Here is a 72,089-nt window from a genome sequence, read left to right as displayed (position 1 = left end):
TCGGTACTTGGATCGGCCGGATCGTGAAGACGTACGACTACATTGTTGGGGAACATTGCAGAAAACAAAAAATTTCCTACTCGTTTCACCAAGATCCATCTAGGAGTTCATCTAGCAACGAGTCATCGGATGCATCTACATACCTTTGTAGATCGCGCACGGAAGCGTTCAAAGAACGGTGATGATGTAGTCGAAGACGACGTGATCCAAATCACCGATGACCAAGCGCCGAACGGACGGCACCTCCACGTTCAACACATGTACGGGACGGGAGATGTCTCCTCCTTCTTGATCCAGCAAGGGGGAAGGAGAGGTTGACGAAGATCCAGCAGCACGACGGCGTGGTGGTGGATGCAGGGCGTCACAGTAGCAGGGCTTCGCCTATACTACGAGAGAGAGACGTAACGGGGAGAGAGGGAGGCGCCAGGGGCTGGGGTATGAAGTCCCTCCTCTCCCCCACTATATATAGGGGTGCCAAGGGGGGGCGCCGGCCCTAGTAGATGGATCTACTAGGGGGGGGGGCGGCGGCCAAGGGTGGGGGGCTTGCCCCCCAAGCAAGGGGGCGCCCCCTCTAGGGTTTCCCCTCAACCCTAGCCGCATGGGCCCTAGGGGGGTGGCGCCCCAGCCCACTATGGGCTGGGTTCCCTCCCACTTCAGCCCATGGGGCCCTCCGGGATAGGTGCCCCCACCCGGTGGACCCCCGGGACCCTTCCGGTGGTCCCGGTACAATACCGGTGACCCCGAAACTTGTCCCGATGGCCGAAACAGCACTTCCTATATATAATTCTTTACCTCCGGACCATTCCGGAACTCCTCGTGACGTCCGGGATCTCATCCGGGACTCCGAACAACATTCGGGTTACTGCATATACATATCTTCACAACCCTAGCGTCACCGAACCTTAAGTGTGTAGACCCTACGGGTTCGGGAGACAAGCAGACTTGACCGAGACGACTCTCCGGTCAATAACCAACAGCGGGATCTGGATACCCATGTTGGCTCCCACATGCTCCACGATGATCTCATCGGATGAACCACGATGTCGAGGATTCAATCAACCCCGTATGCAATTCCCTTTGTCAATCGATATGTTACTTGCCCGAGATTTGATCGTCGGTATCCCAATACCTCGTTCAATCTCGTTACCGGCAAGTCACTTTACTCGTACCGTAATGCATGATCCCGTGACCAGACACTTGGTCACTTTGAGCTCATTATGATGATGCATTACCGAGTGGGCCCAGTGATACCTCTCCGTCATACGGAGTGACAAATCCCAGTCTTGATCCATGTCAACCCAACAGACACTTTCAGAGATACCCGTAGTCTACCTTTATAGTCACCCAGTTACGTTGTGACGTTTGGTACACCCAAAGCACTCCTACGGTATCCGGGAGTTACACGATCTCATGGTCTAAGGAAAAGATACTTTGACATTGGAAAACTCTAGCAAACGAACTATACGATCTTGTGCTATGTTTAGGATTGGGTCTTGTCCATCACATAATTCTCCTAATGATGTGATCTCGTTATCAATGACATCCAATGTCCATAGTCAGGAAACCATGACTATCTGTTGATCAACGAGCTAGTCAACTAGAGGCACACTAGGGACATGTTGGTGTCTGTTATTCACACATGTATTACGATTTCCGGATAACACAATTATAGCATGAATAAAGACAATTATCATGAACAAGGAAATATAATAATAATGCTTTTATTATTGCCTCTAGGGCATATTTCCAACATACATCAACTGCGTTGTGCTAACGTTTCCGCATTCGGTCTACGAGGGTACGTAGACACACTCTCCCCTCTCGTTGCTATGCATCACCATGATCCTGTGTGTGTAGGAATTTTTTTTAATTACTACGTTTCCCAACAAAACTCTCATCTCTTGCATTACATTATTTGTCATTTGCCTCTCTTTTTCCTCACCCCCACTGTTGGGTTTCGTAGTAATTTCAAAAAAATTCCTCCGCACACGCAAGATCATGGTGATGTATAGCAACGAGAGGGGAGAGTGTGATCTACGTACCCTTGTAGATCGACAACGGAAGCGTTAACTTGGTTGATGTAGTCGTACGTCTTCATGGCCCGACCGATCAAGCACCGAAACTACGGCACCTCCGAGTTCTAGCACACGTTCAGCTCGATGACGATCCCCGGACTCCGATCCAGCAAAGTGTCGGGGAAGAGTTCCGTCAGCACAACGGCGTGGTGACGATCTTGATGTACTACCATTGCCGGGCTTCGCCTAAGCACCACTACAATATTATCGAGGACTATGGTGGAAGGGGGCACCGCACACGGCTAAGAATATGATCACGTGGATCAACTTGTGTCTCTAGGGGTGCCCCTTGTCTCCGTATATAAAGGCTCAAAGGAGGGGGGCCGGCCGACCATCATAGGGCGCGCCAGGAGGAGTCCTACTCCCTCCGGGAGTAGGACTTCCCCCCTTTCCTAGTTGGAATAGGATTCGTGAAGGAGGAAAGAGAGAGAGAAGGAAGGGGGGCGCCGGCCCCCTCTCTCCTTGTCCTATTCGGACTAAGGGGGGGAGGGGCGCGCGGCCCATCCCTGGCCACCCTCCTATCTCCCACTAAGGCCCACTAAGGCCCATATACCTCCCGGGGGGTTCCGGTAACCTCCCGGTAATCCGGTAAAATCCCGATTTCACCCGGAATGCTTCCGATATCCAAATATAGGCTTCCAATACATCAATCTTTATGTCTCGACCATTTCGAGACTCCTCGTCATGTCCGTGATCACATCCGGGACTCCGAACAAACTTCGGTACATCAAAATGCATAAACTCATAATATAACTGTCATCGTAACCTTAAGCGTGCGGACCCTACGGGTTCGAGAACAATGTAGACATGACCGAGACACGTCTCTGGTCAATAACCAATAGCAGAACCTAGATGCTCATATTGGCTCCTACATATTCTACGAAGATCTTTTATCGGTCAGACTGCATAACAACATACGTTGTTCCCTTTGTCATCGGTATGTAACTTGCCCGAGATTCGATAGTCGGTATCCAATACCTAGTTCAATCTCGTTACCGGCAAGTCTCTTTACTCGTTCCGTAATACATCATCCTGCAACTAACTCATTAGTTGCAATGCTTGCAAGGCTTTAATGATGTGCATTACCGAGAGGGCCCAGAGATACCTTTCCGACAATCGGAGTGACAAATCCTAATCTCGAAATACGCCAACCCAACATGTACCTTTGGAGACACCTGTAGAGCTCCTTTATAATCACCCAGTTACGTTGTGACGTTTGGTAGCACACAAAGTGTTCCTCCGGCAAACGGGAGTTGCATAATCTCATAGTCATAGGAACATGTATAAGTCATGAAGAAAGCAATAGCAACATACTAAACGATCGGGTGCTAAGCTAATGGAATGGGTCATGTCAATCAGATCATTCACCTAATGATGTGATCCCGTCAATCAAATAACAACTCTTTGTCCATGGTTAGGAAACATAACCATCTTTGATTAACGAGCTAGTCAAGTAGAGGCATACTAGTGACATTCTGTTTGTCTATGTATTCACACATGTATTATGTTTCCGGTTAATACAATTCTAGCATGAATAATTAACATTTATCATGATATAAGGAAATAAATAATAACTTTATTATTGCCTCTAGGGCATATTTCCTTCAGTCTCCCACTTGCACTAGAGTCAATAATCTAGTTCACATCGCCATGTGATTCAACACTAAGAGTTCACATCACCATGTGATTAACACCCATAGTTCTCATCGTCATGTGACCTATACCCAAAGGGTTTACTAGAGTCAATAATCTAGTTCACATCATTTATGTGATTAACACCCAAAGAGTACTAAGGTATGATCATGTTTTGCTTGTGAGATAATTTTAGTCAACGGGTCTGTCACATACAGATCCGTAAGTATTTTGCGAATTCTATGTCTACAATGCTCTGCACGGAGCTACTCTAGCTAATTGCTCCCACTTTCAATATGTATCTAGATCGAGACTTAGAGTCATCCAGATCTGTGTCAAAACTTGCATTGACGTAACTTTTTACGACGAACCTTTTGTCACCTCCATAATCGAGAAATATTTCCTTATTCCAGTAAGGATAATTTTGACCAATGTCCAGTGATCTACTCTTAGATCACTATTGTACTTCCTTGCTTAACACAGTGTAGGGTATACAATAGATCTGGTACACATCATGGCATACTTTATAGAACCTATGGTTGAGGCATAGGGAATGACTTTCATTCTCTTTCTATCTTCTGCCGTGGTCGGGTTTTGAGTCTTACTCAATTTCACACCTTGTAACACAGGCAAGAACTCTTTCTTTGACTGTTCTATTTTGAACTACTTCAAAATCTTGTCAAGGTATGTACTCATTGAAAAACTTATCAAGCGTCTTGATCTATCTCTATAGATCTTGATGCTCAATATGTAAGCAGCTTCACCGAGGTCTTTCTTTGAAAAACTTCCTTCAAAACACTCCTTTATGCTTTGCAGAATAATTCTACATTATTTCCTATCAACAATATGTCATTCACATATACTTATCAGAAATGTTGTAGTGCTCCCACTCACTTTCTTGTAAATACAGGCTTCACCGCAAGTCTGTATAAAACTATATGCTTTGATCAACTCATCAAAGCGTATATTCCAACTCCGAGATGCTTGCACCAGTCCATAGATGGATCGCTGGAGCTTGCACATTTTGTTAACACCTTTAGGATCGACAAAACCTTCTGGTTGCATCATATACAACTCTTCTTCCAGAAATCCATTCAGGAATACAGTTTTGACATCCATCTGCCAAATTTCATAATCATAAAATGCGGCAATTGCTAACATGATTCGGACAGACTTAAGCATCGCTACGGGTGAGAAGGTCTCATCGTAGTCAATCCCTTTGAACTTTGTCGAAAACCTTTTTGCGACAATTCTAGCTTTGTAGATAGTAACACTACTATCAACGTCTGTCTTCCTCTTGAAGATCCATTTAATCTCAATGGCTTGCCGATCATTGGGCAAGTCAACCAAAGTCCATACTTTGTTCTCATACATGGATCCCATCTCAGATTTCATGGCTTCAAGCCATTTTGTGGAATCTGGGCTCACCATTGCTTCTTCATAGTTCGTAGGTTCATCATGATCTAACAGCATGACTTCCAGAACAGGATTGCCGTACCACTCTGGCGCGGATCTCACTCTGGTTGATCTACGAGGTTCAGTAGTATCTTGTTCTGAAGTTTCATGATCATTATAATTTGCTTCCTCACTAATTGGTGTAGGTGTCACAGAAACAGTTTTCTGTGATGTATTACTTTCCAATAAGGGAGTAGGTACAGTTACCTCGTCAAGTTCTACTTTCCTCCCACTCACTTCTTTCGAGAGAAACTCCTTCTCTAGAAAGTTTCCGAATTTAGCAACAAAAGTCTTGCCTTCGGATCTGTGATAGAAGGTGTATCCAATAGTTTCCTTTGGATATCCTATGAAGACACATTTTTCCGATTTGGGTTCGAGCTTATCAGGTTGAAGCTTTTTCACATAAGCATCGCAGCCCTAAACTTTCAAAAATGACAACTTTGGTTTCTTGCCAAACCACAGTTCAGATTGTGTCGTCTCAACGGACTTAGATGGTGCCCTTTTTAACGTGAATGCAGCTGTCTTTAATGCATAACCCCCAAACGATAGTGGTAGATCGGTAAGAGACATCATAGATCGCACCATATCTAATAAAGTACGGTTATGATGTTCGGACACACCATTACACTGTGGTGTTCCAGGTGGCGTGAGTAGTGAAACTATTTCACATTGTTTTTTAACTGAAGGCCAAACTCGTAACTCAAATATTTTACTTCTGCGATCATATCGTAGAAAATTTTATTTTTGTTACGATGATTCTCCACTTCCCTATGAAATTCTTTGAACTTTTCAAATGTTTCAGACTTGTGTTTTATCAAGTAGATATGCTCATATCTGCTCAAATCATCTGTGAAGATCAGAAAATAATGATACTTGTCGCGAGCCTCAATATTCATCGGACCACATACATTAGTATGTATGATTTCCAACAAATTTGTTGCTCGCTCCATTGTTCCGAAGAACAGAGTCTTAGTCATCTTGCCCATGAGGCATGGTTCGCAAGCATCAACTGATTCATAATCAAGTGATTCCAAAAGCCCATCAGCATGGAGTTTCTTCATGCGCTTTACACCAATATGACCTAAACGGCAGTGCCACAAATAAGTTTGCACTATCATTATTAACTTTGCATCTTTTGGTTTCAATATTATGTTTATGTGCATCACTACGATCGAGATCCAACGAACTATTTTCATTGGGTGTGTAACCATATAAGGTTTTATTCATGTAAATAGAACAACAATTTATTCTCTTACTTAAATGAATAACCGTATTACAATAAAAATGATCAAATCATATTCATGCTCAACGCAAACACCAAATAACACTTATTTAGGTTCAACACTAATCCCGAAATTATAGGGAGTGTGAGACGATGATCATATCAATCTTGGAACCACTTCCAACACACATTGTCACTTCACCCTTAACTAGTCTCTGTTTATTCTGCAACTCCCGCTTCTAGTTACTAATCTTAGCAACTGAACTAGTATCAAATACTGAGGGGTTGCTATAAGCACTAGTAAAGTACACATCAATAACATGTATATCAAATATACTTATGTTCACTTTGCCATCCTCCTTATCCGCCAATCACTTGGGGTAGTTCCGCTTCCAGTGACCAGTCCCTTTGCAGTAGAAGCACTTAGTCTCAGGCTTAGGACCAGACTTGGGCTTCTTCACTTGAGCAGCAACTTGCTTGCTGTTCTTCTTGAAGTTCCCCTTCTTCCCTCTGCCCTTTTTCTTGAAACTAGTGGTCTTGTCTACCATCAACACTTGATGTTTTTCTCGATTTCTACCTTCGTCAATTTCAGCATTACGAAGAGCTTGGGAATCGTTTCCGTTATCCCTTGCATATTATAGTTCATCACGAAGTTCTACTAACTTGGTGATGGTGACTAGAGAATTCTGTCAATCACTATCTTATCTGGAAGATTAACTCCCACTTGATTCAAGCGATTGTAGTACCCAGACAATCTAAGCACATGCTCACTAGTTGAGCGATTCTCCTCCATCTTTTAGCTATAGAACTTGTTGGAGACTTCATATCTCTCAACTCGGGTATTTGTTTGAAATATTAACTTCAACTCCTGGAACATCTCATATGGTCCATCACGTTCAAAACGTCTTTGAAGTCCCGATTCTAAGCCATTAATCATGGTGCACTAAACTATCAAGTAGTCATCATATTGAGCTAGCCAAACGTTCATAACGTCTGCATCTGCTCTTGCAATAGGTCTGTCACCTAGCGGTGCATCAAGGACATAATTCTTCTGTGCAGCAATGAGGATAAACCTCAGATCACGGATCCAATCCGCATCATTGCTACTAACATCTTTCAACACAATTTTCTCTAGGAACATATCAAAAAATAAACACAGGGAAGCAACAACGCGAGCTATTGATCTACAACATGATTTGCAAAATACTACCAGGACTAAGTTCATGCTAAATTTAAGTTCAATTTAATCATATTACTTAAGAACTCCCACTTAGATAGACATCCCTCTAATCCTCTAAGTGATTACGTGATCCAAGTCAACTAAACCATGTCCGATCATCACGTGAGATGGAGTAGTTTCATTGGTGAACATCACTATGTTGATCATATCTACTATATGATTCACGCTCGACCTTTCGGTCTCCGTGTTCCGAGGCCATATCTATATATGCTTGGCTCGTTAAGTATAACCTGAGTATTCCGCGTGTGCAACTGTTTTGCACCCGTTGTATTTGAACGTAGAGCCTATCACACCCGATCATCACGTGGTGTCTCATCACGAAGAACTTTCGCAACGGTGCATACTCAGGGAGAACACTTCTTGATAATTAGTGAGAGATCATCTTATAATGCTACCGTCAATCAAAGCAAGATAAGATGCATAAAAGATAAACATCACATGCAATCAATATAAGTGATATGATATGGCCATCATCATCTTGTGCTTGTGATCTCTATCTCCGAAGCACCGTCGTGATCACCATCGTCACCGACGCGACACCTTGATCTCCATCGTAGCATCGTTGTCGTCTCGCCAATCTTATGCTTCCACGACTATCGCTACCGCTTAGTGATAAAGTAAAGCATTACAGCGCGATTGCATTGCATACAATAAAGCGACAACCATATGGCTCCTGCCAGTTGCCGATAACTCGGTTACAAAACATGATCATCTCATACAATAAAATTTAGCATCATGTCTTGACCATATCACATCACAACATGCCCTGCAAAAACAAGTTAGACGTCCTCTACTTTGTTGTTGCAAGTTTTACGTGGCTGCTACGGGCTTAAGCAAGAACCAATCTTACCTACGCATCAAAACCACAACGATAGTTTGTCAAGTTGGTGCTGTTTTAACCTTCGCAAGGACCGGGCGTAGCCACACTTGGTTCAACTAAAGTTGGAGAAACTTTCACCCGCTTGCCACCTTTGTGCAAAGCACGTCGGGAGAACCGGTCTCGCATAAGCGTACGCGTAATGTCGGTCCGGGCCGCTTCGTCCAACAATACCGCCGAACCAAAGTATGACATGCTGGTAAGCAGTATGACTTATATCGCCCACAACTCACTTGTGTTCTACTCGTGCATATAACATCAACACATAAAACCTAGGCTCTGATACCACTGTTGGGTTTCGTAGTAATTTCAAAAAAATTCCTACGCACACGCAAGATCATGGTGATGTATAGCAACGAGAGGGGAGAGTGTGATCTACGTACCCTTGTAGATCGACAACGGACCAATAGCGGAAGCGTTAGCACAACGCGGTTGATGTAGTCGTACGTCTTCATGGACCGACCGATCAAGCACCGAAACTACGGCACCTCCGAGTTCTAGCACACGTTCAGCTCGATGACGATCCCCGGACTCCAATCCAGCAAAGTGTCGGGGAAGAGTTCCCTCAGCACGACGGCGTGGTGATGATCTTTATGTACTCCCGGCGCAGGGCTTCGCCTAAGCACCGCTACAATATTATCGAGGACTATGGTGGAAGGGGGCACCGCACACGGTTAAGAATATGATCACGTGGATCAACTTGTGTGTCTAGGTGCCCCTGCCCCCGTATATAAAGGAGTGGAGGAGGGGAGGGCCGGCCCTCTCTATGGCGCGCCCTAGGGGAGTCCTACTCCCACCGGGAGTAGGATTCCCCCTTTCCTAGTCCAACTAGGAGTCCTTCCATGTAGTAGGAGTAGGAGACAAGGAAGGGGAAGAGGGAAGAGAAGGAAGGAGGGGGCGCAGCCCCTCCCCCTAGTCCAATTCGGACTAGGCCTTGGGGGGGGCCTGCCTCTCCCTCTCCCTAAAGCCCAATAAGGCCCATATACTTCTTCCCGTATTCCCGTAACTCCCCGGTACTCCGAAAAATACCCGATCACTCGGAACCTTTCCGATATCCGAATATAGTCGTCCAATATATCGATCTTTACGTCTCGACCATTTCGAGACTCCTCGTCATGTCCCCGATCTCATCCGGGACTCCGAACTCCTTCGGTACATCAAAACTCATAAACTCATAATATAACTGTCATCAAAACCTTAAGCGTGCGGACCCTACGGGTTCGAGAACAATGTAGACATGACCGAGACACGTCTCCGGTCAATAACCAATAGCGGAACCTGGATGCTCATATTGGCTCCTACATATTCTACGAAGATCTTTATCGGTCAGACCGCATAACAACATACGTTGTTCCCTTTGTCATCGGTATGTTACTTGCCCGAGATTCGATCGTCGGTATCTCAATACCTAGTTCAATCTCGTTACCGGCAAGTCTCTTTACTCGTTCCGTAATACATCATCTCGCAACTAACTCATTAGTTGCAATGCTTGCAAGGCTTATGTGATGTGCATTACCTGAGAGGGCCCAGAGATACCTCTCCGACAATCGGAGTGACAAATCCTAATCTCGAAATACGCCAACCCAACATGTACCTTTGGAGACACCTGTAGAGCACCTTTATAATCACCCAGTTACGTTGTGACGTTTGGTAGCACACAAAGTGTTCCTCCGGTAAACGGGAGTTGCATAATCTCATAGTCATAGGAACATGTATAAGTCATGAAGAAAGCAATAGCAACATACTAAACGATCGAGTGCTAAGCTAACGGAATGGGTCAAGTCAATCACATCATTCTCCTAATGATGTGATCCCATTAATCAAATAACAACTCTTTGTCTATGGTTAGGAAACATAACCATTTTTTATTAACGAGCTAGTCAAGTAGAGACATACTAGTGACACTCTGTTTGTCTATGTATTCACACATGTATTATGTTTCCGGTTAATACAATTCTAGAATGAATAATAAACATTTATCATGAAATAAGGAAATAAATAATAACTTTATTATTGCCTCTAGGGCATATTTCCTTCAACAAGAACATACCGAGTCTTGTTGGATCATTCCATCGAACAGGTCGTGGGCATCTAGGCGGCGCCGGTACCCGTGCTTGTCCTCCCCGAACCAGCTGCGGCGAGTGACATACATCCACTGTCGGCATCTGCGTGGGCGGAAAGCTCTTCGGAATGCCCCAATCGACCATCGGATCCTGCTCTGTCCCAACTTGGTCCGACGGCACGATCCTTATCAGCGGCTGGATGGATGGGTGCGGGGTCCCGAGCGCGGCGGGAGAGGGGAGGGAGGGACGTCTGCTCGTCCATGTTCGCATCTGTTCCCTGCAACGCCGACACTTCCCATCTCGCTGCCTCCATCGCCGGCCCCTTCGGGCGACGTTCTATGTCTTGCAGGACGAAGCCGAGGACAGTACACCAATGGACGAGGCAGACATAGCCTCTGTCGCGGAGGTTGGGGACAGGTTGGACGACATCTTGGGCAGTGGATCAGGACCGGTGGTGAGGATGGGGAGCAAGGGTGGCGGACAACGAGGGCTCGGACGCGCGAAAGGTTGGAGTGAGGCGATAGGAGGGGGAAGGGTTTGATGGATTTGGTGCAATCTGAGGTGGGGTAGGCAGGTCGTCTCCGACGTGGCGGATGCGCCAGGGCGCCCAAGCCTCTCTATATCTGCCTCATATTTGGGTTGAATATGAGGGATGCCGGTCAGTTTGGCGTTTGAGGAGCCCGTCTTGGATGATTTTATTTAATCGATCGCTGAGTGGGCCGTCCGCCCGGGAGTTTGAGATGGATTTGGGTGCCTTAGAGCATCTCTAGCAGACCTCTTATAAGGCTATCCCTTATAAGGGGTTTATAGTTCACGGTTTCGCCTGGATAAGGGCCGAAAATAGCTGCGGCAGAACAAAAATCTCAAATGGACCTCTAAAATTTGAAAATAAAATTTCGCGTGAGAGAAGAACATAAGCAGTAGAACTAGGTGCATCCATACATAGTTGATTTACGTATACTAGATCGGAGGAGGCCGCCTACCCCTAACCCTAATGCCCAAAATGTATCTCTCCGGAGCCCTTCGGGTGCGGTGACGGAGATCAGCAATCGTCATCGTCAGAGGTGAGGTCGACAAAGATGGCATCTTGCGTGGTGGCTTCGCGGCGCCACGTGGCCATGTTGTCGTAGAAATCGCATGCCCTCGTGAGCCCCTGCTCGTACGGGACGGCGTCAAGTTCCTCGTCCTGGCGGCGGCGCTGCGCCGCCTCCTCCTCCCCCCGCGCACTGCGCGCGAATATGGCTGCCTCGATGGCATCCACATCGGAAGGGGGATCCTCCGGCCTGACGACGTCGGTGCTGCGCCTCCATCTTCACCGCGCGGAGCGGCGGGAGCTCCTCCAGCTTCCTCTTCACCGGCTGGAGCGGCATACGTGAGCTAGCCGACGCGGCGAAGCTGCCCGCGCCGGAGGATAGCCGAGTCTGCCGTCGGTCGTACTCCTCCGTCTTGGGGTGGAGGAGGGACGGCGACGGCTCAAGGCTTCGGTTCGTGTACGCCGGGCGGACCGCTTCGTCGTCACGTCGGCGGCGACGGAGCGCTTCCGCTCGGGGTCCTCGCCACCGCTGGCGCCGCGGCCAGAGATCCACATTCCGCGCCACATGGTAGTTGATCTGTCGGCGATAATGGAGTGGGGCGGCAGATTTGGGTTGCCGGCGCGAGAAATTAGAGGGGAAAGGGAGGACTACAGCGGCGGGGGAATAGGGTTTCGCCCCGTTTACCGGCCGTGGACCTGCAGGTATATTGATGGGAGGGAGGGGGTGTGAGCCACTGTAAACCTTTTATGGGCCTGAGCGACTATACGGGGTCTGGTCTGATCCAAAAAAGAGGCCAAATTCATGTAGTCGTCGAAATTATACGGGCCAGATGCTTTTACAGCGTCTGCTAGAGATGCTCTTAGATGCTCGGTACTTAAAGTACTTTGTATTGAAGCACTGTTCAAATCATCTCGCTCTACTCGGGCAATTCAAGTTTAGTCTTGATGGTGCAAACCTAACCTTGGCTCTACAAAGCTGATTGTGGATGCTACATACCACCCAGATAATGGATCTCGTTGTAGGCATTTCCACCTTCTCTACCAAACACTTTTAACTATTATAATTTCTATAATATTTTTAAAAAATCAAAAAATATGAAAGCATTCTCCGAGACAAATACAATTCAAATTTATGAAGGATTTTCGAATGTGCAATGAAAATACTCCGCCCGCCATGCCGTCAATCCAGCATGACTGAACCCAGCCTCGCCCAGCCTCATTGTCTCGAAGAAAAACCTCGCCCAACCACTTCCATGTGGCGACGAAAAGGGCAACTCGATTTTGTCCAATCATCCACCGCAGTCAGTGCTTGAGCCACCGTTGGCACTCCGCACTGGGGAGCTTTCAATAATGCTAAATGTACAAAGAGTTACACGTAATTACACGCTGACTAGGATTTTTTTTTAACTAACTACTCCCCCCTGATTTTCATGGGGATGGACCTCTCCTCCCCCTTAACCTTCAATCACAACCCACCTGTTTGTAAAATCCATGTAAACTTATGTATGTGTAGCATTACTCGGGGAGCTTCCTTCAGCAGGTGTTTTTTGAAAAGGAAATTATGCAAACACATGTGGACACACACACACACTAAACAGAGATCACAAGTTTTTAAGATGGACGATATATCGATGGGAATGTCTATGTCAGACGGGTACGAATGACGTCAAATTTGACTTTTGGTTTCTCGTGGGCATGTGACACTACCACTTTCCTATCCACCCAATCATGTGTTGTCCCTCCGGCTATTTATACGGTTACTTCATATCGCGAGTCCAACTTGGCCACCAATTTGACCAAAGAAAATGTACCATACAACATATAATTATAAGATTAATTTGGGGAATGAAAAGTGATCTTGTATTTTTGCACTTTTCGAATTTGTTTAGTGGTATTTTGTACATAAAAATTTAGAGGGAATACTTATAAAACACCTCTAGTTAAATTTTACCTTGCTCAAATTAGAGGGAATACTTATAAAAACACCTCTAGTTTTTTGCACTCAGGAACAGGAAGCAACAAAAAAGAACCCCCTCTGGTCGTATAGGTGAATTTCTTGCTTCCTGAGACCTACCGTCAAAACAAAAGTGACTTATTTGAGATAGTTACGATGATCCGCGCGACAGATTCTTCTAGTGATATCTTGATGTGCTGCTGTACAAGATTACAAGCTTTGAGATATCCATTGTGTTGTAAAATGTGAATTGTACGGCTGCCACTAAACAGCACAACAGCCATGCATACTATACCCTTTGGCAACTTTTAGTGATGGAGTAGCGGCGTGTCACGTAAATGCACGACTTTTCTGATGCCCATATCCTCTCCTGTAGATTGTTCCTCGCCTCATTCTGAGTGCTGTCCTCTCGAGTGCGGAAACAACAATACAATATTGGCCGCCAAGAAACTTTTGCCTTGCAGAAAGCATCCATCTTTCATGGCCCCAAAATGACAGCAATACCTTGCAATGCTTCCATGTTTGCCCATATAGAGTAGATAATGCTCCGAGAAATGCGGCCACTTTGAAATATTTTCACCAGCTTCGAGTTCGAGGGCTCAGCGACAGTACAACCACCATTGTCTCGACACTGCGGTTGGAGAGAAGAACAAAATTAAGTGCGACATGGCGGTGAGTATGAGCATGATTCCCAAGCTGCATGCGAGCGGCGTCTGCCGTCCCATCAGCGTCAATATAACCAGCAAACCTCGTCACGGGCGCTAGTTTCATGCGGCCCCCGGCATGCATCAGAAATCACCCCCACAACTGACTCTGCATGTGCAACCAAGCAAAGGAAAGCAATAGTTTAGCTTGCTTGCACTGCACAACGGAACGGCCATTTCTACTGTTCACGCGTACCCCGAGCTGGCTGGCTCCTAGTCCTAGTCCCTTGCCTGCGCAGCGCACGCGAAAAACGCTGTGCATCTGACATTCCGATGCAAGCGCGCGCAGGCAGACGGCTACGAATTCGCAATTTGAGTCCTCATCATTTAATCCCAAAAGGCGGCGGACCCGCCGGGCAAAAGCACCCAAAAGTAACTGTAGCTGCCGCTGCCGCTGCGCTGCTCCTGTTCTGCTCGCTGACAGAAAGAGGGAATCCATGGCTAGTAGCTCCGCATGTGACCGAGCAAAGGTGGCGCCTCGTGCAGTTTCATCCCATCGGCCGTGCCGTCGACTAGCGGAAGGCAACGTTCCCGCGCGCGCATATGCTGCTGCTGCTGCTGCTGCTAGCGCTAGGTGCACTGCTGGGGTGGGCGTAGGCGCCGTCACTGTTCACCGTGCTGGCCGGGAGTGCCTGGACCGGGGACTGCGCGCTCCCAGGGAAGCGTTGGAGGCAGCGACGCATGTGCGGAGTAGTAGTACTGTGGGCAACAGTCCGCTCGTCGGATGGACCGTCCATCCCGTGGTGGCGGTACGGCGACGAATGTTGGGCCTCCACCTCGTCCTCCTGCACTTGCAGTTCCTACCTCCCCCTCTTGGAAGGGCGTGTGGTTCCGTTGGGTTTCTTCGTCGTCTTCTACCGGAGGAAATGCTAGCTCTGCTCGTCGAAAGCAACAAGGAGACTTTTCTTTTTTGCGGGGAAAAAGCAACAAGGAGACGGTTCTGTTCATTTTTGGTTCTACGGTCAGAGGGAGCAGACTGGGCAGTGATCTCTAAAGCAATGCCCCCCACACGGTGGGGTTTGTAAGAGTAACTCGGATTCGAGCCCGTAGAAAAATGAATAAAGAGGCAGAGATTAGTAGAATTACTAGAATGACACGCACGCTTTGCCGCGCCGAGAACTCACATTGATCATTGCTGGAAAGTTGCAAACCAATCTGTAATTGAATGGTTAGAAGAATAGTGATATCCCCAATCTATCAGGGTTCAAGTCCCGGTGCTTGCGACTCGATCTCTCGGAGGTGCTCATAAGGATTGATTGTGCGTGTGTGCCTTCACAGGGGTGAGCGTATGCACGTTCATACGAGCGTCTGCGTCTGTCCTGTGTTCGAATAAAATTACTGATTTTTTTTTAAAAAAAGGCAAAAGATTTGTCTCATCAATTAATTAAGAAGAAGGGAGCTGAGAGTTAATTTCAGAAAAAACGATAAAAGCCAATACAAACAACCCAAAGACATACTACTCACACAACATGAAGCACCATGAGTGCACATATGGCCCTCCTAGTGCACAACCGCGACACTGGACACTTGTGCAACACAACAAAGCTCCGGACAAGAACATCGCCCACGATAAAAACAAAGCACCCTCCTATTGGGGAACGTTGCGTGGGAAACAAAAGATTTTCTATGCTCACCAAGATCAATCTAGGAGATGAACATCTACGAGAGGAGAGATTGCATCTACATACCCTTGTAGATCGCTAAGCGGAAGCGTTAAGAAACGCGGTTGATGTAGTCGAACGTCTTCGCGATCTAATCACGATCCGTCCCGCGAACTCCGATCCAAGTACCGAACGGACATCACCTCCGCGTTCAACACACATACGGCTTGATGACGCCTTCACCTCCTCAATCCAGCGCGATGGTGAAGTAGTAGCTCGACTCCTCCGGCAGCACGACGGCGTGGTGGCGATGATGGTGATGGAATCTCAGGAGAGCTTCGCTAAGCACTGCGGAGAGGAAGATGGCTACGAGGGAGAGGAGAGGCAGCGTCGTGGCGTGGCGCGGAGATGTGCTCAAGAGGTGCGTATGCCCTCTCTCTACCTCTCTATATATAGGGGGAAGGGAGGAGGCGGGGGTGCCCTAGATCCCATCTATGGGGGGCGGCCATATGGGGAAACCCTAGATGGGTTTTGGGCGCCTCCCCCGGGAGCCTTGGCCCCCAAGGCAAAGGGGTTGGCTGCCCTAGGGGGGCGCCCCCACCCCTTCTGGTTATGTGGGATGGGGTGAGGGGGCGCACAGCCCCTTAGTGGGCTGGCTTGCCCCCTCCCCTTGGCCCATGAGGCCCCCCAACACTTGTCGGGGCCCTCCGAAACACCTTTCGGTCATGCTGGTCATCACCCGGTATCCCAGGAATAATTCCGGACTCCAATACCCTTTGTCTTATATATCGATCTTTGTCTCCGGACCATTTCAGAGTTCCTCGTCATGTCCTGGAACTCATCCGGGACTCCGAACAACCTTCAGTAACCACCACAATGACTCAACTATACTTATATCGTCACCAAACATTAAGTGTGTAGACCCTGCGGGTTCGAGAACTATGCAGACATGACCGAGACACCTCTATGACCAGTAACCCATAGCGGGACCTGGATGCCCATATTGGTTCCTACATATTCTACGAAGATCTTATCAGTCGAAACCTCGATGTCAAGGATTCAGCTAATCCCGTATGTAGTTCCCTTTTCTCTATCGGTATGTTACTTGCTCGAGATTCGATCGTCGGTATGTCCATACCTAGTTCAATCTCGTTACTGGCAAGTCTCTTACTCGTTCCATAATACAAGATCCCGTGGCTAACTCATTAGTCACATTGCTTGCAAGCTCATTGCGATACTGTATTACCGAGTGGGCCCTGAGATACCTCGCCGTCATACGAAGTAACAAATCTCAGTCTTGATCCATGCCAAACAGACACCTTCGGAGATACCTGTAGAGCACCTTTATAGTCACCTAGTTACGTTGTGACGTTTTGTACACACAAGGTACTCCTCCGGTGTCAGTGAGTTGCATGATCTCATGGTCATAGGACATATACTTGACATGCAGAAAACGATAGCAATAAACTTGACATGATCATATGCTACATTCATAGTCCGGGTCTCGTCCATCACATCATTCTCCTAATGATGTGATCCCATTATCAAATGACAACTCATGTCTATGAATAGGAAACCATAGCCATCTTTTATCAACGAGCTATCCCAGTAGAGGCTTACTAGGGACGTGTTGTTGTCTATGTATCCACACATGCATTTGAGTTTCCGGTCAATACAATTATAGCATGGATAATAAACGATTATCATGAACAAGAAAATATAATATAACCACTTTATTATTGCGTCTAGGTCTTATTTCCAATAGTCTCCCACTTGCACTAGAGTCAATAAGGAAGACCATCGCTCGTCCCTGACAGCGACTCATAAGGAAGACAATCAATAAATAAATCATGCTCCGACTTCATCACATAACGGTTCACCATATGTGCATGCTACGGGAATCACAAACTTTAACACAATTATTTCTCAAATTCACAATTAACCACTAGCATGACTCTAATATCACCATTTTATATCTCAAAACAACCATAAAGAATCAAACTTCTCATAGTATTCAATGCACTTTATATGAAAGTTCTTATTATATCCCTCGTTGATGCCTATCATATTAGGACTAAATTTATAACCAAAGCAAATCACCATGCTGTTTAAAGACTCAAAATAATATAAGTGAAGCATGAGAGTTCAACAATTTCTATAAAATAAAACCACCGCCGTGCTCTAAAAAGATATAAGTGAAGCACTAGAGCAAAATTGCCTAGCTCAAAATATATAAGTGAAGCACATAGAGTATTCTAATAAATCACGATTCATGTGTGTCCCTCTCAAAAGGTGTGTACAACAAGGATGATTGTGGAAAACTAAAAAGCAAAGACTCAAATCATATAAGACGCTCCAAGCAAAACACATATCATGTGGTGAATAAAAATATAGCCTCAAGTAAAGTTACTGATAGACGAAGACGAAAGAGGGGATGCCTTCCGGGGCATCCACAAGCTTAAGCTCTTGGTTGTCCTTGAGTATTACCTTGGGGTGCCTTGGGCATCCCCAATCTTAGGCTCTTGACACTCCTTATTCCATAGTCCATCAAATCCTTACCCAAAACTTGAAAACTTCACAACACAAAACTCAACAGAAAATCTCATAAGCTTCGTTAGTATAAGAAAATAAATCTTCACTTTTGGTACTGTTGTGAACTCATTCTTTATTTATATTGGAGTAATATCTATTGTATTCCAACTTTTCCATGGTTCATACCCCCCGATACTACTCACAGAATCATCAAAATAAGCAAACAACACATAAAAAATAGAATCTGTCAAAAACAGAGCAGTCTATAGTAATCTGCAACTCTCGAATACTTTTGTAACTCCAAAAATTCTAAAAAATTAGGAAAACACAAGCAATTTGTTTATTAATCTTCTGAAAAAGAATCAGTATTTTATCATGCTTATGTTAAAAATGAGAATTATTTCCTGAGTGCAAAAGATTCTGTTTTTCAGCAAGATCAAATCAACTATCACCGTAAGCCATCTGAAAGGTCTTACTTGGCACAAACGCTAATTAAAACACAAAAATCTAACCAGAGGCTAGATGAATTATTTATTACAAAACAGAAAGTAAATATATTGGGTTGTCTCCCAACAAGCGCTTTTCTTTAAAGCCTTTTAGCTAGGCATTGAGATTTCAATGATGCTCACACGAAAGATAAGAATTGAAGAGCATCATATAACACGTGACAAACACATCTAAGTCTAACATACTTCCTATGCATGGGCATTATATAAGCAAACAAATTATGAAGACAAGCAAAAACTAGCATATGAGAGGAAGAAGAAAGAAACAATAGCAATCTCAACATAATGATGATCACTAGACCAACTGTTCAAGACATGACACCATTGGTTTACAAAGCAGAGAGAAACATTATAGCGGCCATGTCCTTGATGTCATATGTTGGCAAACTGGCCCTCATGAACTCGATGATCACCTCTCTGATTATGTTCTCTATGGGCACCATTAGGCTCCCCCAAAAAATTGTGGCTCAACTAGATAAGATCAGAAGACACTACTTGTGGAGGAAAAGGACTGATGATGGGATCAAATGCAACTCTCTTGCGGCCTGGGACATGGTGTGCAGACCAAAGAAGAGTGGAGGCTTGGGGATCATTAATTTACGTGTTCAAAACGATGCCTTGCTGCTCAAGTTCCTTCATAAGTTCTACAACAGACAAGATATACCCTGGGTAAACTTAATTTGGGAATCTTATTACAACAGCTCAGTCCCTCATGCCCAAGACCCTTGTGGTTCTTTTTGGTGGAAAGATCTAATCCAACTCATGCCCGTCTATAGAGGAGTGACAACAGTTCAAACAGGGGCTGGGTCTTCGGCCCTCTTCTGGAAAGATAATTGGAACCAATCAATTTATGCCGAAGAATATCCCAGGGGCTTCTCCTACACATTAAATGAAGACATCTCGGTTAAAGACCTCCCGACGTCTGCTGACTTGCATGTGAACTTTCAACTTCCACTCTCAATACAGGCAAGGGATGAACTGCGATCGATTCAATCTGAGGTGGCCACGGTCACCCCACTTAACATACATGACACCTGGAAATGCGTCTGGGGGTGACACTTTTAAGACCACTGCCTACTACAGTTTCTTCTTTAGAGAGGTGGTTGCACATGAGGCATTCAAGTGGCTGTGGAAAGACAAATGCATACCCAAGATCAAAGTTTTTGGGTGGTTCCTATTGTCTGATCGCCTCAATACTAGAAACATGCTCAAAAGACGACACTACAATATTGGTACCAACCTAGACTACCTTCTTTGTGGCCAGCATGTAGAGGAAACCGTGGAACATTTATTCTTTGATTGCGCTTTTAGCCAAGAATGTTGGAGAACCCTTGGATTCCACTGGTCCACGCATAACCATAGACCACAAATGATAAGTCACCAGAAAAACCTTCACCCCGGAAAGATGTGGATGGATATTTTCTTGATCTATGCTTGGAGCCTCTGGAAAGAATGCAACAACCACCATTTCAGAAAGGTGAATGTTGGGGAACGTAGTATTTCAAAAAAATTCCTACGATCACGCAAGATCTATCTAGGAGATGCATAGCAATGAGAGGGGGAGAGTATGTCTACGTACCCTCGTAGACCAAAAGCGGAAGCATTATGAAACACGGTTGATGTAGTCGAACGTCTTCGCGATCCAACCGATCAAGTACCAAACGCACGACACCTCCGTGATCTGCACACGTTCAGCTCGGTGACGTCCCTCGTACTCTTGATCCAGCAGAGGCCGAGGGAGAGTTTCGTCAGCACGACGACGTGATGACGGTGATGATGAAGTTACCGATGCAGGTCTTCGGCTAAGCACTACAACGATATGACCGAGGTGGAAACTTGTGGAGGGGGGCACCGCACATGGCTAAGACAACTGTCAACTTGTGTGTCTATGGGGTGCCCCCCTCCCCCGTATATCAAGGAGGGGAGGGCCGGCCCTCTCTATGGCGTGCCCAAGGGGGAGTCCTACTCCCAGCAGGAGTAGGTTTCCCCCCTTCCCTAGTTGGAGTAGGAGAAGAATTAAGAGGGGGAGAGAGGGAAGGAAAGGGGGGGGGCACCCAATTCAGATTGGGTTTGGGGGGGGCATGCCCTCCACATGGCCGCCTCCTCCTCTCTCCCACTAAGGCCCAATAAGGCCCATTGACTCCCCGGGGGGTTCCGGTAACCCCCCGGTACTCCGGTAAATGCCCGAACTCATCCGGAACCATTCCGATGTCCAAACATAGCCTTCCAATATATCAATCTTTATGTCTTGACCATTTTGAGACTCCTCGTCATGTCTGTGATCACATCCGGGACTCCGAACTACCTTCGGTACATCAAAACACATAAACTCATAATACCGATCGTCATCGAACGTTAAGCGTGCGGACCCTACGGGTTCGAGAACTATGTAGACATGACCGAGACTCATTTCCGGTCAATAACCAACAGCGGAACCTGGATGCTCATATTGGTTCCTAAATATTCTACGAAGATCTTTATCGGTCAAACCGCATAACAACATACGTTGTTCCCTTTGTCATCGGTATGTTATTTGCCCGAGATTCGATCGTCGGTATCTCAATACGTAGTTCAATCTCGTTACCGGCAAGTCTGTTTACTCGTTCCGTAATGCATCATCCCGCAACTAACTCATTAGTCACATTGCTTGCAAGGCTTATAGTGATGTGCATTACTGAGAGGGCCCAGAGATACCTCTCCAACAATTGGAGTGACAAATCCTAATCTCGATCTATGTCAACTCAACAGACACCATCAAAGACACCTGTAGAGCATCTTTATAATCACCCAGTTACATTGCGACGTTTGATAGCACACTAAGTGTTCCTCCGTGAAAGGATCGATATAGTTGACTAGAGGGGGGGGGTGAATTGGCAACTAACAATTTTTAGCTTTTCTTTACCAATTTAAACTTTGCATCAAAGTAGGTTGTCTAGATATGCAACTAGATGAGCAACCTATGTGATGCAACAACAATAAGTAAACAAGTGAGCAAGGGAAGTAACACAAGATAAGCTTGCACGAGTAAAGGGATGAGATAACCAAGAGTGGAGTCGGTGAAGACGAGGAGGTGTTACCGAAGTTCCTTCCCTTTGAGAGGAAGTACGTCTCCGTTGGAGCGGTGTGGAGGCACAATGCTCCCCAAGAAGCCACTAGGGCCACCGTATTCTCCTCACGCCCTCACACAATGCGAGAAGCCGTGATTCCACTATTGGTGCCCTTGAAGGCGGTGACCGAACCTTTACAAACAAGGTTGGGGCAATCTCCACAAATTAATTGGAGGCTCCCGACAACACCACGAAGCTTCACCATATGGTTCCGCGTTGACCTCAACCGTCTAGGATGCTTAAACACCCAAGAGTAACAAGATCCGTGAGGGATTAGTGGGGGGATCAAATATCTCTTGGTGGATGTGTAGATCTAGGCCTTCTCAACCAATCCCTAGGAGATCAACAAGTTTGATCACCTAGGGAGAGAGATCGGGCGAAAATGGAGCTTAGAGGTGTGATATGTCTCCAACGTATCTATAATTTTTTTATTGTTACATGCTATATTATATTCTGTTTTGGACATTATTGGGCTTTATTATACACTTTTATATTATTTTTGGGACTAACCTATTAACCGGAGGCCCAGCCCAGAATTGCTGTTTTTTTTTGCCTATTTTAGGGTTTCGCAGAAAAAGAGTATCAAACGGAGTCCAAACGGAATGAAACCTTCGGGAACGTGATTTTCGGAACGAACATGATCTAGAGGACTTGGACCCTACGTCAAGACATCAACCAGGAGGCCACGAGGTAGGGGGCGCGCCTACCCCCCTGGGCGCGCCCTCCACCCTCGTGGGCCCCTTGTTGCTCCACCGACGTACTCCTTCCTCCTATACATACGTACGTACCCCCAAACTACCAGAGACGGAGCCAAAACCCTAATTCCACCGCCGTAACTTTTTGTATCCATGAGATCCCATCTTGGGGCCTTTTCCGGAGCTCCGTCGGAGGGGGCATCGATCACGGAGGGCTTCTACATCAACACCATAGCCCCTCCGATGAAGTGTGAGTAGTTTACTTCAGACCTACGAGTCCATAGTTATTAGCTAGATGGCTTCTTCTCTCTTTTTGGATCTCAATACAAAGTTCTCCCCCTCTCTTGTGGAGATCTATTCGATGTAATCTTCTTTTGGGCTGTGTTTGTTGAGACCGATGAATTGTGGGTTTATGATCAAGTTTATCTATGAACAATATTTGAATCTTCTCTGAATTCTTTTATGTATGATTAGTTACCTTTGCAAGTCTCTTCGAATTATCAGTTTGGTTTGGCCTACTAGATTGATATTTCTTCCAATGGGAGAAGTGCTTAGCTTTGGGTTCAATCTTGCGGTGTCCTTTCCCAGTGACAGTAGGGGCAGTAAGGCATGTATTGTATCGTTGCCATCGAGGATAACAAGATGGGGTTTATATCACATTGCATGACTTTATCCCTCTACATCATGTCATCTTGCTTAAAGCGTTACTTTGTTCTCTTGAACTTAATACTCTAGATGCATGCTGGATAGCGGTCGATGTGTGGAGTAATAGTAGTAGATGCAGGCAGGAGTCGGTCTACTTGTCTCGGACGTGATGCCTATATACATGATCATACCTAGATATTCTCATAACTATGCTCAATTCTGTCAATTGCTCAACAGTAATTTGTTCACCCACCGTAAGTACTCATGCTCTTGAGAGAAGCCACTAGTGAAACCTATGGCCCTCGGCTCTATCTTCCATCATATTAATCTTCCAATACTTAGTTATTTATTGCCTTTTATTTTACTTTGCATCTTTATCATAAAAATACCAAAAATATTATCTTATCATATCTATCAGATCTCACTCTCGTAAGTGACCATGTAGGGATTGACAACCCCTTATCGCGTTGGTTGCGAGGATTTATTTGTTTGTGCAGGTGCGAGGGACTCGTGCGTGGCCTCCTACTGGATTGTTACCTTGGTTCTCAAAAACTGAGGGAAATACTTATGCTACTTTGCTGCATCACCCTTTCCTCTTCAAGGGGAAACCAACGCAAGTGCTCAAGAGGTAGCAAGAAGGATTTCTGGCGCTGTTTCCAGGGAGGTTCACGCAAGACAAGTCAAGATTTGTCTCCTGACAATGAGTCATTTTTGGCATCGTTGCCGGGGAGGTCTACGCAAAAGTCAACACACCAAGTAACCATCACAAACCCTTATCTCCCGCATTACATTATTTGCCATTTGCCTCTCGTTTTCCTCTCCCCCACTTCACCCTTGCAGTTTTGTTCGCCCTCTCTATCTCCATCCTCCCTCTCTTTCTACGTTTGCCTCTTTTTGCCCGTCTCTCGTTTGCTTGTGTGTTGGATTGCCTGCTTGCCACGATGGTTCTACCTAGATTTGGTGATCTTCACCTTAAAAGGTTAGAAGAGATCGAAAGCAACATCAGGAGTTTTATGGTTTTACAATTTGAGCATAATAATTTATTTAGAAATGAGCTTAAAGAACAAAAAAAATTATGGGTTATATGAATAAAGAGCTCGATGATATGTCTAAAGAATTTGATGGTTTGAAATCTCAGATTGCTCATCTTGAGAAGTTAATAGCTGAAGTTTCGGATAAGCAAGCCACTTTAGTTAATAAGATGGCCGCTAAGCTAGAATTTTTTTGGAAGATAAAGATGAAGATCTAAAAGTTATTGATGTGTACCCTATTAAATCTTTGTTTTGCAATATGAATCTTGATAATGATGGGACTGAATATGATCCACCTTTGCCTAGATGGCGTTTCAAAAATTCGGAGTCTTTAGATCTTGATGCTAAAATTGTTAAAAGTGGGATTGAAGAAGTCAAAAATTTAAATAGTAATGAACCCACTATTTTGGATTTCAAGGAATTTAATTGTGATAATTGCTCTTTGATAGATTGTATTTCATTGATGCAATCCGTGCTAAATTCTCCTCATGCTCATAGTCAAAATAAAGCTTTTACTAAACATATCGTTGATGCTTTGATGCAATCTTATGAAGAAAAACTTGAGTTGGAAGTTTCTATCCCTAGAAAACTTTATGATGAGTGGGAACCTACTATTAAAATTAATTAAAGATCATGAATGCTATGCTTTGTGTGATTTGGGTGCTAGTGTTTCCACGATTCCAAAGACCTTGTGTGATTTGCTAGGTTTCCGTGATTTTGATGATTGCTCTTTAAACTTGCACCTTGCGGATTCCACTATTAAGAAACCTATGAGAAGAATTAATGATGTTCTTATTGTAGCAAATAGGAACTATGTGCCCGTAGATTTTATTGTTCTTGACATAGATTGCAATCCTTCATGTCATATTATTCTTGATAGACCTTTCCTTAGAACGATTGGTGCAATTATTGATATGAAGGAAGGGAATATTAGTTTCCAATGTATGTTAAGGAAAGGAATGGAACACTTTCCTAGAAATAAAATAAAATTACCATATGAATCTATTATGAGAGCCACTTATGGATTGCCTACCAAAGATGGCAATACCTAGATCTATCCTTGCTTTTATGCCTAGCTAGGGGCGTTAAACGATAGCGCTTGTTGGGAGGCAACCCAATTTTATTTTTATTCCTTGCTTTTTTGCTCCTGTTTAGTAATAAATAATTTATCTAGCCTCTGTTTTGTTTGTGTTTTTTGTGTTTAATTAGTGTTTGTGCCAAGTAGAACCGTTGGGAAGACTTGGGCAAAGTCTTTTTAATCTTGCTGTAAAAAACAGAAACTTTAGCGCTCACGAGAATTGCTGCCATTTTTATTTGGAAATTGATATTTAGTTAATTCTTTTTGCAGATTATTAATAGATAAATTCCTCACGTCCATAAATTTATTTTAGAATTTTTTGTGTTCCATATCTTGTGTTAGCTACAGATTACTACAGACTGTTCTGTTTTTGACAGATTCTGTTTTTCGTGTGTTGTTTGCTTATTTTGATGAATCTATGGCTAGTAAAATAGTTTATAAACCATAGAGAAGTCGGAATACAGTAGGTTTAACACCAATATAAATAAATAATGATTTAATTACAGTACCTTGAAGTGGTGTTTTGTTTTATTTTGCTAACGGAGCTCACGAGATTTTCTACTTTAAATTTTGTGTTGTGAAGTTTTCAAGTTTTGGGTAAAGATTTGATGGATTATGGAACAAGGAGTGGCAAAAGCCTAAGCTTGGGGATGCCCATGGCACCCCCAAGATAATCTAAGGATACCTAAAAGCCAAAGCTTGGGGATGCCCCGGAAGGCATACCCTCTTTCGTCTACTTCCATCGGTAACTTTACTTGGAGCTATATTTTTATTTACCACATGATATGTGTTTTGCTTGGAGCGTCTTGTATTATTTGAGTCTTTGTCTGTTATTTTTCCATAATCATCCTTTCTGTACACACCTTTTGAAAGAGACACACATGATTCGGAAATTGTTAGAATACTCTATGTGCTTCACTTATATCTTTTGAGTTATATAGTTTTTGCTCTAGTGCTTCACTTATATCTTTTAGAGCACGTCGGTGGATTTGTTTTATAGAAACTATTCTTCTCTCATGATTCACTTAGATTATTTCGAGAGTCCTACAAAACAGCATGGTAATTTTCTTTAATTATGTTAGGCATTCAAGATTAATATTTTTTTTCTTATGAGTGTGTTGAATACTATGAGAAGTTTGATACTTGATAACTGTTTTAAGATATGGAGATGGTAATATTAGAGTCATGCTAGTTGAGTAGTTGTGAATTTGAGAAATACTTGTGTTAAAGTTTGTGATTCCCGTAGCATGCACGTATGGTGAACTGTTATGTGATGAAGTCAGAGCATGATTTATTTATTGATTGTCTTCCTTATGAGTGGCGGTCGGGGACGAGCAATGGTCTTTTCCTACCAATCTATCCCCCTAGGAGCATGCGCGTAATACTTTGCTTTGATAACTTGTAGATTTCTGCAATAAGTATATGAGTTCTTTATGACTGAGGTTGAGTCCATGGATCATACACACTTTTCTTCCTTCCACCATTGCTAGCCTCTCTAATACCGCGCACCTTTCGCCGGTATCATACACCCACCATATACCTTCCTCAAAACAGCCACCATACCTACCTATCATGGCATTTCCATAGCCATTCCAAGAGATATTGCCATGCAACTTACCACCGTTCCGATTATTATGACACGCTCCATCATTGTCATATTGCTTTGCATGATCATGTAGTTGACATCGTATTTGTGGCAAAGCCACCGTTCCTAATTCCTTCATACATGTCACTCTTGATTCATTGCATATCCCGGTACACCGTCGGAAGCATTCACACAGAGTCATATTTTGTTCTAAGTATTGAGTTGTAATTGTTGAGTTGTAAGTAAATAAAAGTGTGATGATCATCATTATTAGAGCATTGTCCCAAGTGAGGAAAGGATGATGGAGACTATGATTCCCCCACAAGTCAGGATGAGACTCCGGACTGAAAAAAAGAGGCCATAAAAAAGGGGGCCCAAATAAAAAAATGAGAGAAAAAGAGAGAAGGGACAATGCTACTATCCTTTTACCACACTTGTGCTTCAAAGTAGCACCATGATCTTCATGATAGAGAGTCTCCTATGTTATCACTTTCATATACTAGTGGGAATTTTTCATTATAGAACTTGGCTTGTATATTCCAATGATGGGCTTCCTCGAAATGCCCTAGGTCTTCATGAGCAAGCAAGTTGGATGCACACCCACTTAGTTTCTTTTTGAGCTTTCATATACTTATAGCTCTAGTGGATCCGTTGCATGGCAATCCCTACTCACTCACATTGATATCTATTGATGGGCATCTCCATAGCCCGTTGATATGCCTAGTTGATGTGAGACTATCTTCTCCCTTTTTGTCTTCTCCACAACCACCTTTCTATTCCACATATAGTGCTATGTCCATGGCTCACGCTCATGTATTGCGTGAAGATTGAAAAAGTTTGAGAATGTCAAAAGTATGAAACAATTGCTTGGCTTGTCATCGGGGTTGTGCATGATTTAAATACTTTGTGTGGTGAAGATAGAGCATAGCCAGACTATATGATTTGGTAGGGATAACTTTCTTTGGCCATGTTATTTGAGAAGACATAATTGCTTAGTTAGTATGCTTGAAGTATTATTATTTTTATGTCAATATTGAACTTTTATCTTGAATCTTTCGGATCTGAATATTCATACCACAATTAAGAAGAATTACATTGAAATTATGCCAAGTAGCATTCCACATCAAAAATTCTGTTTTTATCATTTACCTACTCGAGGACGAGCAGGAATTAAGCTTGGGGATGCTTGATACGTCTCCAACGTATCTATAATTTTTGATTGTTCCATCCTATATTATATTCTATTTTGGACATTATTGGGCTTTATTATACACTTTTATATTATTTTTGGGACTAACCTATTAACCGGAGGCCCAGCCCAGAATTGCTGTTTTTTTGCCTATTTTAGGGTTTCGCAGAAAAAGAATATCAAACGGAGTCCAAATGGAATGAAACCTTCGGGAACGTGATTTTCGGAACGAACATGATCCAGAGGACTTAGACCCTACGTTAAGACATCAACCAGGAGGCCACGAGGTAGGTGGGCGCGCCCTCCACCCTCGTGGGCCCCCTGTTGCTCCACCGACGTACTCCTTCCTCCTATATATACCTACGTACCCCCAAACTACGAGAGATGGAGCCAAAACCCTAATTCCACTACCGTAACTTTCTGTATCCACGAGATCCCATCTTGGGGCCTTTTTCGGAGCTCCATCGGAGGGGGCATCAATCACGGAGGGCTTCTACATCAACACCATAGCCCCTCCGATGAAGTGTGAGTAGTTTACTTCAGACCTACGGGTCCATAGTTATTAGCTAGATGGCTTCTTCTCTCTTTTTGGATCTCAATACAAAGTTCACCCCCTCTCTTGTGGAGATCTATTCGATGTAATCTTCTTTTGCGGTGTGTTTGTTGAGACCAATGAATTGTGGGTTTATGTTCAAGTTTATCTATGAACAATATTTGACTCTTCTCTGAATTCTTTTATGTATGATTAGTTATCCTTGCAAGTCTCTTCGAATTATCAGTTTGGTTTGGCCTACTAGATTGATATTTCTTCCAATGGGAGAAGTGCTTAGCTTTGGGTTCAATCTTGCGGTGTCCTTTCCCAGTGACAGTAGGGGCAGCAAGGCATGTATTGTATTGTTGCCATTGAGGATAACAAGATGGGGTTTATATCACATTGCATGACTTTATCCCTCTACATCATGTCATCTTGCTTAAAGCGTTACTTTGTTCTCTTGAACTTAATACTCTAGATGCATGCTGGATAGCGGTTGATGTGTGGAGTAATAGTAGTAGATGCAGGCAGGAGTCGGTCTACTTGTCTCGGACGTGATGCCTATATACATGATCATACCTAGATATTCTCATAACTATGCTCAATGCTGTCAATTGCTCAACAGTAATTTGTTCACCCACCGTAAATACTTATGCTCTTGAGAGAAGCCACTAGTGAAACCTATGGCCCCCGGTTCTATCTTCCATCATATTAATCTTCCAATACTTAGTTATTTATTGCCTTTTATTTTACTTTGCATCTTTATCATAAAAATACCAAAAATATTATCTTATCATATCTATCAGATCTCACTCTCGTAAGTGACCGTGTAGGGATTGACAACCCCTTATTGCGTTGGTTGCGAGGATTTATTTGTTTGTGCAGGTGCGAGGGACTCGTGCGTGGCCTCCTATTGGATTGATACCTTGGTTCTCAAAAACTGAGGGAAATACTTACGCTACTTTGCTGCATCACCCTTTCCTCTTCAAGGGAAAACCAACGCAAGTGCTCAAGAGGTAGCAAGGTGGAAGAGATAGTCAACTCGGATAAGAAGACTCCCCTTATATAGTGGAAGAACAAATCCAACCGTTATCCACCAACTCAGCCTACGAAGCACGGTACTACCGCACTGGAGGCGTGGTACTACCGCTAGGGCACATGGTACTACCGCAAGTCAATGCAGTACTACCGCCCATGCAGCAGAATCCAAAGTAGCCCTGATGCGATGAAGCAGAGGGCAGTAGAACCGCTGGCGCGGTACTATCGCTCCCCCCTGCGGTACTACCACAAGGCAGGGATAGTCCAGAATTGGGAAGGCATGGACATATAAAAATACTTCCGTGGCAACTTCCGCTGAGTTAGGATCTATGCAAAAATCCGGCACGGTAGTGCCGCATGCCTGGAGCGGTACTACCGCGTAGGGCGCGGATGTAAAAAATTACATCCGTGTAACGCCCTCGATGCGGCTATATCTCCCACGTGTCGAAGCACAACTTAGTGGCATAACCGCATTGAAAGCAATGTCGCAAGTGAGGTAATCTTCACACAACCCATGTAATACATAAGGGAAAGAGATACATGGTTGGCTTACAATCGCCGCTTCACACAAATACATGAATATAACATTACATCATCCAGATACACTCAAGGTCCGACTACGGAACCAAAATAAAAGAAGAATACCCCAAATGCTACACAGATCCCCGATCGACCCCAATAGGGCTCCACTACTGATCAACTAGACGATACAACACAAAGGACAAGGTCTTCATTGAGCTCCTCCTTGAGCTTGGTTGCGTCACCTGCACGGTTTCATCGGCACCTACAATCTGGTTTTGGAAGTATCTGTGACTCACGGGGACTCAGTAATCTCACACCCTCGTGATCAAGACTATTTAATCTTATAGGTAGGGAAAAGGTATGAGGTGGAGCTGCAGCAAGCGACTAGCATATATGGTGGCTAACAACGCAAATGAGAGTGAGAAGAGAAGGCAAAAGCACGGTCGAGAAGCTATGATCAAGAAGTGATCCTAGAACAAACTACGTCAAGCATAACTCCAACACCGTGTTCACTTCCCGGACTCCGCCGGAAAGAGACCATCACGGCTACACACGCGGTTGATGTATTTTAATTAAGATCAACTTCAGGTTTTCTACAACCGGACATTAACAAATTCCCATCTGCCCATAACCAGGGGCACGGCTTTTGAAAGTTCAAAACCCTGCAGGGGTGTCCCAACTTAGCCCATCACAAGCTCTCACGGTCAACGAAGGATATTCCTTCTCCCAAGACAATCCGATCAAACTCGGCATCCCGGTTACAAGAAATCCTCGACAATGGTAAAACAAGTCCAGCAAAGCCACCCGAATGTGCCGACAAATCCCGATAGGAGCTGCACATATCTCATTCTCAGGGCACACCGGATTGTCCAAGGTTCCGGTAGGCCAGCCTAGAGTTGCCCATGGTGGCCACCGGCAGCTGACAGGTTGGACCAACACTCAAAGGAGCACTGGCCCGGGGGTTTAAATAAAGATGACCCTTGAGTCTGCAGAACCCAAGGGAAAGAAAAGGCTAGGTGGCGAATGGTAAAACCAATGTTGGGCCTTGCTGGAGGAGTTTTATTCAAGGCGAATTGTCAAGGGGTTTCCATTATAACCCAACTGTGTAAGGAACGCAAAATCCGGGAACATAACACCGATATGACGGAAACTAGGGCGGCAAGAGTGGAACAAAACACCAAGCATAAGGCCGAGCCTTCCACCCTTTACCAAGTATATAGATGCATTAATTAAATAAGAGATATTGTGATATCCCAACAAAATATCCATGTTCCAACATGGAACAAGCTCCAATCTTCACCTGCAACTAACAACGCTATAAGAAGGGCTGAGCAAAGCGGTAACATAGCCAAACAACGGTTTGCTAGGAAAAGGTGGCTTAGAGGCTTGGCTTAACAATATGGGAAGCATGATAAGCAAGTGGTAGGTATCGCAGCATAGGCATAGCAAAAGAGCGAGCAACTAGCAAGCAAAGATATAAGTGATTTCGAGGGTATGGTCATCTTGCCTGAGATCCCGCAAGGAAGAAGAACGAGTCCATGAAGAAGACAAACGGACGAAGTCGAACGAATCCTCACAAACGTGACATTATCGGAACCAACCCGAAGAAGCAACACCGGAAAGAAGCACACAACATATTAAACAACCAACACATGAACATGGCATGATATGCGGGATGCGGTATGTGATGCATATGCATGATTTGGAAAGGAATGATTGATCCTGGCCTCAACTTGGAAATCCAAGAGTGCCACTGGAAAGAGGAGTTGATTTCGGTCGAAATCGATATAAAGACCACCGGAATCAGATGCACGGTTTGGAAATGGCAAGCAAAACAAATAGGGCACCGGTCTGCGATAAACAAGAATTGGCCATCTAAATGCATCAAGAAAAATAAGCTACTGCACTCAAACATGGCAACAAAATACATGGCAGGTATCCACTCATGATTCTTGACAAAAGATGAACACTGAGCTATGGCTAATTCACTCAATAACAGGTTCAAACAAGCATGGCAAAAGTGCAAAAGATAACAGGTTTCAGACTTAGTGAAGCACGTCAGGAATTTATCATCAGGAAGCAAAGTTTAGAGCATGATAACTACATGCATATCAAGGCAAAGCAAAGCATGGCATGAAGATACTCAAAGCATATAACAAAAGTCCCTTAGTGACCATAAGCCAAAAAGGGATCAGAAAATACAATTGCAAGCATGTGAACATAGCAAAAACATAAACAGATTCAGACTTGGTGAAAAACTGGAGCATGCAAAAACAGATAACAAGTAGACATGTTTACAAGCTCGATGCACTCACTACGAGGCATTGCATGACAAACTAAGCATACACCCAGCAAATAGACATGGCATAGAAGCTAAACATGGCAAGAACAACATCATAGCATGCACGTATCAACAATAATAAGCTCGGCAAAATTGCTAAACATGTTAACAATCTTCCAGGAACATTTTATAGCAAAAGTAGAGCTCGATTGACCCAAGCTAGGGTGCTCCATAATTGCAAACAAAGACATGGATGGATAGAGCACCACAATATCTACAAAACATCCTTACTAATCATGCTCAAAAGAGGCATGGATCACTAGGAAACAACCTGAACATATGGCATAAAAATAAGGACAGGGCAAGGACTTAGTGAAATTCTAAGTCCCTGAAATCAACATAATTGAGTAAGCTACTTTGCATGCTTGTGCTAGTCACCACAAAGATCACAAAAATACATGGCATACACCCCTGTAAAGATGGCATGGCATTCTACAAAACACATGTAGAGCTCAGGATCATAGCATACACACATTAATCATGGCAAAAATGACAAAAGTGCATTTGCTGAAACAGATCTGAAACTATCATCACATAGGCCTCTTCCAACAGCATTTCGGGCATCAAGATGAGCTCAAATGAAAATGATGCAATGAGATGAAATGATGTACTTGTCAAGACGAACATTTTGATATGCTACACGCATGAATCGGAGCCACGATGATGAAGTTATGATGCGTCAAAGTATGCAAATAAACTAGGGTTTCGGGGGGGGGGAAGTCAACCGAGGTGGATCTGGATCTGGATCCAGATCGGGCGCGGAAACTAAGGCTGTCAGAGTTCCTGTAGATGCCGGAGAGGAGGGGCGGCGAGGTGGAGCGAGGATGAAGCCGGCCGGAGTGGAGGTTGGTGCCGGCGAGGTCCGGCCGGCCGGTGCCGGATCCAGGCACGGCGGCGGCGGTGGTTGCGCCGGCGACGAGGACGCGGGTCGCCGGCGGGCGGCGGCGCGCGGCGGCCAGCGCCGACGAGGTGGCATGCGGCGGCGATCCCCGGTGAAGGGCGGTGATGAAGGACGGCGACGTTGGGCGCGCGGACTTCTCGGGCGGCGGCGCGGAGCACCTCGGGCGGCGGCGAGGAAGACGGGCCCCGCGGGCCAGACATGGGCCTCGCGGGGCGGTGGGAGGCGTGGGGCGGTGGGGCGCCAAGTGGCACGCCGCAGTTGGACGAGGGAGCGGCGGAGCTGAAGTGTCGCGATGCGATTGGCCGGGCGACGTGGCTGGAGGCGGCGGCCATGTCCGGCGTGGACGGACATGTCCGGCGGCGCGGAGGGAGTTGGATCTAGGGTTAGACTACGCGAAAATTTCGGAGGGGATCACATATATATAGGTAGAGGGAGCTAGGAGAGTCCAAAAGAGGTGCGATTTCGGCCACGCGATCGTGATTGAACGATCTAGATGATGGAGGGGGTTTAGGTGGGTTTTGGACCACTTTGGAGGGGTGTTGGGCTGCAACACACACGAGGCCTTTTCGGTCCCTCGGTTAACCTTTGGAGTATCAAACGAAGTCCAAATGGTATGAAACTTGACAGGCGGTCTACCGGTAGTAAACCAAGGCCGCTTGGCAAGTCTCAGTCCAATCCGAGAACGTTTAACACCCGCACACGAAAATAGGTAGAAAGGGACACCGGGTGACATAGGAGCGCCGGAATGCAAAACGGACAACGGGGAAAATGTTCGGATGCATGAGATGAACACGTATGCAAATGAAATGCACATGATGACATGATATGCAATGCATGACACACAAGCAATGACAAGGCAACAACAACAAAAAACTGGAGGACACCTGGCACATCGGTCTCGGGGCGTTACAATCCGCCCCTACTTCTGGTCATGTTGTTGTGCCAGGCTAGGGCTCACGGTACTACCGCACCCATGGGGCGGTACTACCGCGTAGGGCGCAGATGTAAAAAAATTACATCCTCCCCTACAACCGCTCGAGCGGCTGAGCCTGGACAGAGGCCACGGTACTACTGCTCCCAAGGAGCGGTACTACCGTGAGTACCCGCGGTACTACCGTGTCTATGGCCGGTACTACCGCAAGGCCCCGCGGTACTACCGCTCCGAAGAACAGTACTACCGCATGCCCCATAACAGCAACAACAGGAGTCCTTCATTTTGCAAAGACGTGGAGAGACGGAGGATGCTCCAAAGAGCCAAAGGAAAGGTGGTGCAAAAAGGAGCAGACGTGTACGTGTTGATTCCACCCAAACCTTTCCAATGCGGACCCCCTCTTAATAGTACGGCTTTCCTACGACTCAAGTCCACCGAAAAGAAATGTAGAGAAACGCCGTCTTCGATAAGCTCCAAGGGGTACCAAATCGTCTTGTACTTAGACACGGTATATCTGAAATGCTCATTGCACACGATTAGTCCGCAAAAGCATTGTCATCAATCACCAAAACTACTAAGGGATAAACATGCTCTTACACTCCGGTATTCGGGAGTTGCATAATCTCATAGTCATAGGAACATGTATAAGTTATGGAGAAAGCAATAGCAATAATCTAAACGATCATAGTGCTAAGCTAATGGATGGGTCAAGTCAATCACATCATTCTCTAATGATGTGATCCCGTTCATCAAATGACAACTCATGTATATGGTTAGGAAACTTAACCATCTTTGATTAACGAGCTAATCAAGTAGAGGCATACTAGTGACACTCTGTTTGTCTATGTATTCACACATGTACTAAGTTTCCGATTAATACAATTCTAGCATTAATAATAAACATTTATCATGATATAAGGAAGTATAAATAACAACTTTATTATTGCCTCTAGGGTATATTTCCTTCAGTGAAACCTACTATAGCAGCCTAGAAACAAAGATTCAAGTCTGACTTCTCCAATCTTAAATATAGGGTGCAACACTCCAAAGTGCAGTTTATTACTGCCCTCCTATATTCCATACATTAGTTGATAGCTCTACAACTCTAGTTCTTTCCCCTGTGTAACGTTTCACCATGTAAATTGTACTATACCATTACATTAATACACATGCACTAGGAGCCTTTCCTACTGTCTTAATAGTAAAAAAATTGTGACTACGCGAGAGGTAATTTAGTAACATGAAAATTTCTACAACCATATTTTCCTCTCTCATAATAATTACATGTGGGATCATATTCAAATTCAACAATATAGCCATCATATAAAATTTTCTCTACATGATCCACATGCATGCAAAGTTGACACTCTGCCAAAATAGTGGGAATATCATTAACTAAATTCATGACCTCTCCAAACCCACTTTTATCATAAACTTCATAAGATTGAACATTATCCAAATATGTGGGATCTAAAGTTGACACTCTTCCAAACCCACTTTCAGTATTATTGCAAACATTATTATCAATCTCATATTCATCATGGGGCTTAAATAAATTTTCAAGATTATAAGAAGAATCACCCCAATCATTATCATTGCAACAAGTAGTGGACATAGAAAAACTAGCATCCCCAAGCTTAGGGTTTTGCATATCATTAACACAATTGACATTAATAATATTTATAATAATATCATTGCAATCATGCTTTTCATTAAAGGAGCTATCATGACTCACTTCATAAATTTCTTCTTTCAACACTTCTTCACAATTTTCAGATTCACAAATTTCAAGCAAAACCTCATAAAGGTAATCCGGTGCAATCAACTCACTAGAAATTGGTTCATCATAATTTGATATTTTAAAAATATTAGCAAGTGGATGAGGATCCATATCAATAGATTTTTAGCAAGCGAAGATGCAAGCAAATAGAGGGCGCATGGCAACACGAGCAAATAGAAGGATGAACGGAAGAAGGTCGAAGAAAAGGGCAAATCTTTTCGAAAATCGTTTTAGAAGTGGGTGAAGGAAATATGCCCTAGAGGCAATAATAAAGTTATTATTTATTTCCTTATATCATGATAAATGTTTATTATTCATGCTAGAATTGTATTAACCGGAAACATAATACATGTGTGAATACATAGACAAACAGAATGTCACTAGTATGCCTCTACTTGACTAGCTCGTTAATCAAAGATGGTTATGTTTCCTAACCATGGACAAAGAGTTGTTATTTGATTGATGGGATCACATCATTAGGTGAATGATCTGATTGACATGACCCATTCCATTAGCTTAGCACCCGATCGTTTAGTATGTTGCTATTGCTTTCTTCATGACTTATACATGTTCCTATGACTATGAGATTATGCAACTCCCGTTTGCCGGAGGAACACTTTGTGTGCTACCAAACGTCACAACGTAACTGGGTGATTATAAAGGAGCTCTACAGGTGTCTCCAAAGGTACATGTTGGGTTGGCGTATTTCGAGATTAGGATTTGTCACTCCGATTGTCGGAAAGGTATCTCTGGGCCCTCTTGGTAATGCACATCACTTAAAGCCTTGCAAGCATTGCAACTAATGAGTTAGCTGCAGGATGATGTATTACGGAACGAGTAAAGAGACTTGCCGGTAACGAGATTGAACTAGGTATTGGATACCGACGATCGAATCTCGGGCAAGTAACATACCGATGACAAAGGGAACAACGTATGTTGTTATGCGGTCTGACCGATAAAAGATCTTCGTAGAATATGTAGGAGCCAATATGAGCATCCAGGTTCCGCTATTGGTTATTGACCGGAGACGTGTCTCGGTCATGTCTACATTGTTCTCGAACCCGTAGGGTCCGCACGCTTAAGGTTACGATGATAGTTATATTATGAGTTTATGCATTTTGATGTACCGAAGTTTTTTCGGAGTCCCGGATGTGATCACGGACATGACGAGGAGTCTCGAAATGGTCGAGGCATAAAGATTGATATATTGGAAGCCTATATTTGGATATCGGAAGCGTTCCGGGTGAAATCGGGATTTTACCGGATTACCGGGAGGTTACCGGAACCCCCCGGGAGGTATATGGGCCTTAGTGGGCCTTAGTGGGAGATAGGAGAGGTGGCCAGGGATGGGACGCACGCCCCTCCCCCCCTTAGTCCGAATAGGACAAGGAGAGAGGGGGCCGGCGCCCCCTTCCTTCTCTCTCTCTTTCCCCCTTCACGAATCCTATTCCAACTAGGAAAGGGGGGAGTCCTACTCCCGGAGGGAGTAGGACTCCTCCTGGCGCGCCCTATGATGGCCGGCCGGCCCCCTACTTTAAGCCTTTATATACGGAGACAAGGGGCACCCCTAGAGACACAAGTTGATCCACGTGATCATATTCTTAGCCGTGTGTGGTGCCCCCTTCCACCATAGTCCTCGATAATATTGTAGCGGTGCTTAGGCGAAGCCCTGCGATGGTAGTACATCAAGATCGTCACCACGCCGTTGTGCTGACGGAACTCTTCCCCGACACTTTGCTGGATCGAAGTCTGGGGATCGTCATCGAGCTGAACGTGTGCTAGAACTCGGAGGTGCCGTAGTTTCGGTGCTTGATCGGTCGGGCCATGAAGACGTACGACTACATCAACCAAGTTAACGCTTCCATTGTCGATCTACAAGGGTACGTAGATCACACTCTCCCCTCTCGTTGCTATACATCACCATGATCTTGCGTGTGCGTAGGAATTTTTTTGAAATTACTACGAAACCCAACAGTGGTATCAGAGCCTAGGTTTTATGTGTTGATGTTATATGCACGAGTAGAACACAAGTGAGTTGTGGGCGATATAAGTCATACTGCTTACCAGCATGTCATACTTTGGTTCGGCGGTATTGTTGGACGAAGCGGCCCGGACCGACATTACGCGTACGCTTACGCGAGACCGGTTCTCCCGACGTGCTTTGCACAAAGGTGGCTAGCGGGTGACAGTTTCTCCAACTTTAGTTGAACCGAGTGTGGCTACGCCCGGTCCTTGCGAAGGTTAAAATAGCACCAACTTGACAAACTATCGTTGTGGTTTTGATGCGTAGGTAAGATTGGTTCTTGCTTAAGCCCGTAGCAGCCATGTAAAACTTGCAACAACAAAGTAGAGGACGTCTAACTTGTTTTTGCAGGGCATGTTGTGATGTGATATGGTCAAGACATGATGCTAAATTTTATTGTATGATCATGTTTTGTAACCGAGTTATCGTCAACTGGCAGGAGCCATATAGTTGTCGCTTTATTGTATGCAATGCAATCGCGCTGTAATGCTTTACTTTATCACTAAGCGGTAGCGATAGTCGTGGAAGCATAAAGATTGGCGAGACGACAACGATGCTACGATGGAGATCAAGGTGTCGCGCCGGTGACGATGGTGATCACGACGGTGCTTCGAAGATGGAGATCACAAGCACAAGATGATGATGGCCATATCATATCACTTATATTGATTGCATGTAATGTTTATCTTTTATGCATCTTATCTTTCTTTGATTGACGGTAGCATTATAAGATGATCTCTCACTAATTATTAAGAAGTGTTCTCCCTGAGTATGCACCGTTGCGAAAGTTCTTCGTGCTGAGATACCACGTGATGATCGGGTGTGATAGGCTCTACGTTCAAATACAACGGGTGCAAAACAGTTGCACACGCGAAATACTCAGGTTATACTTGACGAGCCAAGCATATACAGATATGGCCTCGGAACATGGAGACCGAAAGGTCGAGCATGAATCATATAGTAGATATGATCAACATAGTGATGTTCACCAATGAAACTGCTCCATCTCACGTGATGATCGGACATGGTTTAGTTGATTTGGATCACGTGATCACTTAGAGGATTAGAGGGATGTCTATCTAAGTGGGAGTTCTTAAGTAATATGATTAATTGAACTTAAATTTATCAAGAACTTAGTCCTGGTAGTATTTTGCAAATTATGTTGTAGATCAATAGCTCGCGTTGTTGCTTCCCTGTGTTTATTTTGATATGTTCCTAGAGAAAATTGTGTTGAAAGATGTTAGTAGCAATGATGCGGATTGGATCCGTGATCTGAGGTTTATCCTCATTGCTGCATAGAAAACTTATGTCCTTGATGCACCGCTAGGTGACAGATCTATTACAGGAGCAGATGCAGACGTTATGAACGTTTGGCTAGCTCAATATGATGACTACTTGATAGTTTAGTGCACCATGCTTAATGGCTTAGAATCGGGACTTCAAAGACGTTTTGAACGTCATGGACCATATGAGATGTTCCAGGAGTTGAAGTTAATATTCCAAGCAAATACCCGAGTTGAGAGATATGAAGTCTCCAACAAGTTCTATAGCTAAAAGATGGAGGAGAATCGCTCAACTAGTGAGCATGTGCTCAGATTGTCTGAGTACTACAATCGCTTGAATCAAGTGGGAGTTAACCTTCCAGATAAGATAGTGATTGACAGAATTCTCTAGTCACCATCACCAAGTTAGTAGAACTTCGTGATGAACTATAATATGCAAGGGATAACGGAAACAACTCCCAAGCTCTTCGTGATGCTGAAATCAACGAAGGTAGAAATCAAGAAAAACATCAAGTGTTGATGGTTGACAAGACCACTAGTTTCAAGAAAAAGGGCAAAGGGAAGAATGGGAACTTCAAGAAGAGCGGCAAGCAAGTTGCTGCTCAAGTGAAGAAGCCCAAGTCTGATCCTAAGCCTGAGACTAAGTGCTTCTACTGCAAAGGGACTGGTCACTGGAAGTGGAACTGCCCCAAGTATTTGGCGGATAAGAAGGATGGCAAGGTAAACAAAGGTATATTGGATATACGTGTTATTGATGTGTACTTTACTAGTGTTTATAGCAACCCCTCGGCATTTGATACTGGTTCAGTTGCTAAGAGTAGTAACTCAAAACGGGAGTTGCAGAATAAACAGAAACTAGTAAAGGGTGAGGGGACGATGTATGTTGGAAGTAGTTCCAAGATTGATATGATCATCATCGCACACTTCCTATACTTTCAGGATTAGTGTTGAAACTAAATAAGTGTTATTTGGTGTTTGCATTGAGCATGAATATGATTTGATCATGTTTATTGCAATACGGTTATTCATTAAAGTCAGAGAATAATTGTTGTTCTGTTTTCATGAATAAAACCTTCGATGGTGATACACCCAATGAAAATAGTTCGTTGGATCTCGATCATAGTGTTACACATATTCATAATATTGAAACCAAAAGATGCAAAGTTAATAATTATAGTGCAACTTATTTGTGGCACTTCCATTTAGGTCATATCGGTGTAAAGCGCGTGAAGAAACTCCATACTGATGGACTTTTGGAACCACTTAATTATGAATCACTTGGTACTTGCGAACCATGCCTCATGGGCAACATGACTAAGACTCCGTTCTCCGGAACAATGGAGCGAGCAACAAACTTGATTGGAAATAATACATACTGATGTATGCAGTCCAATGAGTGTTGAGGCTCGCGGCGGGTATCATTATTTTCTGACCTTCACAGATGATTTGAGCAGATATGAGTATATCTACTTGATGAAACATAAGTCTGAAACATTTGAGAAGTTCAAATAATTTCAGGGTGAAGTGGAAAATCATTGTGACAAGAAAATAAGGTTTCTACGATCTGATCGCGAAGACAAATATTTGAGTTACGAGTTTGGTCTTCAATTAAAACAATGTGAAATAGTTTCACTACTCACGCCACTTGGAACACCACAATGTAATGGTGTGTCCGAACGTCATAACCGTACTTTATTAGATATGGTGCGATCTATGATGTCTCTTACCGATCTACCACTATCGTTTTGGGGTTATGCATTAGAGACAGCTGCATTCACGTTAAATAGGGCACTATCTAAATCCGTTGAGACGACACCGTATGAACTATGGTTTGGCAAGAAACCTAAGCTGTCGTTTCTTAAAGTTTGAGGTTGCAATGCTTATGTGAAAAAGTTTCAACCTGATAAGCTCAAACCCAAATCGGAGAAGTGCGTCTTCATAGGATACCCAAAAGAAAATGTTGGGTACACATTCTATCACAGATCCGAAGGCAAGACATTCGTTGCTAAGAATGGATCCTTTCTAGAGAAGGAGTTTCTCTCGAAAGAAGTGAGTGGGAGGGAAGTAGAACTTGATGAGGTAACTGTACCTGCTCCCTTATTGGAAAGTAGTTCATCACAGAAATCTGTTCTTGTGACTACTACACCAATTAGTGAGGAAGCTAATGATGATGATCATGTAACTTCATATCAAGTTACTACCGAATCTCGTAGGTAAACCAGAGTGAGATCCGCACCAGAGTGGTACGGTAATCCTGTTCTGGAAGTCATGTTACTAGACCATGACAAACTTGCAAACTATGAGGAAGCGATGATAAGCCCAGATTCCGCGAAATGGTTTGAAGCCATGAAATCTGAGATATGATCCATGTATGAGAAGAAAGTATGGATTTTGATGGATTTGCCCGATGATCGGCAAGCCATAGAAAATAAATGGATCTTCAATAGGAAGACAGACGCTGATAGTAGTGTTACTATCTACAAAGCAAGACTTGTCGAAAAAGGTTTTTGACAAAGTTCAAGGTGTTGACTACGATGAAATTTTCTCACTCGTAGCGATGCTTAAGTCTATCCAAATCATGTTAGCAATTGCCGCATTTTCATGAAATCTGGCAAATGGATAAACAAAACTACATTCCTTAACGGATTTAAAGAAGAGTTGTATATGATGCAACCAGAAGGTTTTGTCAATCCTAAAGGTGCTAACAAAATATGCAAGCTCCAGCGATCCATCTATGGACTGGTGCAAGCATCTCGGAGTTGGGATATACGCTTTGATAAGTTGATCAAAGAATATAGTTTTATACAGACTTGCGGTGAAGCCTGTATTTACAAGAAAGTGAGTGGGAGCACTACATCATTTCTGATAAGTATATGTGGATGACATATTGTTGATCGGAAATAATGTAGAGTTATTCTGCAAAGCATAAATGAGTGTTTGAAAGGATTTTTTTAAGAAAACCTCGGTGAAGCTGCTTACATATTGAGCATCAAGATCTATAGAGATAGATCAAGACGCTTGATAAGTTTTTTTCAATGAGTACATACCTTGACAAGATTTTGAAGTAGTTCAAAATGGAATAGTCAAAGAAAGAATTCTTGCCTGTGTTACAAGGTGTGAAATTGAGTAAGACTCAAAGCCCGACCACGGCACAAAATAGAATGAGAATAAAAGTCATTGCCTATGCCTTGGCCATAGGTTCTATAAAGTATGCCATGTTGTGTACCAGACCTATTGTATACCCTACACTAATTTTGGCAAGGGAGTACAATAGTGATCTAGGAGTAGATCACTGGACAGCGGTCAAAATTATCCTTAGTGGAATAAGGATATGTTTCTCGATTATGGAGGTGACAAAAGGTTCCTCGTAAAAGGGTTACGTCGATACAAGTTTTGGCACTGATCCGGATGACTCTTAGTCTTCATCTGGATACATATTGAAAGTGGGAGCAATTAGCTAAAGTAGCTCCGTGCAGAGCATTGTAGACATAGAAAATTGCAAAATACTTACGGATCTGAATATGGCAGACCCGTTGACTAAACTTCTCTCACAGGAAAAACATGATCACACCTTAGTACTCTTTGGGTGTTAATCACATAGCAATGTGAACTAGATTACTGACTCTAGTAAACCCTTTGGGTGTTGGTCACATATCGATGTGAACTATGGGTGTTAACCACATAAAGATGTGAACTATTGATGTTAGATCACATGGCGATGTGAACTAGATTATTGACTCTAGTGCAAGTGGGAGACTGAAGGAAATATGCCCTAGAGGCAATAATAAAGTTATTATTTACTTCCTTATTTCATGATAAATGTTTATTATTCATGCTAGAATTGTATTAACCGGAAACATAATACATGTGTGAATACATAGACAAACAGTGTGTCACTAGTATGCCTCTACTTGACTAGCTCGTTAATCAAAAATGGTTATGTTTCCTAACCATAGACAAAGAGTTGTTATTTGATTAACAGGATCACATCATTAGGAGAATGATGTGATTGACTTGACCCATTCCGTTAGCTTAGCACTCGATCGTTTAGTATGTTGCTATTGCTTTCTTCATGACTTATACATGTTCCTATGACTATGAGATTATGCAACTCCCGTTTACCGGAGGAACACTTTGTGTGCTACCAAACGTCACAACGTAACTGGGTGATTATAAAGGTGCTCTACAGGTGTCTCCAAAGGTACATGTTGGGTTGGCGTATTTCGAGATTAGGATTTGTCACTCCGATTGTCGGAGAGGTATCTCTGGGCCCTCTCGGTAATGCACATCACATAAGCCTTGCAAGCATTGCAACTAATGAGTTAGTTGCGAGATGATGTATTACGGAACGAGTAAAGAGACTTGCCGGTAACGAGATTGAACTAGGTATTGAGATACCGACGATCGAATCTCGGGCAAGTAACATACCAATGACAAAAGGAACAACATATGTTGTTATGCGGTCTGACCAATAAAGATCTTCGTAGAATATGTAGGAGCCAATATGAGCATCCAGGTTCCGCTATTGGTTATTGACCGGAGACGTGTCTCGGTCATGTCTACATTGTTCTCGAACCTGTAGGGTCCGCACGCTTAAGGTTTTGATGACAGTTATATTATGAGTTTATGAGTTTTGATGTACCGAAGGAGTTCGGAGTTCCGGATGAGATCGGGGACATGACGAGGAGTCTCGAAATGGTCGAGACGTAAAGATCGATATATTGGACGACTATATTCGGATATCGGAAAGGTTCCGAGTGGTTCGGGTATTTTTCGGAGTACTGGGGAGTTACGGGAAACGGGAGAAGAAGTATATGGGCCTTATTGGGCTTTAGGGGAGAGGGAGAGGCAGGCCCCCCCCCAAGGCCTAGTCCGAATTGGACTAGGGGGAGGGGCTGCGCCCCCTCCTTCCTTCTCTTCCCTCTTCCCCTTCCTTGTCTCCTACTCCTACTACATGGAAGGACTCCTAGTTGGACTAGGAAAGGGGGAATCCTACTCCCGGTGGGAGTAGGACTCCCCTAGGGCGCGCCATAGAGAGGGCCGGCCCTCCCCTCCTCCACTCCTTTATATACGGGGGCAGGGGGCACCTCTAGACACACAAGTTGATCCACGTGATCATATTCTTAGCCGTGTGCGGTGCCCCCTTCCACCATAATCCTCGATAATATTGTAGCGGTGCTTAGGCGAAGCCCTGCGACGGTAGTACATCAAGATCGTCACCACGCCGTCGTGCTGACGGAACTCTTCCCCGACACTTTGCTGGATCGGAGTCCGGGGATCGTCATCGAGCTGAACGTGTGCTAGAACTCGGAGGTGCCGTAGTTTCGGTGCTTGATTGGTCGGGCCGTGAAGACGTACGACTACATCAACCGCGTTGTGCTAACGCTTCCGCTGTCGGTCTACAAGGGTACGTAGATCACACTCTCCCCTCTCGTTACTATGCATCACCATGATCTTGCGTGTGCGTAGGAATTTTTTTGAAATTACTACGTTCCCCAACACTTGTTGCTCCTGTCCGATCAACTTTGCATATGCCAAGTTCAGAGTTTTGCATATACCGCTAGTTCATTTTGGACATAATGAATTCTTTGAAACCATGATTATTTAGGAGTTGATCGTGTCAGACATGATCAGTGATAATCAAGATCCGACCCCAATGGACTACGAACTAGGGGATCCAACCGGCCCTTCATTTGAAGTTGGGACAACATCAAATCACAATCCGAGCAACAACAACAAGAAGAAGAAGAAGGCAAAGACAGCAAAGGCAAGAGGTCCAGCATTCTCAACTTTTGAGGATATCTTATTTGGTAAAGCTTGATTGGCCACAAAAATGGATCCAATATGCGGCATAGAGCAAAAGGGGAACAAGTACTGGGAGAAGGTTTGGAAGGAATATCATGAACAAAAGCAATATATGGAGCTGCATCCTATCGTCACCAACTGCAATGTGGCATCTCTCCAACGTCGATAGAGGATCATTCAAGCGGAAGTGAACAAGTACGTCAGCTACTACTCACAAGTGACTGGCCGCCCTCAAAGTGGGATGGGTGTGGCAACTCACGTAAGATAATTTATTTCATCTTGTCATCATTTGCATATGCTTGTTATTGTTGCATACTCATGCTTATACATATTTTGTTTGCTAGACGATGGTGACAACCACTATGTATCGAGAAGAAGTCATTTGGTTTTAGCCATGGTTGGGTGATATTGAACGACAACCAAAGGGAACACAACTTGTGGACGATCTCAAGACCAGCGAGAAGACGAATGATGGCTCAAACTCCCACCGATCAATTGGGTTGGACCAAGAAGACGAAGATGAGTGGAGAATGGAAGAGCCACCGCACAAAAGAATAATCGACAAGTCATGGGAAGCAAGTGCGAGAAGGCAAGGGCCTCCCGTGACGCCGTGGCTACAAAAATGCCCTCCATATGGATGGGCATTTTTTTATGAGGGAGAACAAGAAAGAGAAGAAGTACAAGCTCATGTTGGATGTGCAAAAGGAGAGGACAGAATGAGACCGAAAGAGGGCGAAGAAGAAGCTAGAAATTGAGAGGAAGAAAATTGAGTTGAAGAAGTAAGAGGCCGCGATCAAATGGGATCTCGAGAAGGCTGAGACATTTGAAGAGATTGAACTTGAGAAGGAGAGGTTGCAAATCATACGGGACGTGAAGGATGCGAAGATAATGTTGTTAGACGAAAACCTCTGAGATGAGCATGCAAAGAAGTGGTTTGTGGAAAAGAAGAAAAAGGAGATCAACGACCGTAGGGAGAACAAGACGGCGAGAGCGGCTACGGCAACATCGGCAAGGATGCGGGCGAAGCATGCGGCCCGGATGCAGGCTGCATGGATGGCGTCTGGCAAGTGATCCGGCACGCTCCGACATTGATTTTTTTTTGCATGTCCTGATTGTTGAATTATAATTTATTTTGCTTTATCGTATTTGTTTCAATTGTTGAATTGGGATGATTTGTATCAAATGATTGACGTGCATGAATTGTATGAATTTAAAGATTCGTATTTGAGATGTGTGAATATATGGCTGCCCAAATGAGGGATCCTCCGACGCTGCCCGCAGTCGTATGGGTGCCGGATTTGTAAAGTCCGGTTGTAGAAACTCTCACAATAGCCAACGTTCAAGTGATGGTTTGCTTTCATCACGCACATCGTTTGCCTCCTGTTGGTACGGTAAAGGCACCCGCTTTGAGCCCCCGCGCCATGATTCCTGGTGGTCGGTCTCATAGCATCCGCTCAGGTCCTCTCCTCAATCCACCTCATTTTCAGCGTACCTGCGACAGGTTCGTGAGAAGCAACGAGGAGCGCAAACTTTGTCGCAGCAAGTCTGCCATGGCTAAAGTTTCTTAGCGTTGATTGGTTATTGTATTTGCTGTTCCCGCACTCGGAGAAGAGCACTCAAAATGAGGCGAGGCGAGGAACAATCTACGCGAGAGGATTACGAGCACCGGAAAAGCAGTGCATTATTTACGTGGTTTTCTGCCGAGAATGCTTCTAGAAAGGAGCATCAGGTTTTTGAAACCTGAACCCGTGCCGTGACATCCAAATCCTCAAACAAACCACGACGTACGGTCTGCGACGCGCCGGCCGGCAGCACGGCTTCGGGGTCGAGGTCGACGTACTGTTGTCACGGAAACTCACAAGCATGTCGAGTGGAGAGCTCCTTTCCCTACCACGTTTCAGATAACAATCACTACTCCTCCTATCGACACATAAATCATCTTACGAAAACCAAACAATCTCAAAATACTTAAATACGATGCATTAACTTTCACTTCATTTCAGATGACAGTTACACCTTGTACTTGATGAGATGCTCATGTTTACTGTGTTAAAAAAAAGATGGCTCATTGTGTTACACAAGCGCTTCTTGCCACGATATGCTCTGGTGTTTGTTTGGTCCGCGCAGAATTGTTTTTGTTTTTTAGAAAGAAAAAAAAACAGGGGCCCTGGAGCTGGAGAGCAACAACACAAAGTACTCAGGTGTAGATACTTCCAAGAAAAGCGTCCGTGAACTCAGGTGTGCAGAGGATGAGATGTATGGATGGCATGGCATGTTGATTGATCAAAGCTTTGGGTATTTTGGTTTTGTTGTACTATATTATGGTGGCTAAAGGAAGCCGACAAGTTGGCGGTCAAAGACTCTCCAAAGTGCCAAGATCAATTTCCCAAGCCTTTTGCCGCTAAACATGTGAAATGTGATGCGAGCTTTTGTTTGGAGGAATTATATATGTGTACTGCACAGTACTTTCTCACAGTAGACAAAGCTGGAGTACGCGTGCATGCTGAGACTAACACTTTTCAATCAACAAAGGTAATATGAAAAGGATGAAATGGATTGTTTATTGAGCTTGTCTATACATGCAGCATCTCTCTCATTCAGCTCCCTGCCTTTGTTTTCACATCATCACCCTAGTCTAACATCAACAACAAACCCAGTAGGCAAATCAAATATATACATTTTCTGGCAATATTTACAAACTTCATAACATCAGTTCAAGCACATCTCATTGGATCAATGGTATAAATAAAAACCGGAGCTAAAAAACTGCAAAAAACGTGAGCAAGCCTAGTCTACGCAAAGTCGCAAAACCAAAGACAAACAAAGAAGAGAAAAGAACTATACACATGGAGCCTTCGCTCCAGCCAGCTTCCACTGCTCCACCTCCACCATGATCGATTCGGCTGCAAGATGTTGTTCAAGACCACAGTCGTTTCTCAGCTCGCCACATAGTCAGGAGGATGTTGAGTGATCGTGCACCTCTCAATTTGCCTTCCCCTGCGCATGTTGCAGCTTGCTCAAACCAGGAGTTGCAAGTTTTACCCGACTGCCGACCAGTGGCCTGCAGCGACAAGGGCGAGAGGACCTCATGCCAGACCTGTCTTACAAATGGACATTCAGTTAGCATGTCTGACAGTGTTTCAGTTGTCTGATCGCGAAGGGGGCAGCGACCAGACCACGGCGTTTGAGATGATCTGCCATCCAATATCTGTTTGCTGCACCAACCAAGAATAAGACCTTTCAACGGAGCCCATCCGTCCCGAAGTGTTGACTCAGAAGTACACCCGAAGAGGGCATTTATGCTCATTTAGCTGAATAGGAACCTTAGTCAGATAAATTCCAGATAAACTGGTCTTCGATGCCAGGGTAGATGGACCGGGTGTCGCTGATTTCCACAGGATGGAGAAACTCCACAATGTCTTGCACATTCAGAGTTCCAGCAATGTATCTGGTCCAGCGGCTGTTGAGGATGGCATCAGAAAGTGACCTCTGCTAAGAGTTCACGACCCTGACCACGGAAAGAACTGTAGGTGCCAGCTCGGCTATGGACTGACCTGCGATCTATCTGTTCATAACCGCGCAGGCGTTCCATCACCAACAGTCAGCGAAGCTGCATGCACAAAGCCAGCACCACACTTATTCACCTTGATTGGAAAATTTGCCCCAAGGTTTGGAGGGGTCGACTTGACTCAGCCAGGGCCATAAAGCATGCAGTTGCGTCCAGTGGAATTTATCGTCCACTACCAGGGTCAGTCTACACAGAAACAGATAGCACTTCAAGGAACAATGGAGTGCAGAGCTACCACCTTACACCATCAAAAGATAACATGGGAGTCTCGCTGATGCTATCTCTAGTAGAGCAAGAACCAAATAATGCAAGATCCGATGTACCAAACAAGCAGCTCTTGGTGTTGCCTTCGACTAGCGTCATACTGTTGTCATCTTCAAAATCATTGCAAATACTTCCATTCGACGAGAAACCAAACATACCTTCCAAATTACCACCACGAGATTTGACATGATGTGATGATGACCGCAATTCTGTGGAGAAATCACATAAGCTTTCCCAGTTTTGCTTACAAGAACGCTCTGAATATGAGGATAAGGAATCCAAACAAGTCTCATTTGCATCCATGCGCAAAATGCTGTAGCAGTCCTTTGGGTCATGATGATGATCAAGAATTCCAGACGTATACTTGGGAAAACTTGAAGCAGTGAATTTCAAAGGTAGCTGATCCAGTCCCTGTACAAGCCCAGTATCAGGATCATCAAACAACTCTGCCTCTGTCAAATGTCTCTCCACCATTCCATCCATACAGGATATAGGGACAGCAGAGTCACAAAAGCTCTTTGACCGCTGCTCAAAAGGGTAATCTGAAGTTGAACATATGGAATTCAGGCAACTTCGGTCTGGATTCAACACAATGCTCTTGCTCTGACTAACATGGAAGTTGGAGATACTGCTAAAACCATTATTATCAAGAATTCCGTTTCTAAGGCCTAAAAATCCTGAAGTGCATTTCTCATGTGACTGATCAAATGCAGATTGAAGTCCAGCATCAGAATCATCAAACAATCCTGCCTCAATCAAGCCATCCACCTCCAGTCCAAGCGACTTAGAAGTACAATGCTCTAGGGATCTGGAAAACTCAGGTTGCCATGAAGTATCTGATATTGCACGCGACACCACAGACTGCTCTCTGATCTGACAGGGGAAGGACAATCGATTTGGAAATGGTTCAGTGACTGCTAGCAACAGCATTGGATCCCATTCATCATGATCATATGGCTCAGATTGAATATTGCAGCCCAATTCATTACCCGAAGCTAATTTGCCTTTGGTGAGGTGTTGAACATCCTCTAGCAACAAGTTGGAGACCTGGTTGTGAACAGTGTCCCTTTTCCAATCAGAACTTGAAAGTTTTGTAGAATATGCTGATGGTAATGACATGCTCTCATGTGCTCCATTGTCCACACAAGATAAATCGTCTTTCCAATCAAGAAAACTTGGAAGACCCTGATCGTCTACCCATGGCAACGCTAAGAATTGACGTGATTCGTCACTTGCATATGAGGATGACTCTTTGCCCAATATCAGTTTACTTGATGATTTGAAATCACCCCCATAATCAAGCATGTTTTCAAAATGACCTTTGGGATCAGAATGAGCACGTCTGTGAACCATTTCCCTCTGTCTCATGGGCTCTTTATGATGCTGCATTGCATTAGGTAGCTGTCAGAGGTAAACCAACTAGATAACAGAACTTTTAAGTAGGTGATGATACATTTGTAACTATAAGTGTTCAAACTAGAGGGGCTCAGCAAAGAATACCTCTCTTATTATGTCGTTGGCGCCTAACCTTTGCAAGATATCAGCAAAAAAATCTGATCTGAAAAGTTCAATCACCGCACCAACAATATTAGAGTACATGAAAATATAAAAAATAATTGAATTATTCAATAATATAATAACAACCTTTTTCGCAACAACTCAGAACTTTCCATTGACACAGTTTTTGCAGCTAGCTTTAATAATTTTCTTCTCTTTTCTGAAAACATGCGTCCACTCCCAGGTTCTGCGTCTATTACCGGTACACGAGAAGTGGAAACATAATGGGATTAGCATCTCATCTGAATGTAGCAATTTTAAATTTGCTAGAAATACACTGCTAACAACATATGATCTCATGGGCACAACCTTACAAAAGATTTTCAGAACTTGGGAATTGCAGAATTTAGATACGGTGAATCATCATCTCAACAAGGTGATGTATCTAATCAGTAACATGTGCTTGTAGCAGGGAACGATTGCAGGACACATATCAGCATCATGCAAGGAAAAATTATGTACATTTCAAAAACAGATATCCGCTAGCTAGCAAGGAAAAAGAGCATCCAAGACTAATAAAATACCATGATTAAAGGCATGATATTATTACATTCGCATCTATTTTAGTTTTAGTACTAGTAGTACATCTTTAGTTTGTTCACTCCCATTGCAACCATGTTAAATAAAGTTTCAACCATGCCATATGTCATATAACTGTACAAGAACAACAACAAAGCCTTTAGTATAACTGTAAAGTTACCAGAAAGGTTGACTACTGTATACAGCAAAACTTTCAGCAGTATGTAGTATTTCTTTTGATAACAAAGCAGTAAAGTAGTGATTGCACTAAACATTTGTATCGAGTAATGAGCATGTGCTCACCGGTATTTCTTGAAATCCCTGCGATTTCAAATGGTGTCTGAATCGTGGGTGTGAAAACATGACCCATTGGCAGGATATCACATGGTTTTAACTGAGGTGTATCATGATTGTGATATTCTGCAGAGAAGAGGATCAATAGTGAGAAGAGTCTAACGACATATCACTCATAATTAAAAGAAGGGGTCAGAGAAAGAAAACCGGACCAGAATGTGAGGCTTGCACTTCCACTTGCTCATCAGAGATTTCATTGTTTGAGGGTGTGGCTGGGGTCTCATCAGGACACAGAGTAACATTCTGCGCAGGGAACTTCTTGTGCGACGTCATGTTCTGTGGTTCTACAAGTGCAGAAAGAACGAAGAAGTTCATAGGACTGATGCATTGCAGCTCCTTTTAATGTATGAAGCAAGAAGAATCAAAGAGAATGATACTATAGGACAGCAAGAGTGGATACAAAATTACAAACCCATTCTATCACCCTCTTTTTGCTTGGAGATGCTTGGCACAATGTTTTGATGAGGTTGTCTGAGGGAACGGGATCTACATCCTGACTGCTCCCACAATTTCTTAAAGAATTTGAGTTCGGTAGTTTTCGCATCGGAACCTGCATAGGAAGTGATGCCCAAATAGGAGTGTCAAATAACACACATCATTTATTACTATTGCTGTTTATTTTTATTTTCTGTTACTCCAATCTTCTTAGGCAGACTAGATTGTCTGATTCTGTGTATTTTGCAAATTTGAATGTTTGAATACAAGTCATCAGGTGGGTTGTTCCCAGCCAAACATTGATCCTTCCAACAGAAAATTAAATATCGCATGGCTCGAACAATCTAACAGGTACATTGCAAGCATCCTTTTGAATTTAGAGCATATTGAACCTTTGACTAGGAATTCCAATAAGCAAACAGGTTGACACATAAGAAAAGAATTAATGTTACCAGATTATAGTTGTGGCACAACGCCCCTTTAAGCTGTGATTACAGAATTGCAAGATGCAGAAACATATAGCGTCTAAAAGAGTACTAATGCATAAATTCAGTACTGTTAAGAAAGACAGGAGTTACAGTGAGACTAGAGGCACCTTGGGGCTTAGTTTTCTCAGCTTTGCTTGTGTTAGCATCCTGTCTCGCATGCATGTGATGACTACCAGCTTCACTTGCAAATCGAACCTTTTTTCTTGGCCTTCCATCTGCCATTAGATAGTGAATCATTGCATGAAGCCAGAAATACAGAATGATTTACAGGATGAAACTCTCACTCAAGAAAGGCTGCAATGACCAACATGTTGGTACTTAAGGGTCACTTAGCAAGATTTCGCAATACCAGAGCTGTACAGACAAAATTCAAAGAAGTAAAAAGAAGATCCTAAAACCCCATGACCTCGCAGAAACCGAACATGCCACTCAAGAACCACAAGGAACGCATGGAAAACGTCAGCATGTAGCTAGGGAACGGAAGCGCACGGCCTTTAAACAGATACCAGATCCTACTAAATCGAGAGTGAAATGATCCCAACTCTCCCCAAAATGCCACGAACTCTTCTGTTTTTCTTTGCGGGGGAAACGCAGGATAGGCATTCCAATCCAATTAGAATCGAACGGCAGATTTAACTCCGAGGCGTCTTCCTGAACCCCCAAAAATCCCAACTCAACCCACAAGACTTGAACTTCTGCATCAATCTTGGTTTCAAGAACTCGAGGGGTAATACAAGAATCGTAACAGCGGTGGAGGCGAGGGAGACGAGCCTGGAGAGGAGGGCTTGGGGGGAGGCCTCGACGCTGGCGGGGGCTGGGCGGCCGAGCCTCGCGGTGGCCGCAGCGGCTTAAGAGGGCGGCTGCTAGGGTTCCGGAGCTGGGGGCGATCCATCGCTCGCCGCCGCCGCCGCTTGGGTGGGTGCGCGCCAACACTCGGGCGCAGGAAGTTTGCGCGTTCGGTTCTCGCGTGTGGTCAACTGACAAGTGGAACCCACGTGGAAAGTTTATTTTTGCTTTTTGCGAATGCCCACATGGTAAGGGCAACTCCAACCGCGTGCATCAAAATGCAGCGTCTAAACCGTGTGATCCAAACACTTTTTGCCCTTCAACATAGTGCATCCAATGTACAGAGGATTATATAGCATGTCACTTAAATAAGAACGGCACTTTCTCGGTTCGCTCAGCGTATTACAAATAGTGAGAAGAGACTTATGCCCAGGAAGATTTGATGGGGAACTACCGATCTGGTTCTAGACCACATCCAGTATGGAAGAAGATTTGGAAGCTCAAACTGCCAAGAAAGACTAAGATCTTCATTTGGAGGTGCTTACACAATGTGCTACCATGCTTCAGCGTTCTAACTAATCGACATGTTGGTACTAACTCTCAATGCCCTGTCTGCAAGATGGACGCGGAAGATATATGCCATGTACTGTTCTCATGCCCACGTGCTCTAGTTGTTTAGGAAGCCTTGGGCGTTGGCAATATTATCAGGGACGCCATGTGCATAGACCGCTCTGGAGCAGCGATAATAGATTTTTTCTTATGTGATGAAGCTAATCAGCGTATGTACTCAGGCCCAATAGAATTGTCAGAGATTATTGCTGGAACCAGCTGGTACATCTGATGGTAGTAGAGACAATTTGTGCACGGAGAAACTGTCCACTCGCCGGAACAAACTGCGATATTGATCCGGACTCTAAGCCTAAATTTTGTTCGGACAGCAGGGAAACCGAAGGAGAGACCTCGACTGAACAAGTGGCCTGTTGTTTTGTCCAGCCAACAAGTACTAAACGTTGATGCATCGTTTTATGTTGAAGATCATACAGGCGGGTGTGGAGCAGTAGTAAGAGACACCCGCGGGAAATTCATCGGGGCATCAACGGCTTATCTCATGCAAATCCCGGATGTCGTCTCGGCGGAAGCTGCAGCTTTGTTAGAAGGCATAAAACTTCTCCAAGGCCTAGGTTGCAACAATGTGATGCTGAGAATGGATAATATTGTGGTGGTTGATGCTCTACGGATGAATGAAGGTCATGCTATGATGGCAGCCCTAGTTTTAGAAGAATGTAGATTCTTGCTTCGTGAGTTCGGGAAGGTAAGTATTGAGCATTGTAATAGAGAGTCAAATGTAGTTGCTTATGAGCTAGCTAGTTGGGGAAGTACAAACTCTCCCTCTGTATGGGTAGACGCACCCCCTGAGTTTATTGTAAAATCTCTAGCAAACGATGTAAGTGTGATTGATTAATAAAGCTAGCCGTGAAGGCCTTCCCGTCAAAAAAGATAGTGCGTAGAATGTTTAGTAGTATTTATTATTATGTAATTAGTAGGTCGATATCATTTTCAACCGTAGCTGTTGAATGTCATATGCACCTTGTTTACCATATGCATTCAAATTTTATCAGCATTCTGGCCAATAATGACATATTTTCATACAATTCAGTCATCCACTTTCATAGCAACACCTTTATTTTCTTTCACATAGATACCATTAAACCTCCAGTTTTCAACTGGCCCCTCAATTCTGCCATCAGAACGACCACGACTGCTACCGGGGCCAAATCCAACCCCCTCCTCCTCTACCAAAAGGTTCGGTTAGGTTTGAACTCATCATCTTCTCTTCCTTTACATCAGCCACGACTGGGGCCGCGACCTCTACCTCGCCATTTGGATGAATTCCCCACTCCAAACTTGCGGGGTCATATTTGCCCGTTCCACATTCTTGCTGCCAATAACCAAGAAGGCCACAAACACCACAGAAAATTGGTAATTTCTCATATTTCACCATGTAACAATCCTTCTTACTGGCTTTATTTATTGCCACAAATCTACTAAGTTTCTTGTTAACATCAAGTCTTACTCTCACATGAACGAACTCACAGATGTAGCTCAATCGGAACTTTTTTCACCTTCCCCATGTTCATGCACATGCCTTTGATCACCTCTAGAACCAAATACTAATGAGGAAGTTGATGACACGAGTCCAAACGGTGATCCTATCCAGAACAATGTCCATAGAGTTTGTGAACCCATTTGTACTCTCCAATGATCAAACCTTGATTTTGGAAAAGCCATGGACCATAGTCATCACAGTGTTCCAATCACCCGAACACCTGAACTGTAATGTGAAAAGGGTTATCATCGATTTTCTTTCAATGAACCTCCCTTGCCAGATTCCATGTCAATGTCATATCTGTGTATAGAGCGGAGGGGCTAAAGCCCTTGTTCACCTCCACCTTCGCTATGGCAAGCCACTTTGCTTGCACGCGTAGATCAGCCACTTCGATTCCCACATAAACTCATCCTCCTCATATTCATGCAGATCGAGATGACTGAGTAGGTCTTCCACCCTTTCGGCACCTCCCTTACTTCCGCTGAATTCACCCTCTGTCGACACATGCAACCTAGCATACATGAAACGACAAGATCACAAGACCTAGATGATCCCTCCGCCGTGGGAAGGAGCACAAATTTGAGGAATCAAGCTCTTGGTGGCAGCGTTGTCGGAGTGGACATAAACCCTAAGTTTTTCGCTAGTGGAGTTTCTAAAAGAGCGAGGCAAGTTTATGCGACAAGACGGGCGGGGTCTTGGGAGAATTCACATGACAAATTGAAACTCTAATTGCCTTCCACTACACCATTTTCAACCTTTTGCACAAGACCACACCCTATGTCCCTAAAGAACTTGCCTAACACCATTGGAGGCAAATCCTCCTACATGGACTATGGCACTGTGGGTTTAGGCTATGTGTTGGCCATGCCTTAAGGGATAAACTGAGAACTGGGAACGACCATCTCTCCTGAAGAAGAGAGGCATTTTTAGGACACAGAGTTTCTGAGCTCGAGCTCAAATGAGCTCAGGTGAACGGTAAAATCCAGAAAAAAGAAAACAAATTCTGAAAAATTTATGGGGAAAACATTGACAAATGTTTTCTGTGCTTGCAAAATTTCAGCAAAGAATGACATTCATGGAAATCGTGGCAAGAGTGTTATTTTCAAAGCATTTTGAGGTGTTGGGTTTTTTACCGGACTTCCATGAATGTCATTTTATGATGAAATTTTGCAAGCACTTAAAGCATTTGTTTGATTTTATTTCTATTTTATTTTCACTTTTTTGTGATTTTACTGTTCATAGCGAGCTCAAATAAGCTCGCAAGTAGAAGATGACTTTCGCGAAAACTCGCTTTTACGCACGGCGTCCAGTGCTATGCATATCTGGACCATGCATGCATATTTGGATCAGTCACAACGCATTCAATTGTCCCCGTATTCAGACCTAGCATTGTGTATTAAAACCGTTGTATGCTCACTGTAACTATCTCGTAGCGACACAGGACATCACGATGGTCTATGTTGCGGCACTATCTCATCTCGCCCCCAGGTGCAATCGTCGTAGAGTAAATTGCACAAAAGTATCACAATTGGGGCATTGGAAGCAGATTGGTATCAAGATTGGTAATTTTTACGTGTCAGTACCAAGTTTGGGGCGAGACGTTGCAAAAGAGGCTAAAAGTGTGTTTTATACGTATTGACAGGTATTCTGACCGGTTGGGCCCGCCCGTCAGGCGCCACGCTGGCCAGTGAGCGCGTGCCCGCGCGTTGACTCGGGCGAGCCCGGGTCGAACCGTTGAGCGGCGGCTGGTGCGTTCCAGCCAGACCCCAACCCGTACGCTGCCCTGTTCCTCCTCCTCGCTCCCTCGCCGCCGCCTCCCTCCCCGCCCGCCCCGCCGACCACCACACTACGCCGCCGCAGCCATGGCTCGAACTGCTTAGGCTTTGTCCTCCCCCCCCCCCCCGCGGCTGCTCCTCCCTTGCGCCCTCCTCTCCCCCGCGGCTGCTGTGCCCTAGGAGACGATGGCATCGACCACTCCGGCGGGCGGCGAAGGCTGGGGCGATGACCGTGGTAGCGGCGGCGGCGTCCTCCTCCGCTTAGGCGTCGACGACAGTGGCGGCTACTCCACGTCGGAGTACAGTAGAGACGACGATGATTTTTCGGAGCCAGCATTGTCGATGGAGCAGAGGCTGCGGATGGCGCGAATTTGGGTGGCCAACCCTAGCACCGCCCATCAGTGGACTCATGGCATCGGTGGTGTTCTGTAAGTGCTCCACTCTTCAATTTTTGCTAACTGAAATTGAGGATTAGGGTTTACTGCCTTCATGTTGATCACTATAATTGCTACTGTTGTATATGATGTACATTGTTATTTCTGAGTCCAAATTGGGATTAGGTGTTACCTAACTAGAGTAGAGTAGCATTATTCTGTTAACTACTTCTCTGAAAATACAAAACATCAGTTTGCTATCATAGGGTTAACTACCCATTGAGATAGTTGTTTACATTGTATACTATCATTATGCTTTGCTCTCATATTCTTAGTTTATTCATAATATGTTTGATTTGTAGTAATTGTGTTTATTGGAATTGTTGACTAGGGCTAAGGGTAAATAAAAGCTTTGTTCATATGTTAACTTAAACAAAGCTTTGTTTATATGTTAACTAAAAAGTGTTTATATGTTAACATATCTGAGAATAGTAAAACAAAGCTTAAATGTTAACTAAAAATTGTTTTATGCTTAAGTTAAACTTGGGTACTGAATAGTTGAAAAATCCTTGTTAACCTATCTGTTAATTAAAATTGTTTATTAGCCATGGTTAAATTTTTAACCATTTTTGTCTGTTATTTCATTTTGCAGTTTGTATGATGACACTTTGGATGTTAGGTTCCATTTTGATGCTTTAGAAATGTTTGAGGTGAAGCTCTGCAGTTCAGATGTAACATATCTGAATATGATTGCAGTGATGAAAACCCAAGGATTTAGTGAATATGATCTATTGTTTCACATTGAAAATCCAGATTTAGGGGAGAAAGGATTGGAGATGGTAGAGAGTAATGCTGAGTTGCAAAGAGTAAAGAGGCAGGTTCAGGAGTGTAAGGTTATAAATTTGCTAGTGAGGGCATGTCCACCTCCTTGCAGCCAGTTTGAGAGGTAAGAATTGTCCACAGTTGTGTATGAAGAGCATGTGTTATATGATCTCAGTGAGCCACCCATCTATGTTGTTGATCAAGAAGGAGTTATCTTTGAAAGTCAGAGTAGCAGCTGCAGTGCAGCTCATGGTACTGGTGTTTGCACACAAGAGAGCAAGAATGTAAAAGTAAAGTTGAAAGCTGTTTTGGAACTAGAAGAAGATGGATATGATGGCAATGGTGGTTCTGATTGTGAAGGTGAATATGACAGTGATGGAAACCCTTTTTATATGGGTGATGCTGATGACATAGAGATGGATGAGGGAAAGAGACAGATAAGTATGATGAAATAGAAGAGGAAGAATCAGATGATGAAGAATCTGAGGAGGAAGAAGTGTTGCATTATGAGGGTGACACAGAGGTTGAGGAAATTTTTCAAATGGATGAAGATGACACAGTTGTTTCAGAGGATGAAGAAACTATAATTGTACATGAAGAGAAGAAGAAGAAACAGAAGCTTCCAATTAGGAGAGGGCCAACAACAAGGTCACATTCCAGTGTAGTGCAAGAGAAGGAGCCTGATTTCAAACCTTCATCTGATGAAGAAGAGAAATGATTGTTGAAGGAGGCTGATGATGATGGTTTTGAGCCATTGTCATTTGTGCTGCCAAAGAAAAGGAAGAGCACGGCAAAGCAGAGGCCTCCTAGGAAATGGTACAATGAGAAAATGGAGGCACCACATGAGCAATTATGTCTAAAGATGTGTTTCAAGGATCAACATCAATTCAGAGAGGCTTTGTTGAACTTACACATCACTCAAGGCAGAAACTTCAAATATCACAAGAACTCGGATCAAAGGATAATTGTAGAATGCAACCAAAAACATTGCAACTTCTTTATGGTGGCAGCAATTATAAAAGGTGAAACTACTTTTGTAATTAAGAAGATGAGAATTGGGCACACTTGCCCTATTAGTACAGAGACAACAAGGGTAAGTGCCAAGTGGCTTGCCAACAAGTATGAGTCACTGTTCAGATCTGATCTAACAACTGGCATTCAAACTTTGATTGATGCCTGCATGGAGAAGTATGGTGTGGATGTGCCGAAGTCAATGTCATATAGGGCAAAGAACCTAGCTATTGATGCTGTGTTAGGAGACCACAAAAAGCAACACCCTAGCTTGAAAGACTATGCTCAGACAGTGATGGATACACCCATTGAAAAAATCCCCCATACAGGCCCAAGATTCCATGCCATGTTCTATTGCATCAATGGAGCAAGGGAGGGGTTTCTCAATGGGTGAAAACCCTTCATTGGTCAGTTTTTTCACCTTCTACATTAGTTACATATTGTTTTATCTTTAAATGCATTTGAATGTTTTAGATATTGAATTTGCTTGCACATTCAGGTGTTGATGGGTGCTTCATCAAGTTAACTACTGGTGTTCAACTACTTGCTGCCACTGGTAGAGATGGCAGCAACAATATATACCCACTAGAATTTGGTATTGTTGGGAAAGAGGACACACCTAGCTGGTGTTGGTTTCTACACCAACTAAAAATCTGCCTAGGAGGAGAAGTGGGACAGTTTGGTCCATATACAATAATGTCAGATAGACAAAAGGTATGTGCTTGCATCATCTCACCTTGTTCTTATATGGTTGTTTTGTGATAGATAGTAGCTTAGCTAGTTTAACTGTGTGTCCCAGGGCGTACTAAATGCAGTGAATGCAGTCTTTCCTAAGTGCAACCAAAGGTTCTGCCTTAGGCATATATATGCAAACTTCCAAACTACTGGGTTTAGGGGGGAAGATCTGAAGAAGTATATGGATAATGCTGCCTATGCATATAGTGAACACAAATTTAACATTGCAATGAATGACCTAAGAACTGAATGTGAGGAAGCTTGGAAGTGGCTTAGTGATGTACCCAAGAAAACATGGGCAAGGCATGCATTTGGCACAAACTGCAAGACTGACCTTGTAGTTAACAATTTGTTTGAGGTGTTCAACAAGTATGTACTAGATTTTAGGAAAAAACCAATTAGGACAATGTGTGATGGAATAAAGGATACGCAGATGGTGAGGTGGCATAGGAATAGGGAGAGTGGAAAGAAAGCTAGATGGGAGATAACACCCCATTATAGTGAGAAGCTAGAGGTTGAGAAGGAGAGGGCCAAATTTTGCAAACCTATTTCAAGCTGGTGTGGACTTGTGGCAAATTACAAGTGGGCAACAAACCCATGCTGTTAACTTGCAACTTCACACATGTGGTTGCAGAAAATGGGACCTCACTAGCATCCCATGTAACCATGCCATCTCAGCAATAAATAGGGACAAAAGAAAACCATAGGATTATGTCAGCAATTTCTTCAAGAAACAATTCTATGTGGCAACAGCTTATGAACCAATGATCTATCCAGTTCCTGGTGAGCATGATTGGACAAGGACCCCTGGTCCAAACATTGACCCACCTGCATTTAAAGTGAAAAGGGGAAGAAGGAAAGAGAAGAGGATCAAGGGGAAGTTTGAAGTTCCAAAGCCAAAGGACACATCAAGAATGGGGACTATAACATGTGGCAATTGTGGACTGCAAGGACATAGGTACACAAGCTGCATGAAACAGTTGAAGCTTGAGCTGGCTTTGAGGAAGAACAAACATGTGGTAAACCTATTTTAATTACTAACATGTGTTCCTTCTTTATTTTAGTATTTGCTAACTCATTTCCATGTTTCTGCCAGCCTCTTGCAAGGAATTCAAGTGATGGTGCTGCTGCTCCTCCTACACCAGCACCAAGAGCTTGTCATCCAGCTCCTACAACAGCACCAACTGTTGCAACAGGAGGTGCTGGGAGAGGGAGAGGGAGAGGTGCTGCACCAGGTGGTGGGAGAGGTGCTGGGAGAGGGAGAGGTGCATTCTATGCCCCAAGGCAATCTGCTCCCTCCACATCTACTGCTCCCTCTACATCTACTGCTCCTCCACCTTCTGGTGGTAGAAACAGAGGATGGAGAGCCTACTTCTATGCAAGTGGTAACCACTAAATGGCACATGTGCCATGTAATGTTCAAAACTAGATACTTTATGTGTGTTCTTGAATCCTATGGTACAATGTGATCTTGCTGGTGCTCTCAGTGTACTTTGCTGGTGCTCTTATTGTACTCTGTTGGTGTACTTTAAGAATCAATGCCATATATGGCTTTTGTTCATGTGAATGGATGGATCTATTTATTAGTTAATGCCATTTCTAGAGCTGGCTTTTGTTCATGTGGATGGATGTGATCTTGCTATTTATTAGTTAATCAATGCATGGAATGGACTATGTTCATGTGGATGGTTCTTTTTATATCTTCTTATGATTGATATGTTCATGACAATGGTGCATACTATTGGATAGAGTAACTTTGTTGTTGGATACATTGTTGGATATGTTGTTAAGGTCTAGGCTAAAACCACCTAAACCTATAAATTAAGGTTTTGGTGGCTCGGGGTCGAAGAAAACACCTAAACCTATCAGCTAGGCTCTAGGGTGGCTCGGGGTCGATGAAACCACCTAAACCTATCAATTAGGGTTTTGGTGGCTCGGGGTCGACGAAACCACCTAAACCTATCAATTAGGGTTTTGGTGGCTTGGGGTCGACAAAAACACCTAAACCTATCATCTAGGCTCTAGGATGGCTCGGGGTCGACAAAAACACCTAAACCCATCAATTAGGGTTTTGGTGGCTCGGGGTCGACGAAACCACGTAAACCTATCATCTAGGCTCTAGGGTGGCTCGGGGTCGATGAAACAACCTAAACCTATCAATTAGGGTTTTGGTGGCTCGGGGTCGACGAAACCACCTAAACCTATCAATTAGGGTTTTGGTGGCTCGGGGTCGACGAAACCACCTAAAATAATCAATTAGGGTTTTGGGTGACAACATAACAAAAGAATGATGAGGAAGCACTTAAGCATAAGAAACTATTCCTTTTGCAAATGCATCTAAGCATTTAAGCATGAGTGTAACATAAGCATTTTCCAATGCTTTGTATGTCATCATTTTCAGCAACAAACTAGCAACCATTTTCAGCAACAAACTAGCAACCATTTTCAGCATCAGTATAACATAAGAAAACAATACTTACTGCAGTTCAACACATTATAGGCATACACAACCATTGTTCACAATACATAGTGGAGTTCAAATGCACAATCCATCCTTTTCTCACAAAAGGATGAATAGCATAACTACTAGGTAGAGAAACATCCAGAGTTCACAATTACTAGAACCATACATTACACAACCATAATTCTAAGTTACTAGGTCATTGCACAACCATCCTTCCCAAAAAAGGTCTACAATGCCCAATAATCTCACTTCATCTTCTTTAGTTCTGTAAGATGGCCTGGATCCCCTTGATCTTCTCCTTAAGCTTCTCCTCTGCCATCATGAGCTCACAAATCTTAAGCTCTTGCATGTACTTCTCTTCATTATGGTTTTCCTTGAGCTTCAGCAGATCAGCAACCTGAAACTTCAACTCTAGCTTCTCTTGGGTCAGCTTCTCCTCAAACTTTGTGAACTCTGCATTCTTCAACTCCAAATTCATCCTAGCCTCACTAAGAAATTCCTTCTCTTTCATATTCTTCAACTTCAGGTTCTGGATGGCAGTTGCTTGAGCACTTGTCAGGTTGCACACGAGTTCATACTTCTGTTGAAGCTTCTCTGTAACTTCATCTTTCTTTGCCATTTCTGCCTTCATACCAGCCACCAATTCAGCTCTACATTGGTGCTGATATGTGATGTTGGACTGCAGATAACTGAAATCCACAACCCTCTCCTCCTAAAAGTCCACAAGTTGATGCACATCTTTCACTAACTTGTCATAGTCTGCATCCACTTTGTTCTTTTCTTCTGTCGAATGGTGAATAGTTAAAGCACTTTCAAGATTATCATTCACCCTAACACACTTGCTCTCTTCAACCATTGACCAAAGCTTCAACAATGCATTCTCCATTGTTAGGGGCCACTACTCATCAACCCACTGAACAAACCCACAATTCTGACCTTCCTGGAAAAATAACAAGGGCAAAATTTAGTACAATACAACTACTATGAGTAGTAAGCAACAGTTAGTTCATGGCAGTAGCTAATGTTGGTACTGACCAACACTGAATTTGCACAGCCATGTGCTAAGCAACAGGAGCACATTGTAAAATAACTTAATGTAATCCTACAATGGGGGATCAGTATATATTTAGCAGAGTAACGCTCCATTCAACTTAGCATAATAATCAACTTAGAATTGGCCATTAATATAATGGAATCCTACAATGTGCACTACCACTCTACCAGTTAACTACTTTGCCATATATCACTAACAAATGGAACATAGACACCACTGAATGAAGAGTTATTAAACCAGACTACATTAGCCTAGCTAAATACACTACATTAGCCTGCAACAACAAACTAGCTAATGACAGTACCTACTGTCAGCAGTAAGCAACAATTACTTATTAGGAGTAACTGTCGGTGTCAAAACCGGCGGATCTCGGGTAGGGGGTCCCGAACTGTGCGTCTAAGGCGGATGGTAACAGGAGGCGGGGGACGCGATGTTTACCCAGGTTAGGGCCCTCTCGATGGAGGTAATACCATACTTCCTGCTTGATTGATCTTGATGATATGAGTATTACAAGAGTGGATCTACCATGAGATCGTAGAGGCTAAACCCTAGAAGCTAGACTATGGTATGATTGTTGTTGTCCTACGGACTAAACCCTCCGGTTTATATAGACACTGGAGGGGGCTAGGGTTACACAGAGTCGGTTACAAGGGAGGAGATCTACATATCCGTATTGCCAAGCTTGCCTTCCACGCCAAGGAGAGTCCCATCCGGACACAGGACGAAGTCTTCAATCTTGTATCTTCATAGTCCAACAGTCCGGCCAAAGGATATAGTCCGGCTGTCCGGAGACCCCCTAATCCAGGACTCCCTCAGTAGCCCCTGAACCAGGCTTGAATGACGATGAGTCCGGGCGCAGATTTGTCTTCGGCATTGCAAGGCGGGTTCCTCCTCTGAATACTCCATAGAAGATCTTGAACACGAGGATAGTGTCCGGCTCTGCAAAACAAGTTCCACATACCACCGTAGAGAGAATAATATTTCCACAAATCTAATCTGCTGACAAGTTTAGCAACATGACATCATGTCATGGCTCGGTCATTATTCGAACCGTTTTTCTCAACTAGCACTGCACATATCACGAGGCGGTTTTCTTGACACGTCTTGTCGAAGCAGAGATCGTGTCCCCTTATCACGGGATTCTCATCAATACGGACGTGGGTAACCCAATCGTGCCCGTTGGTATGACTACTCGATTTTAGGCAAGTCCCAAACGGCCACGAGGAGGACGCTTGATATTCACCCTCTTTATAAAGAGGCCAAGGCCTGTCCTTTTTTCCCTCTCATACTCAGTCGAATCCTTCCCCCGCCTCGAGTTCCAACACCCAAGGCTCGGGTTAGGTGCTTCGGACCTTCAACCATGTCTGGATCCAACCTTCAAGGTCGGTGGATGCCTTCCTCTGTCACAGAGGAAGACGTCAAGAAGCTAAGAGAGGCCAGGTATTTGACCGGTGAAATCTCGCACAGGCTGCCTGCTCGAGGGCAGGTCATTCCCACTCCCAAACCCGGCGAGAGCGCTGTATTCATCTCTCACTTCCTCCAAGGGCTAGGCCTCGCTCTGGATCCCTTTGTTAGGGGGCTCATGTTTTAGTATGGGCTGGATTTCCATGACCTGGCCCCGGATTCCCTCCTTCACATCTCGTCGTTCATCGTCGTGTGTGAGGCCTTCCTCCGCATTACCCCACACTTCAGCCTGTGGCTCAAGACTTTCAATGTGAAGCCGAAGATGATCGAGGGGCGACACGCATAGTGCGGAGGTGCCATAATAAGCAAAAGCGCTGATGTTCCATGGCCAGAGGGTTCCTTCCCAGAGGTGTCCAGTTTATGGCAACGGAAGTGGTTTTATATCATAGCTCCCCGGGGTACCAAGTGGGTAGCCGCCCCTGCCTTTCGCCCGGGCCCCCCACCACAACTGACGTCATGGATCAACAAGGGGTTGGAATGGGGGCTAGTAAATGATGTGCCGATATTGCAGAGTCACATCCGAGATCTCCTCGAGGGAGATGTCAGCCTAGCCACGGTAATGCAAGTCATGCTAGTTCATCGAGTCCCGCCTTGCAAACGTCGACCCCTCCGTATGTGGGAGTTAACCCCGGAAGGACCGCGAACTATTCAGCACTTCCTCGGCATGACGATCGAAGAGATGTACAAATTGTTCTTCGGACCACAAATAAGGTGTCCGGACACCACCAAGGATGTAGGTTGATGACCCACAAGTATAGGGGATCTATCGTAGTCCTTTTGATAAGTAAGAGTGTCGAACCCAACGAGGAGCATAAGGAAATGATAAGCGGTTTCCAGCAAGGTATTCTCTGCAAGTACTGAAATAAGTGGTAACAGATAGTTTTGTGATAGGATAATTTGTAACGAGCAACAAGTAACAAAATTAAATAAAGTGCAGCAAGGTGGCCCAATCCTTTTTGTAGCAAAGGACAAGCCTGGACAAACTCTTATATAGAGAAAAGCGCTCCCGAGGACACATGAGAATATCGTCAAGCTAGTTTTCATCACATTCATATGATTCGCGTTCGATACTTTGATAATTTGGTATGTGGGTGGACCAGTGCTTGGGTACTGTCCTTACTTGGACAAGCATCCCACTTATGATTAACCTCTATTGCAAGCATCCGCAACTACAACAAAAGTATTAAGGTAAACCTAACCATAGCATGAAACATATGGATCCAAATCAGCCCCTTACAAAGCAACGCATAAACTAGGGTTTAAGCTTCTGTCACTCTAGCAACCCATCATCTACTTATTACTTCCCAATGCCTTCCTCTAGGTCCAAATAATGGTGAAGTGTCATGTAGTCGACGTTCACATAACACCACTAGAGGAGAGACAACATACATCTCATCAAAAGATCGAACGAATACCAAATTCACATGACTACTAATAGCAAGACTTCTCCCATGTCCTCAAGAACAAAAGTAACTACTCACAAATCATAAACATGTTCATAATCAGAGGGGTATTAATATGCATATAGGATCTGAACATATGATCTTCCACCAATTAAACCAACTAGCATCAACTACAAGGAGTAATTAACACTACTAGCAACCTACTAGCACCAATCCCGAACTTGCAGACAAGAATTGGATACAAGAGATGAACTAGGGTTTTGAGAGGAGATGGTGCTGATGAAGGTGTTGATGGAGATTGCCCTCTCCCGATGATAGGAGCGTTGGTGATGATGATGGCGATGATTTCCTCCTCCCGGAGGGAAGTTTCCCCGGCAGAATAGCTCTACCGGAGCCCTAGATTGGTTCCGCCAAGGTTCCGCCTCGTGGCAGCGTAGTTTCATCCGAGAAGATGGCTTCTTATTTCTTTCCCATCGAAAGACTTCATATAGCAAAAGATGGACACCGGAGGGCCACCAGGGGGCCCACGAGGTAGGGGGCACGCCCAGGGGGGTAGGGCGCGCCCCCACCCTCGTGGGCACGGTGTGGCCCCCTTGGTGAATCTCTTTCGCTGAGTATTTTTATATAATCTGAAAACGTCTTCCGTGAAATTTCAGGACTTTTGGAGCTGTGCAGAATAGGTCTCTAATATTTGCTCCTTTTCCAGCCCAGAATCCCAGCTGCCGACATTCTCCCTCTTAATGTAAACCTTGTAAAATAAGAGAGAATAGGCATAAGTATTGTGACATAATGTGTAATAACAGCCCATAATGCAATAAATATTGATATAAAAACATGATGAAAAATGGATGTATCAACTCCCCCAAGCTTAGACCTCGCTTGTCCTCAAGCGAAATCCGAAATCGAAAAATATGTCCACATGTTTAGAGATAGAGGTGTCGATAAAAATAAAATACATACATGAGGGCATCATGATCGTTCTTAGAACAACAACTTACATAATTCTTGTCATATAATCTCTTATGCTAGAGTAATAATTCAATCACAATTTCAAGTATGAATCGTAAACTTCATTGAAAACTAACAAACTATAATCTCAGTCATTGGAGCAATTGCAATTTATCATAACATAGGGAAGAGTCAATGTATAAGAGCTTTTCAGCAAGTACACATACTCAACTATCATATAATCTTTCACAATTGCTGACACTCACGCAATACTTATGGGTATAGAGTTTTAATCGGACACAGAGAAAGATAGGGGCTTATAGTTTTGCCTCCCAACGTTTTACCTCAAGGGTAATGTCAACAATAATAGTTCATGAAAACTCACATCCAATTAGCCATATATACCAGGATCTTTCCAACATACCGTGCTTGCCAAAGGATAAAATGTAAAAAGGAAGGGTGAAGATCACCATGACTCTTATGCAAGGTAGGAAGTGAAAGTAAAAGATAGGCCCTTCGCAGAGGGAAGCAGAGGTTGTCATGCACTTTTATGGTTGGATGCACAAAATCTTAATGTGAAAGACCGTCACTTTATATTGCCACTTGTGATATGGACCTTTATTATGCAGTCTGTCGCTTTTATTTCTTTCATATCGCACGATCGTATAAAGCTTATTTTCTCCCACACTAATAAGTCATACCTATTTAGAGAGCAATTTTTATTGCTTGCACCGATGACAACTTACTTGGAGGATCTTACTCAATCCATAGGTAGGTATGATGGACTCTTATGGCAAAACTGGTTTAAGGGTATTTGGAAGCACAAGTAGTATCTCTACTTGGTGCAATGAATTTGGCTAGCATGAGGGGGAAAGGCAAGCTCAACCATGTTGGATGATCCATGACAATATAATTTATCTCAGATGTAAGAAAACATAACCCATTATGTTGTCTTCCTTGTCCAATGTCAACTCTTTAGCATGTCATATTTTAATGAGTGCTCTCAGTTATAAAAGATGTCCAAGATAGTATATTTATATGTGAAGACCTCTCTTTCTTTATTACTTCCTATTAATTGCAACGATGACCAAAACTATGTTTGTCAACTCTCAACAACTTTTATTCATCATACTCTTTCTATGTGAGCTCATTACTATCCATAAGATCCATATGATCTCTTTGTTTCCTTTTTATTCTTTCTCTTTTCTTTTATCCACTTAGGATCATGGCAAAACAATCAAGCCCTTGACTCAGCACTAATCTTTATTATATATAGCTCACGGACTCGATTACATAGAAGGATCATAAAGCAAAACTCACAACTAGATCATACTAAAAGCTTTTATTCTACTAGATCAAGATATTATCAAAAGGATCGAACTAAGAAAAACGGTAAAGATAAAAGTGATGGTGATACGATACCGGGGCACTCCCCCAAGCTTGGCAGTTGCCAAGGGGAGTGCCCATACCCGATGCTCAATTCTTCTTTGTTGGTGAAGAAGGGCGAGTTCACTACAAAAAAAGACACATCCGTGACATTTTGGGCCGAACGAATTTTTTTCCTGTCATACATATGACACTTCTATGATGATAATTGTGACAAAACCCGGTATCATCATAGATGTGGTGGGCTCCTACTTCTATGAAAAAAAATCAAGACAGAAAATGGGCTTTTCGTCCTGGGCGGGCCAGAGACGCAGCTGCATGACATTCTTTGGGCCGTCCATGACGGAAAAACCCGTGGTAGAAGCGAGGGGGAGGAAAATTTCGGGGAGTTCCCGGTTACGGTGGGAGGTCGGGGGCCGAGCGATGCACGTTTATCTCGTACACGTACGCGCGTGTGTGCGAGGCGTTGGCTCTAACTAAACCCGAGCGATTGCACTACAGGCTACGCGTTACTGAACCCGAGCGATCGATCGATGGCTGTTAACTGAACCCGATCGATCGATTCCTTCGCTACTGCTGCTAACTGAAGCTGATCGATGCTGCCTCTGGGATGAACAGTGAGCGTTGCGCGAGGGGGGGGGTTGGATGAACAGTGAGCGGTGGCGTTGCCTCTGGATGAACAGGACCCCGTGGTGTGGTGGAGGGCTGGATGAACAGTAGCCGGTGGAGGGGTGCCCGTGGAGGGGTGGTTGAACAGGACCCCGTGGTGTGGAGGGCTGGATGAACAGTGGACGATGGAGGGGTGGTTGAACAGTAGCCGGTGGAATAGCACGCGGTGGAGGCTGGATGAACAGGAGCCCATGGAGGCTGGAGGAGGTCAACGGTAGCCCGTGGAGGCTGGAGGAGGTCGACGGTGGAGATGAACAGTATCCGGTGGAGCCCCGTTTTGCGGTACGCCACACCCCTCCCGATCAACAGGACCCCCGTTTTGACCGTAGCGCTCCAACACAAGTCTGTTTCGTCCGTTTTGCGGTATGCCACACCCCTCCCGATCAACAGGACCCCCATTTCAACCGTAGGAGGTCCGTTTCCTCCGTTTTGCGGTACGCCACACCCCTCCTGATCAACAGGACCCCCGTTTCGACCGTAGGAGGTCCGTTTCCTCCATTTTGTGGTACGCCAGACCCCACCCGATCAACAGGACCCTGTTCGAACGTAGGAGGTCTGTTTCCTCCGTTGTGCGGTACGCCAGGCCTCGTTTCCATCGCCTGTTTCGTCCAAGCCCTCCCGACGAACACGACCACGCATTCCGTTCCGACCCAGCCGGTTGGCTCCCACGCGTTCCGTTGCCTCCCGATGAACACGACGCATTCCGTTGCCTCCCCATGAACACGACTGTAATGCTATTTATGTACTTTGTTTGACGTGGCAAGTGTAAGCCAACTATGTACCTTCCCCTTTTATTATCTATTTACATGGGATGTTGTGAAGATTGCCTTACTTGCGACATTGCTTTCAATGCGGTTATGCCTCTAAGTCATGCTTCGATACGTAGGAGATATAGCCACATCGAGGGCATTACAAGTTGGTATCAGAGCCTTCCCCGACCTTAGGAGCCCCCACTGCTTGATCGTTTTTAGCAGCCGTTGTTGAGTCTAGAAAAATGTTTTGAGTCATTTAGGAATTATATACCGGAGAGTTTAGGAATTCTTTTTACTCCATAGTCCCTTCATCGCTTTGGTAAGGCATCCTGACGTAGAGTTTTGACTCTTCTCTTCTCAAATTTCACTAAAAAAAATTTTAGGATCACGCGGGTATCTTGGAATCGTTCCGATGGATTTGTGACGAGAACATTGTTCTTGGTGCCTCCTATCTTTAGGGGTTGTGGCAGTGTCCCGGGGAGTTGAGCTCCGAGGTGTTGTCGTCACAATTTTATCATTGCAGTTCTGGAATACCTGAGTTTAGTTCGCCGACATCGAAAATCTCTTTTATGCATTTGTTGGTGAGATAACCTTGACGCCACCCAGTACTGGGGCGGGAGTTCGGGAGTATTTCCATAACTTGTATAACGGATGCTTTTCGAAGGTTGAGGTAGATGGTTTCCGAAGTTTTTCTCGGTTATGTGTTGAAGGATGGATACAGCTGGATGTAGGATTTGCTAGATTTGGGTGAGATATTATGCTTCCCCTGTATCCCCAACACCTGATTGCATAACCGGAAAGCTTCGGGAGTTTCATAGGTGGGAATTCTTGTAGCTCTAGTTCTTCTTCCACGGATATTTGGTTTGAGATTGGGTGATCTTTACCAAGTATTCGTTCTTGCTCCGTACCTTGTTGATTTTGTTCCTCTACCTAAATTCTAAGTGGCTTCTCAATTTATGGATACGTGACCATTTCAAGTGGAATGCATTCGTTCTTATGTTCGGATGTGAAGACTATATGTTGCAATTTCAACCCGCTTGATTCAGCTTCAATTTTATCTGTTAATGTGCTAACGGATGTCACCCTCTTCAGGATGGCTCCCGCTAAGGGCAACAATCAGAATCAGAATCAGGATCCACCTCCCCCTCCTCCGGAGGCATGGCAAGCTGTGATGGCTGCTACCAATGCAAACACGCAGTTGATCATGCAAATTCTTCAAGAGCGCAACCAAGTGAACCAAGGCAACCAAGGCAACCAGGGCAACAATCAGAATCACTTTGCTACACTCAACCAGTTCCTTGCTAACCAGCCAAAGACCTTCAGCAATTGTGTTGAGGCAACTGATGCTGACGATTGGCTTGTGGACTTGTGCAAGCATTTCGAGTGCAGTAACGTCAGGCCTGAGGACTTTGTCAAGTTCGCTTCCTTCCAACTCAAAGACCAAGCTGCAGAATGGTTCCAGCAGTACAAAGATTCCAGAGGAGGCTCCGTCAAGACTTCAAAGCTCATCATATTCCTCAGAGCATGGTTGAAAGCAAGCGTGAGGAATTCCGCAACCTGAAGCAAGGCTCTATGTCTGTCTATGACTACAACAAGTTGTTTCAGAAGCTCGCCCGCTTTGCTAAGCAGGACGTCCCTGACGAGAAGAGCATGGTATACCAGTTCAGGGGTGGTCTCAGAAAAGAAATCCAGCTAGCTCTTGTTCTCTTTGAGCCCTTGAGGTACGATGAGTTCTACAACATGGCATTGAAGCAAGAGGCTGCTCAACTGAAGT

At 44.2% G+C, this 72,089-nt stretch overlaps 1 protein-coding gene across 1 annotated transcript; it reads right to left on the bottom strand.

The window, feature by feature from the left end:
• Positions 1 to 47,921: 47,921 nt before the first annotated feature.
• LOC125513600 lies at positions 47,922 to 53,529 on the bottom strand. Its single transcript, XM_048678746.1, has 8 exons — positions 53,337 to 53,529; positions 52,673 to 52,780; positions 52,055 to 52,192; positions 51,795 to 51,926; positions 51,592 to 51,708; positions 50,857 to 50,962; positions 50,713 to 50,770; positions 47,922 to 50,595 (listed from the first exon to the last, which is right to left on the bottom strand). Exons 1-8 carry the CDS (start codon positions 53,455 to 53,457, stop codon positions 49,180 to 49,182), a joined length of 2,196 nt encoding a protein of 731 aa, XP_048534703.1. The 5' UTR covers positions 53,458 to 53,529; the 3' UTR covers positions 47,922 to 49,179.
• Between the last annotated feature and the right edge of the window lie 18,560 nt (positions 53,530 to 72,089).

Source organism: Triticum urartu, chromosome 6 (genome assembly GCF_003073215.2).
Source record: "Triticum urartu cultivar G1812 chromosome 6, Tu2.1, whole genome shotgun sequence".
NCBI lineage: Eukaryota > Viridiplantae > Streptophyta > Magnoliopsida > Poales > Poaceae > Triticum > Triticum urartu.
Note: the sequence above shows the minus strand (reverse complement) of the source record. Positions and strands in the feature narration are given on the sequence as shown.

Bases quoted from the DNA above. Each gene is read 5' to 3' on its own strand.
- LOC125513600 (XM_048678746.1), bottom strand. From the start codon at position 53,457: ATGGATCGCCCCCAGCTCCGGAACCCTAGCAGCCGCCCTCTTAAGCCG. The intron at 51,927-52,054 runs GTTTGTAATTTT...CTGCACTTGTAG, and splicing joins AAAAGAGGGTGATAGAATGG to AACCACAGAACATGACGTCG. The intron at 50,963-51,591 runs GTGAGCACATGC...TACCGGTAATAG, and splicing joins AGGGATTTCAAGAAATACCG to ACGCAGAACCTGGGAGTGGA.